Source organism: Hibiscus syriacus, unplaced genomic scaffold, assembly GCF_006381635.1.
Source record: "Hibiscus syriacus cultivar Baekdansim isolate YM2019G1 unplaced genomic scaffold, ASM638163v2 tig00000340_pilon, whole genome shotgun sequence".
NCBI lineage: Eukaryota > Viridiplantae > Streptophyta > Magnoliopsida > Malvales > Malvaceae > Hibiscus > Hibiscus syriacus.
The window spans coordinates 206389-278477 of record NW_024061783.1 but is presented as its reverse complement, the minus strand read 5'-3'; the positions used below and the strand labels follow the sequence as shown (position 1 = coordinate 278477).

At 36.4% G+C, this 72089-nt stretch overlaps 5 protein-coding genes and 2 pseudogenes across 11 annotated transcripts in view; 4 read left to right on the top strand and 3 right to left on the bottom strand.

The window, feature by feature from the left end:
- The first annotated feature begins 11800 nt into the window (after positions 1-11800).
- On the top strand, positions 11801-20290 carry LOC120179531 (annotated as a pseudogene).
- A 913-nt stretch (positions 20291-21203) lies between these two features.
- LOC120200347 (BTB/POZ domain-containing protein NPY1-like) lies at positions 21204-25868 on the bottom strand. Of its 2 annotated transcripts, XM_039201224.1 has the most exons (5): positions 25219-25868; positions 23679-23748; positions 22403-23569; positions 21460-21986; positions 21204-21428 (listed from the first exon to the last, which is right to left on the bottom strand). In XM_039201224.1, exons 1-5 carry the CDS (start codon positions 25278-25280, stop codon positions 21416-21418), a joined length of 1839 nt encoding a protein of 612 aa, XP_039057155.1. In that variant the 5' UTR covers positions 25281-25868; the 3' UTR covers positions 21204-21415. The 2 variants fall into 2 exon arrangements, with proteins under 2 accessions (XP_039057155.1, XP_039057147.1); XM_039201216.1 differs by lacking the exon at positions 21204-21428 and having other exon boundaries at positions 21437-21986.
- Positions 25869-37358: 11490 nt separating this feature from the next.
- LOC120200363 (probable protein phosphatase 2C 60) lies at positions 37359-48520 on the bottom strand. Of its 6 annotated transcripts, XM_039201249.1 has the most exons (12): positions 48511-48520; positions 45729-45731; positions 40543-40665; positions 40083-40146; positions 39744-39852; positions 39291-39444; positions 38844-38969; positions 38607-38730; positions 38259-38335; positions 38064-38116; positions 37844-37898; positions 37359-37694 (listed from the first exon to the last, which is right to left on the bottom strand). In XM_039201249.1, exons 3-12 carry the CDS (start codon positions 40657-40659, stop codon positions 37491-37493), a joined length of 1083 nt encoding a protein of 360 aa, XP_039057180.1. In that variant the 5' UTR covers positions 40660-40665; positions 45729-45731; positions 48511-48520; the 3' UTR covers positions 37359-37490. The 6 variants fall into 6 exon arrangements, with proteins under 6 accessions (XP_039057180.1, XP_039057173.1, XP_039057164.1 ...); XM_039201242.1 differs by lacking the exons at positions 45729-45731; positions 48511-48520 and adding an exon at positions 41182-41310; XM_039201233.1 differs by lacking the exons at positions 45729-45731; positions 48511-48520 and adding an exon at positions 41120-41234 and having other exon boundaries at positions 40543-40673.
- Positions 48521-48865: 345 nt separating this feature from the next.
- Positions 48866-50169, top strand: LOC120179427 (annotated as a pseudogene).
- Positions 50170-59654: 9485 nt separating this feature from the next.
- LOC120200406 lies at positions 59655-61054 on the bottom strand. The gene is made up of 3 exons (XM_039201275.1): positions 60694-61054; positions 60039-60188; positions 59655-59938 (listed from the first exon to the last, which is right to left on the bottom strand). Exons 1-3 carry the CDS (start codon positions 60928-60930, stop codon positions 59861-59863), a joined length of 465 nt encoding a protein of 154 aa, XP_039057206.1. The 5' UTR covers positions 60931-61054; the 3' UTR covers positions 59655-59860.
- Positions 61055-62958: 1904 nt separating this feature from the next.
- On the top strand, positions 62959-63793 carry LOC120200400 (VQ motif-containing protein 33-like). The gene has a single exon (XM_039201272.1). The coding sequence runs from the start codon at positions 63022-63024 to the stop codon at positions 63583-63585; it is 564 nt and encodes a 187-aa protein (XP_039057203.1). The 5' UTR covers positions 62959-63021; the 3' UTR covers positions 63586-63793.
- A 6661-nt stretch (positions 63794-70454) lies between these two features.
- The window catches only part of LOC120200336 (aspartyl protease family protein At5g10770-like), a 1695-nt gene continuing 60 nt past the window's right edge, over positions 70455-72089 (top strand). The window contains exons 1-3 of the mRNA XM_039201209.1: positions 70455-70680; positions 70816-71244; positions 71340-72089. The exon at positions 71340-72089 is cut by the window's right edge and continues 60 nt beyond it. Coding sequence (XP_039057140.1) covers positions 70566-70680; positions 70816-71244; positions 71340-71656 — 861 coding nt within the window. The 5' untranslated portion in view covers positions 70455-70565 and the 3' untranslated portion in view covers positions 71657-72089. The remainder of the gene's footprint in view (positions 70681-70815; positions 71245-71339) is intronic.

The following is a 72089-nucleotide window of genomic DNA, read 5'->3' as shown; positions in this document are numbered from 1 at the left end:
CAATGTTAAAAAGTCGAAAGTTATCTTCGAGCAGATACTACATTGGGTTTACTCCAATTATTAAAAAAGTAAATAAAATGAAGCAAATTTTGATATACTACTAATCCTAATTCCTATGTGTACGAAACCAAAAACAACACTACAAAAATTTTAAGACTAGTGATTTGTGAATATAATAACATTTTCTCTTTATAGAACGTAATTCAAAAATAAATTTACCATTAAACAATGGTATACAATAAACTTTTAACGTAAATCGTACACTTATATAATAAACGTAAATATTCTTTTATATAAGATGAGATAAAAGATATATTTTAATTATTTCTCATTAAATATCTAATATAATCAAATAAATCAATTAAAAACTCAAATATTCATATATTATAATTAAATATTTCAACATCATTTTGCCCCTTTAGCCAAAATTCACTTTCTAACCATTTGCAACATTAAGAAAGATAAGAATTAATCCATAGACACCAACAATTAAAAATCTCACAAGTTATGTGGATCAACGTTGCAAGGGGATCCACATTTTTTTTGGATTAATTTAATGTGATTATAAGTGGTAGTGTTTATTTTAAAAAATTCTTAATATTTGACAATAAACACTCAAATACTTGTACAGTTGTCGGTGCCCGAACTCGGAACCTCTTAGAATAATAACCATGACTTTAACCACTGAAGTAGCTTGGTTCATACAGAAGATCTACGTATTTTTTGTTAATTTGTTATGAATATAAAAGTATATTTACTAAAACTGATAACTGTTGAAAATATTATAATGGTAAGAAAACAAAATATTAATTCATTGGTATTATGATTTTTATAATATTATTGTATAAATATATTTGAGGTTGGTGTAAAATAATTTAGACTATTGTATCTCAGTCGTTTGAAATTTTGATATTAGATTTTATCATACCACTATCAACAAGTTAACGTTCAGTTCAAAATATCATCTATTTTTAATGGAAAATGATGAGTTTGGAAGATAATGAATAGTTGGGTAACCATTTTGTAACTTTTAATAGTCAAGGGACTCAACAAAGCAACATTCTATAGTCTGAGGATCATTTTATAACTTTTAATAGTTGAAATACTTAATAAAGTAATACCCTATAGTCAGGGGACCATTTGTATACTTTACCCAAAAATATAATATAAAATAATAAATTTGCATATTTTTAAAATTTTAAATCTTTACTAAATAAACACTTGAGAAAATACCCTAAATACAATATATTTGAAAAACGTTAAATATTTACTGTTAAGCACTAAACAACAACGCTAGCGAGTCACTCTCAATACAGCAACATAAATAAAATATTAGGCCTGTAAACGAACCGAACGCACACGAACGAAGGTATGTTCATGTTCGTTTATTTAAAAAATAAACGAACATAAACGAACACGAACATAAACGAACAAATTTTTTTTTGTTCATGTTCGTTTATTAAGGAATATAACTTGTTCATGTTCGTTCATTTAATAAATAAACGAACATAAACGAACACGAACATAAACGAACACAAACATAAATGAACACGAACATAAACGAACACAAACGTTGGAGACCCTACCTTCCATTGTTCTTTCATGAAAAATAGTCGACAATGCAAATCAACCAAATCTACAGTGATAAATAGCGTAAGAGCTTATTAGCAGTGATGAAATGTTTGAAGATATCAAATATTTCGATCTATCTTTTAAAGATATTAAATGATTCACACGACTTTAATTTAACGCTATAACATTTATCTTAGTGTTCCATGATTACATATGAACAATCATTTTCCGCTATTACACTCTTTTTCAGAAATTGCATAAAAACCTTTGTTTTGTTTTCTGGCAAATTCTATATATTTTTCTTTTTACTGATGCTCATATACTTCCGATTTTTACCTTTATCTTCCCATCTATTTCTAGAAAGAAGTATTATGTTTTCTTGAGTTTTAGATGTGAAGATACCCACAATAACTTTACATATAAACTATTAAGTCAAATAAAACAGAGAAAGAGATGAAAACAGACATGTAAAACTTCATATTGCACTATAATATAACTTGTTTTGAATCTTTCAGATATCGTCTCCACTCTCCAGTGAACAATAAGGTTTGGGAAAAAAAAGGGGAAAATGAATATAAGTGCGAGGTGCCTCACAGGTTAACATATTGGATTTAATCTCCAAATAAAATTGGGTTAATTATGGAGTTGATCATCAAAATATCAGATTAATATTTTTAAGATACTTACAAATTGGTCACCAAAATTGATTTAAGAAGATTGTGTTAAACATAAATGAATGAACATAAACGAACATAATCGAACGAACATAAACGAACATAACCAAACGAACATAATCGAACGTTCACGAACGTAAATGAACAAACGAGACCTATGTTCATGTTTGTTCATTTAATTAAACGAACAAAAAAACTTGTTCATGTTCGTTCATTTAATAAATAAACGCATATAAACGAACTTCCCACCGCACAGTTCATGAACGATTCGTTGAACGTTCAGTTCATTTACAGGCCTATAAAATATCATGCAAGATATCTAAGACCTGCTTTCAATGGAGGATGGAATAATTATCGAGGATCTTGAAATTCGAAATTTTCTATATTAATAATCAACTTTATTAAAAATATTTACATTAAAATTTTATTTATTTACACTCTAAAAAATATTTATATATCCGTCGTTATCTACTTACCTTCGTGGTCCAACGAAAGTATACACCATGCAAGGTTTTTCGATTGCGATGGACGACATTCCATGCAAGTAAGGACGGAGCTAAAATTAAAATATTGACATGGGTTGAAATATTAGACTATTTAAGAAAAATATAAAGACTTATTAGATATTTAAACTCCAAATTCAGCATGAACAAACGATCTCAGTGATTAAGGGGATTATTGTTATCCTTGAGGTCCCAATTTCAAGCACTGCGTATATAGGGGTATGAGCATGGTTTTCAGAACCGGACCCGTTAGCGAACCGGTCATGCTACCGGTTCACTGGTTCAACCGGTCGAACCGGTCCGACCGGTCGGAAGAACCGAACGACGTCATAATTATTTAAAAATTAAATAAAAATACCAAAAATATTTAATAAAAAATAATTTTTTATATCACAAGTCATATTCAAAGCAAGTCATAACATATATAAGTTAAAAACCATAAAATCAAGTGAAACAAAATAATTCAAATTAACTACAACATAATATTTAAGGTAAAACATATTAAATAATAAATATAATTATATAACTATAATTAAAAAATAAATTTGGGGTTAAAAAATCATAACAAAATGATATTATTTAGTTTAATTTTTTTTTAAAACAATCTCACATGGCTAAAAAACATAGAAGAGCATCCAAAAAGTCTAAAGAGTAAAAATATGAGAACAAAACAATCTCACCTTACTAAGAAACATAGAAGAGCATCACAACTAATTTCTATAAATAATAGAGATAATTTGACATTCAAAATCATGGAGCCTTTTGGTGAGCATTGAGTGAACTATTCTTTCACTGCTTCAATCGAGCTTCTAAATTTTTTTTAGTTCAAGCCTTTTTGAGTTTAAGTTTCAATATTATATTTCGAGTTTGAGTTAAACTTAATAATTTTTAGCTTGTGAGTTTGAGTTGAGTTGAACTTACTTTTAAAGTTTTCAAGTTCCAGTCGAGCTCAGCAATATTCGAGTTCGACTTGGCTCGTTTAACAAACGACGTTGTTTGGTTTAATTTTTTTTTAAAAAAAAAAAAACAAAATTCCCGGTTTTTTCCAGTTTTTTTCCGGTTTTCAGCCGGTCCGGTTCGAACGGTTCAACGGTTCTGGCCGGTTCACTAGTAGCGGTTCAACCGGTTCAGATTGAACCAGACTAAGCAACGGTTTCCGGTTGAACCGGCCGGTCCGGTCCGGTTTTCAAAACAGAGGGTACGAGTGTTCATTATCAAATATTTAATAATTTTTTATATTTTTAAATTTAAATATTAGACTAAAAATTTGAGAACACATACCTATCATTATTTAGTATTTGCCTCATTCTTACCTTTAAGCACCTCTTCTTTGTGTGTTTCTAAAATGCTTTTTTTTCTTCTCCAAATGATGCATATCTAGCAACAATGCAGCTTATAGGTTTTCTTTGAGGTCATTTATCTTTCAACAGGCCTTTGATATGTCCACAAGTTACTCGGGCTTTTTTTCTTCTTCTTGGAACAGTAATCTCTACAACGCAGATTTTATTCCTTTATAACAATTACCTGATCAATGGTTCTGGTGCACTAGTATTGCATGGGTGTGGATGCTCAGTTTTATATCTCCCTTTGCTGTTTCTTGAGATCATAACTAGTTGCCTTTTCTATTGCTCTATGGAAACAATTTGGAGGCTATAGCTCAATTGACTTTGTATGGAATATTGTAAATCTTTTATTGGATGCTGTCCATACATGCAAGCTGCAATCTGAACAAAGTTGAAACTAGGATATTTCATATACCTCTTATGGAGACGCTTGATTTTTCTCTCTCTTTATTGTTTCTTTGCCAGGCATCTGATTCTATGGAATATGGTGAGAATCTGGTTGGTCTGAAGGTGAAGATCTGGTGGCCCAAAGGCCGCGCTTGAGTATAATATTTCTGCATATCCTTGCTTTATATTTTACAAGTTTTACAGAAGTGTTACTCTGGAATCCAAACTATTTGTTTTCCTTTCTCTGAAGTGTATGCATGTCTGGGCATCTGACGTTATGCGTGCATGTCTATCGGGTGCCCTTTTCTAGTTTCCTTGCTCATATATGTAGTTACCTCTCTCCTATCCTTGCCTTTGTTGCTTAGTATTTTGGCTCACGTTTCAAGGTCAAAGAATTAAAACTTTTCTGTACTCTTGCTCCTTATGACCTTGTTCTTGCGTTCTTATTTTTGCTCTGAGAATATTGACTAATGGATCGTTCACTTTTAAATGTCAAGTGTGAAATATAAGATTCAAGTGTGTAAAAAAGGGGTTGAATACGAAGATATAAAACGCCGGGAATGTTGAAACAATAAAAAGTTGACGTAGACCAGTGGAATTGAAAGAGAAAGGTAAGAAGAAAAAAAATAGAATATGATAATACAAAAACCAAGATCGGACGCCAACTATCCTACCTATCATGTATTTGTTTATTTATGAATGGAATCAAACCTCCTTTACCTTTCCTTCCGACAAAACAGTCTCTCACCTCCTTGAAGTTTCCGCTGAGAGATTCAGACTAGAAAGAGTAAATTACTTAATTACTATTGATGTTTTCTCAACCCTCAATAACCATTTTGTTGTTTCTTTGTCACTTGTTCTTTTAGCATTTTCCTCCACGGTTAATCTTCTTTGTTCTTTGTCAGACCCATTTTTATTATGCCTTTTTCTTGAATGACTTTAACCAGGGATCTTAATCATGTAAATGCGCCTATATGGGAGATTTTCTTTGGATGGAATCTTGAACTGTGGTTCGATTTCTTTCTCCCCTTATGGATGCTGTTCTTTTGCAGATTCTATGAAGGATTTATTCATCCGTTTGATGCGGTTAAAAAGAAACACAAGGTGAAACATAAAATAAGACAAGTTACCTTTTGCTGGAGGTTCTCTCTCGTAATTATTCATGTGAAAATGTGTTAAAGTTTTTATCATTTTCATTTGTCTATAGGTGCATTATGATGATGTCGATATGGAAATTTTAAATCTTAAGAGAGAAGTGGAAGATAATTGAAACAGAGTCTGAACCAGATGAGGTGGGTGGTTCTCTAATTTATAGATAATTAGCTTTTACTCATCTCATGTTCTAGGTTGCTAGTACTTCATCGGTACAACAATTCACGGCCTGACGGTTCCTCTGAAACGTAAGTGATTCCTTTTGTGTTTCTCTGTTATGTAGATGGTGTCTGTTTCTGTCTTCATAATGTCTACCCCTTGTTTTGATTTCCATGGACAGACGTCAAAAGAAGAAACCAAAAATAGTTGATCATCCCAGCAAGAAAACTAAGATGGATGCTTCGTTAATAAATTCTTTCAAATGGTACTTTTCTGTGATTCTTTCTATGGTTTTTGAAATTCCTTACATTTTGAATGGACAGGGGTGGAGGAACTTTGGCCGAAAAATCCAAGAGTGCTGTCTTGAAGTCTGGTCGCAAAACAAAGGAAGAAGGTAAAGTGGATAGCAAATCCAAAGATGTCCCCAAGAGTGTCTGTAAATCAGACAATGACAACGTCACCAATTCAAAGGATCATACCCCCCAAAAGTGGCAGTAAATCAGTTGATGCAGCTTCTAAAGTAGGCAATAAATCCAAGAATGAGGACAGTGGTGACACGCCCAAGTCTACCAAATCCAACTCCAAGCAGGATGGAAGAGTTTCCCCAAAAGCTTCCACAAAGTTGAAGCTAGACACTCCAAAGGCATCCAAGTCCAAGATTTCCTCCAATTCTAAGTGTAAGCCTCTTAAAGGCATTGGGAAATCTAATAGTAATGGTGCCAGTAAGTCGAAATCCGGTTCGAAGAAATTGAGAGCATGAAAGAGAACTCCACTGATTCAGCAAAGGTTATGGAAAGTAGGAATCGGAAATCATCAAGTTCGAGCAAGGCACATGCTAGTGATGCAGTTTCAGGGAAAAAGCAGCGACAATGAGCTGAAACCACCTCAACTCCAATGTCATTGCCAAGGTTTGGCTCTTGTGCGATGTGGAGTGCAATGGTTGAATGGTAGTATTTTATTGCAGCAGCCTTGTTAGATACCCTAGTGCTGCATTCACAGCTAGGCATGCATACATTTGGTAATTGACCGAGTTGTTAGGTTTGTGGCTAGCTAATACTCACAGTTAATGTAGTTTTATAGTGTTATGTTCTATGGGTAGAATTAATTCCTGTTATTTAAGGTAGAGCATTGGGATAAAATTGGGTTAGCCTTTAGTTACAGATTGCTTTCTATAGATAATGTAATCGTGTTTCGGGGAGGCGTCCTCTGTTTTAATAATGTCTTTTTTATGCTAATGATTGCATGTTATTAATATATTGAAATAAGCATGAGAGTGGGCGGCATTGAAAATTGAAATACGAGTTGGTTATAAACCAAGTTGCTTACAAAGATGATAAAGAGGAGAGAGAATAAAAGAGTGTCAGGTCTCAGTGGGTAGGAAAGACATTGATACCAATCAATGTGGGTGGTCAACAATTGCGGCTCTTCTCAAGCGGCAATTACACACTGACACTGAGGCTGAAGCTTGTCGTTGAGGGTTGATGAAAGTGGGTGTCCTTTCGAGTATGAACCCAATTCCCTATAAAGTAGAAAGATGGCGCAGACGAAACCACCCTATTTCCCTCTCAAATTGTACTAGCGAGTTACAGACATCAGTAAGCGACATAGAATAATTAGATTATATTTTTTATTAATTTAAGAATATTTGTAAATTAGTATATCTTTAAAAAATTTCTAATTTATTTCATAATAGACACTCAAATGTTTTTATGTGTAATGTGCTGAAAGTTGAAATTTTTGTATGTAGCGTCCTCAAAGTTGAAACTTTTGAAGATTATAATTATCTCTAATATGATTGTAGTTTTATTTATATGTTTTTCATTAAAAAGAAAAAGAAAAAGAAAAACAATCGCAGAACCCTAGCCTTTTCGTCTCTCTTGTAGCCGCGGTTTTTTATTCATTTTAGTTTGACTGGCGGTTCATAATCAATCAATTTTAGGGTTGACCGTCCATAGTTTATATTTATTGTTTATATTTATTGTCTTTATATCTTTTATCTTTTTTAGTTTTTATTAATTCTACCTTTATTATTTTTTCTTCATAACACATTTTCTCATGTACAATATAATATTTACTTATTATCTCGTTGACCTCATCTGTTTTGGACCTCAGATTTAGATTTAGATACACGTTTTGTATTAGTACATAATTTTCTCACAACACTCACTTTCGGTTTACGGTTATCGTTGATCTTTCACTAATTTAATATATTGTTGTGATTTATTTGTCAATGCAGTTAGATTTCTTCGTATCTATCTTTTGTTTAAGCTTTTTGAACGAGTCTTAACTTTTTTCTTGTATGATCCTTGAATAATCTCGAGTAGTTAATTTATGGTATCAATGATTATAAGAGTACTCTAGTTATATATTTATCTTTTAATTTCTATTATAGTTTTAAATATTTCTCTTCTTTTAATAAAATTAGCAACTCTATAAAAAAACACGATTAGCATAAAATTAAAATATATTGTAACTAATTCATTTCAAATTCCAATAAATAATATATACATTAATAGGATATGCACAAACATATACTTTTAAAAGATTTTGAGATAATAACTAAAACATTCTCAAATTATACATTTAAAGTGCGATGTAGTGAATATCTTTAAAGTAATTTTTAATGTAATTTAAAAGTTATAATCTATTAGTAATAAATATTATGTATTAAGATTTTGAGATATTACCTAAAAAAATTTAGTAGGTTTTATATTATGATTAAAAAAATTCTTAGAATAATATTTTTAAATGAATTCATATATATATATATATATATATATATATTTTATAACTATTATTTAAAAATATTAAAAATTTAAAATAAAATTCAATATTTGTTTTATAAATTTAACGTTTAAAAATATTTTAAAAGAATTCAGTGGTATTTTAAATTTGATCAAAGAAAAAAGAAAAGAAAAGTGTGAAGGACACTTGCGTAATTGACACCTGTTCATCCTGCATGACGGAGAGAGACAATGAAGAGCATGGATAAGTTTTTTGATTTTTTAAATGAATAAGAGCAGATAGAAGTTAAATAACAAGATTAGTGGATGGTAATGATGAACAGGGAGAAGGGATTTCACCCTTTCCTGGGTAGGGTAGGTGGGCTTTCTTGATGATGATTCTTACTTGGGTTTGGTTTGGTATGAAAATCCTAGAATCGTTTATGAGGTCCAGGTGACCGACCACAGGTGGATTTCTTTGTTTCCATAAGGTTTTAATGGGGGACATTTTGAAATTGACAGAAGAGAGCGAGCACACAGAAGCATTTGTATAAGGCTATACATTTGTTTTTGGGTGCTCACTTCTCTTTCTGTCAACTTCTGGTGCCCGGATTTTGATCATCTTCTCTAGGCTTGTTTTGTTCCATTGCCTGTTAGTATGTAGTCTAGTCTTCACACATGAACAAAATGGCCTTCTCTTCTCTGGTTTACTTGTTCTAAATGCTATCTTCTTCTTCTTCATTATTAAACCATTCTATTATGTTACCTGTTTTACACTACTTTTACTGTCTGGGAATGGATGTTATATGCTGATAGTTTTCTGTCTTAAATATTAGTGTATTTGCAGCAGGCTTGGTGTTTCTGATTTTATGGTCTATTTACTTGCGTTAATCTTCAATTTTAACATCATTAGCACTTACCCATCATATATAATATATTATCATTTTAAAGCGTTTAGCTAAGACTCTTTTGATTTCAAAATACAAACATTTATTGTTGAGCTTATAAAAGAGAGACTTAAAGGTGGTCTTGCCTGCACGAGATATAGACCCAAAGTGGTTTTTTATTAGTATGTACCGGATACAAGGTAGTATAAAGATTCTTAACCATTTGACAATGAACACTTATAGGTATACACAGTGTACTTGAATATGGGACCTCAAGGATAACAATCCTTTAACCACCGATACCGCTCGATTCGTGCTAGATTCAAATTTTGAATCAGTTTCACTTGTTTTAATTCCATTCTTTGATCTAGGAGGATACATGCATGTTTAGCGAAATGTCCTCAAGAACAACTTCTACTACATGCCTCAAGTAAGTCTAATTCTGAACCTCAACTTGGATCAATCATCCACAATTTCTCTACTATACATGTATATTGAATGATTTAGGATTCGAATTCCTCCTGAGAAATGTAAAATATAGAGATAATTAAGCACTCTATGCATATGTATACACACACACACATGCTAACACAATGAAAGAAAGTTATGATTCATTCTATGAATATGTATATATATATACACACACACACACATGTTAACACAATGAAAAAGTTTCAATTTTACATATTTTTTGAATCGTTGGATCATATATATAGAAAGAAAGTTATGATTCACTCACACATGTAAAAAGTTTAAATTTCATATATGTTTTGGATCGTTGGATTAAGTAAGTTTAAAGGTGGAGAATAAAACTTTTAAATGGAGGATAATATATTTTTCCATAAAGATCTCCTTATTTCTCATTGTCAATATCAATCTTATATTTTTATTCATCATCTAAAAAACGTGTGAGGTTGATCTAAATTTATTCTAGTTAATTAGTTTGATGTTGATTAAAATTATTGATGAGTTAGTTGAGTTAACTGTATTTTTAGTTTCATACTATCATATACCTTAATTGGTAATTTAATTTATCCTTAGTCGACTAGTACTGAATCTCTATTGTTTGGCCTCCCTATGGTGAAATCAAACACTTTGGGCCAACCGAGTCTTACGGTGAATCTCTAAATTTGCATGATTCAATGCGTAATAGTACTTCGTGTAGTTGTGTTTTGAATTTGTTAATATTTATAGCTGACTACACTTTAATTGTTTTGTTCCATGATTCAATGAGTCTTCTGTTATTGGGATCTGCTTTGACGTTTCTCATCCCTGCTAATCTTATCCTAATTGCTTGTATGAAAAACATTGCTTGAATGTTGTGTTGCTTCTCTCCCTTCATAACATGTAAATGTAAATGTTAATGTGTATGCTTTCTAGATTGCTTAGTCTTTTGGCCATAGACCTCATGCTGATTATGACTACTTGCTCGCAAATACTTTCAACAACTGATAAGCGTTGTCAATTTTTGTCATAGCAGAAGCGTTTCTCACCTAGATTTGAAGCCCGAAAACCTTATTTTAGACGAGAATGAACATGATCTTAAGGTATCTGATTTTGGGTCATCGGCTTTGCCCAAGAAAGTCCTTAATGAGGGGCTCCTTCATTCGCCGTGTGGGACACTGGCTGGCTTATGTTGCCCCTGACGTTTACGATGGTTCCGAAGCTGATGCCTGGTCATGTGGGGTTATCTGGCATGTAATGTTCTTCTTGCGGGTTTCCTTCCATTACAAGATGAGAATGTAATGAAGATGTATGTATAGGAAAGTTTTCAAAGCTGAATTTGAGTTTCTACGGGAACGAAGCTATGGATCTCGAAACTAATCACAAACTGTCGTCTCAACGCATTCGAGTTCATCTTGTTGATGTCGTCCAGGTTTGATTTGTTCACGAGGAAATCCGAGACGTGAGATGTTTGGCTAGTGCAATCATGTATTCAAGGCGGGGAAGGTTTTGCTGCTGAAACAACTGGGCACATATTTTAAGATTTCGTGTTACGATCACGTTAATCTCTATTATCTGTGTACAGGGGTTGGTTAGTTTTCGTTAACATAAAAAAATATAGTATTGAATTGATTGATCGTTGCGACTTAAGCCTACTTATAAGATATGAACACTTATTATAAGCTTTAGATGATCCCCTTTTCTCAAGAAATGGATATTCTTTTTAATATGTCTCACATATGAAAACTATACGACATTTATGGAAATGTTTGTCGGTACCTGCATTTATTGGAAATATTAAAACACTCATAAAAGAAATAAAAGGTAAAAGATCAAAATTTTCCTTCCAAAATGAAACTGCCACACTGTTACTATATATATATATCCACAGTTCCGATCCCGTTGCTGGATAGTCTTCAAGTTTAAGCCTTTTCGTTATACTGTGACTCTGTTCAAATGCAAAACTTTCCCTCCTTTAACTCCCAAGGCCTCCGAGAAGAAACCACACTTCTCATGGACTGTTCCAGAGGATTTTACTGCCTCCCTCTGAGCTGGTTCGCTTCTTGTTTCTTCTCTGCCATTGATCGTCGCAAGATGAAGAGGACTAATGGCGAGAGAAAAGAAGACGACGATGACGTGGCTCCTCCTAATCAAGTGACCGATCGTCCTGATTTGTCATCAGGTGAGTTTTTATTCATTTCTAGTTGTTTACGGCAATGTTAAGAGTAATACGTATCGGTGAAATGGAAATTAATAATGCAAATCAGTGTTTATATGAAATTTAATTTCATAGGACAATAATTTATAAATATACAATTCTAAATAAATAATTTTTAAAAAATTGTTTATTATTTAGCTTATTCGATAATTTCATAGTAAATTGAATATATGTAGAGTAGTTAATCTTATGAACTGGATCGTTACCATTCTCGGTTTTCTCTCATCGGACATGAGAACCGATTCGAAAATTATTGGGATATAGCGTTTTTTTGGTAACAGATGTGTATAATTTGATTTCTGATTTCCAAAATTGATTTTATCCTTTAAAGAAACATAGAAATACGCAGGCGAGAAGCTAGTTTTAACGTGGGGATAGGATGTTTGTTGCTGCAACTGGTTGCCGAGAGTAGAAATGAAATTCAGAAGACGACGGAATTGAGAATCCAAATGGAGAGTGTTCTTAAAGATGAGCTTCAAAATAAAGATTTATTCGTTCCAGCTAAGAGTATCGAATCAAACTATGCCGTGGAGGAAGGTTTGGAGATGGAGAAAGCAATATTTGATGTGCCGAATAAAGAAAGTTGTCTACAGGGAATGGATAGACTTGAAGCAGAACTTGAACTCGAGTTAGAACGTTTACAACTCCATTTCGATTCAGGCAGATTGTCCACAGATCAGGCTTCGGAAATCATCGAGGTACGAATAAAACTAGGGCATTTCTTAATTTCAAATATTTGTTTTGATTTTTTTCTATCAAGTCTTTGGGTGAAGTATACGAATGATACATGACAACGATGTTGATTTTTGACTACTTCAACTACGAGAAATTACGAAATGATCCCGATTACAGGATGATGTTTTGTGGAGTCCCCTGACTTTTAAACGTTATAGAATGGTCATCCGACTATTTACATGTTTTAAACACGACCTTTTCCGTTTAAAAATGTCAGTCAAAATCTTAAACGATTATACAAATCTAAACGGTTTTGGGATGATTATTTATCATATCCCAATTAACATGTTAACATCATGCTCAGACGACCTTCAATTTTTTAACGAAAAAAGATCACTTTGTAACTTTTAATATTCAGGGACTCAACAAAATAATACCCTATAGTCGAAAGATCATTTTGTAACTTTTAATGGTCGGGGACTCAAGAAATTTATAACCTATAGTCGATGGATCGTTTATGTACTTCATGTTGGTTTTTGGCAAAGTCCCACATTGGTTGTGTATAAGGAGGAGGGAAAATTCTTTTGTTATAAATAAAGTCATCATCCTCCTTAGTTAATCATCCCACAAATATAAGCATTCTTCTATATTAAAGGCTATTTGTATTCTTTCTCTCTTTGTAATATTTCCTCTATTAGTGAAATATTTTGGTGTTCTCTTTTATGTCTATTTAATAGCTATTGTCGGATATAGTTGTTGTTAATTATTGTCCTATTAAAATTACTTGTCTTGGTAGTTCTGTCTAAGGAAAGTTGGTTTTAAGAGGGACCATTGTGACCCCTCCTCTTTCCTGGGAATATACCTTGGGGTGATTTTTAGTACAATCGTTTTCACACTAGTCACCTAGATAATAATTTCGAAGGTGAATTTGTTATTGGTGGAAATTAACCCGAATTTCACAACAATTGGTATCAGAGCTCTTGGTTTATTTTAGTATGCTATGTGGTTGCGGCTTAGGCTGATCTTCCACATCAGAAAAAATTTCCTTGGGATAATTGACATTCCGCATTGGCAACTATTAAATAGAATTTGTAGTAGAAATGACAGACGCTTCTTCATCTTTAATTTTGGAAAGAAATGTTGTGACAAATGTTAGATTTGCAGTGGAGATTTTTGATTGCACCGGTCATTTCGGCATGTGGCAAAGTGAGGTTCTAGATGACCTATTTCAGCAGGGTCTAGACATTATTATTGAAGGAGAGAAACCAGATGATGTTGAGGAGAAAGAATGGAAGAGGATCAATAGAATGACATGTGGTACTATTTGATCGTGTCTTTCTAGAAAGCAGAAATATGCATTTTCTAAGGAAACTTCTGCAAGTAAATTGTGGAAGGCACTGGAGGAGAAATTTTTGAAGAAAAGCGGTCATAACAAACTCTACATGAAAAAGAGATTGTTCCGCTTCAACTATGTACCTGGTACCACTATGAATGATCACATTACTAGCTTTAATCAGTTGGTGACTGATCTGATGAATATGGACGTGACTTTTGAAGACGAAGATCTGACTTTGATATTGATGGGATCACTTCCTGATGAGTTTGGGTATCTTGAAACTACTCTACTTCATGGGAAGGTTGATGTGTCTCTCAGTGAAGTAACTGTTGCCTTGTATAGTTATGAATTGAGAAAGAAAGACAAACAAGAAAACACAAGTGTCGAAGCAGAAGCTCTTGTTGTTAGAGGCCATTCGAAGAGTCAGAATAAAGGAAGTAGAGGGAGATCGAAGTCAAAGTATAGATTGAGCAAAGATGAATGTGCATTTTGTCGAGAAAAAGGGCACTAGAAGAAAGAATGCCCCAATATAAAGAATAAAGGCAAACCTGAAAGGGGGAAGGTTGTCTCAGAATCAAATGTGGTCGAGTATGATGATGCAGATTCAGATTTCGCATTCGCTGCTACGCCATCAACCAGCTGTTCCAGTTCATGGCTGTTAGATTCAGCTTGTAGCCACCATATGACCCACAATAGAGAATGGTTCTTTGATTTTAAAGAACTAAAAGGTGGAATTGTCTACACAACAAATAATTCCCCTCTTGACACACTTGGGATTGGTTCAATTCGCTTGAGGAATCAGGATGGATCAATCAGAACCTTAACAGGTGTCCATTATGTACCAGATTTAATGAGAAATCTCATCTCTGTGGGAACCTTAGAGTCAAAAGGTTTAGAAGTGAGGGCAAAAGATGGGATTATGAGGATTATCTCTGGTGCACTGGTGATAATGAAGGGAATCCGAAAAAGAAACAATATGTATTACTTTCTGGGTAGTACAATTGCTGGGACAACAGTAGTGGCATCTTCTACAGATGAACATGAGTCAGAAGCAACCAGGTTATGGCATATGCGCTTGGGGCATGTTGGTGAAAAATCCTTGAAATTACTCATTGATCAAGGATTATTGAAGGGTGCTCGAACTTGCAAATTAACTTTTTGTGAGCATTGCATCAAAGGGAAGAAGACGATGGTGAAATTTGGAATAGCAATCCATGATACTAAAGGTATTTTAGATTATGTTCATTCAGATGTATGGGGACCTTCCAAGACAACTTCATTGGGAGGAACACACTATTATGTCACCTTTGTTGATGATTTTTCCCGGAGAGTTTGGGTGTATCCAATGAAGACAAAGGATGAGGTGCTAGGATTTTTCCTTAAATGGAAAAGATGATGGAGACTCAAATAGGCAGAAAAATCAAACGTCTCTGTACAGACAATGGTGGAGAGTACAAAAATGATCCATTTCTGAAAGTCTGTGAAGATGAAGGCATTTTCAGGCACTTCACTGTCAGAGGTACACCACAATAAAATGGGGTGACAGAGCGTATGAACCGGACATTAGTGGAGAAGGTTCGGTGTATGTTGTCTAATGCTGGGTTAGGCAAAGAATTTTGGGCTGAGGCTTTGGTCTATGCTTGTCACCTTGTCAACCGCTTACCATCGACTGCTATTGGTGGTAAAATACCATTAGAGAAATGGTTTGGAGTACCTGCTACAGATTATGATTCCTTATATGTGTTTGGTTCCACTGCATACTACCATGTTAAGGAGTCAAAGCTGGATCCAAGAGCAAAGAATGTGATCTTTATGGGGATCACCTCTGGTGTAAAAGGCTATCGTCTTTGGTGTTCAGAAACAAAGAAAATAATCTTCAGCAGGGATGTTATCTTTGATGAATCTACCATGTTGAGAAATGTGACTTCAGAAAAATTGGACCAGACAGATGGAACTCCCAAACATGTGGAGTTTGAAGGAAGCAAGATTGTCCCAACCAGTAAAGAAACTGATGTTGACTCTCCTATGGTAGAAGAAGAGTCAGATGAAGAAGAGGTTCAGACCCAAGAACCTCCATAGCAACATGAATCAATTGCACTCAGAAAGGGAAAGAGGTCCATTAGACAACCTGCTCGTTATGCTGATATAGTCTCTTTTGCATCACCAATTGCAATTGATGACGTTCCTGCCACTTTTAATGAAGCAGTTCAAAGTTCAAAATATAAAAAGTGGAGGATCGCCATGAATGAAGAAATGCAATCCCTTCAAAAGAATCAGACGTGGAAACTAGCTAGCCTTCCGAAGGGAAAGAAGGTAATTGGGTGCAAGTGGGTATATGCAAAGAAAGATGGATTTCCTGACAAGAATAACATCCGCTACAAAGCAAGATTGGTGGCTAAAGGCTACGCTCAAACGGAGGGAGTTGATTATAATGAAGTATTTTCTCCAGTTGTAAAACATTCATCCATCAGAATTTTGTTGGCTTTGGTAGCGCAGTTGGATTTGGAACTAGTTCAGATGGATGTAAAAACTGCATTTTTACATGGAGACTTGGATGAGGAAATCTACATGACTCAGCCAGATGGATTCAAAGTTGCTGAAAAAGAAGAGATGGTGTGTAAATTAGAAAAATCGTTGTACGGATTGAAGCAATCTCCAAGGCACTGGTACAAGCGATTTGACAAGTTTATGATAGGGCAGAAGTACACAAGAAGCAAATATGATCATTGTGTGTATTTACGCGAGCTAGAAGATGGATCCTATATATATCTTCTTCTTTATGTTGATGATATGTTGATAGCTTCCAGGAGTCAGACATAAATTGCGAAACTAAAGACTCAATTGAACAGAGAGTTTGAGATGAAGGATCTTGGTGAAGCGAAGAAGATTCTAGGCATGGAGATATCAAGGGATAAGAAATTGGGGAGGCTTTGTTTGTCTCAGAAAGAATATCTGAGGAAGGTACTAAAACGTTTTGGCATAAATGAGATGTCAAAACCAGTTAGTACACCTCTTGCTCCTCATTTCAAGCTCGGTGCATCAATGTCACCTAAGGATGATGCAGAACGGGAATACATGTCAAAGGTTCCATATGCAAGTGCTGTTGGTAGCTTGATGTATGCAATGGTGTGTACGAGACCCGATATTTCACAGGCAGTTGGGGTTGTGAGCAGGTATATGCATGATCCTGGAAAGGAGCATTGGCAAGCTGTGAAATGGATTCTGCGGTATATTCTGAACACCGTAGATGTTGGTTTGGTCTTTCAGCAGGACAAACAAGACGGTCAGTGTGTAGTTGGGTATTGTGATTCAGACTATGCAGGTGATTTGGACAAGCGTCGATCAACTACTGGTTATGTGTTTACATTTGCAAAGGCACCAATCAGTTGGAAGTCCACCTTACAGTCAATAGTGGCTTTGTCTACTACAGAGGCAGAGTATATGGCAGTTACAGAGGCTGTGAATGAGGCAATTTGGCTTCAAGGGTTGCTTGGTGAATTGGGAATGGAACAAAAGCACATCAAAGTGCACTGTGACAGTCAGAGTGCTATTCATTTAGCAAAGAACCAGGTTTACCATGCAAGGACGAATCACATCGATGTTCGATATCACTTTGTACGAGAGATTCTAGAAGAAGGTGGAGTCATAATCCAGAAGATTCAGACCACTGAGAATCCTGCTGATATGTTGACAAAAGTGGTAACTGCGATCAAGTTTAAACATTGTTTAGACTTGGTCAATATTGTTACAAATTAAAAGATTTTTTTTTAGAGATGTGTGTGAAATTTGCCAAGGTGGAGATTTGTTGGTTTTTGGCAAAGTCCCACATTGGTTGTGTATAAGGAGGAGGGGAAATTCTTTTGTTATAAATAAAGTCAACCTCCTCCTTAGTTAATCATCCCACAAATATAAGCTTTCTTCTATATTAAAGGCTATTTGTATTCTTTCTCTCTTTGTAATATTTCCTCTATTAGTGAAATATTTTGGTGTTCTCTTTTATGTCTATTTAATAGCTATTGTCGGGTATAGTTGTTGTTAATTATTGTCCTATTAGTACAATCGTTTTCACACTAGTCACCTAGATAATAGTTTCGAAGGTGAATCTGTTATTGGTGGAAATTAACCTGAATTCCACACCACTTTACCCTAAATCTTTCAATTTTGGTGAAGACCAAAAAAGTCGATCTGCTCGACTAAATTTAGTACCTTCCCTAACTTGATTTGATAATAAAAAATTTAAAATCATGAAATCCGAATTTGAAAGGATAATAATACATCATCTTGAATCGATGCTTTCATTAATTATTGTTTGCAATATTAACTTTTAGATATTGGTTCAAATTATGGTTTTGATTGATAAAGTGTAATTATAATATAATTTTATGTTGTGCTTAATGATATCAACTATGATTATATAGTTACATAAATTTAAAATGAATAAATTAAAATGCATGTATAATTATATGAACTCTCAACTTTTCCTTAAAAGTTGCAAAGTATAATAGATAATTTACAATTACATTTAATTTAATAAGATTTACATATATTAATTACATTTAAATTGGAAGCCACGGCACGCCTGAGCCGATAAGTTGGCCTTAGATTTTAAAGCTGATGTAAATAACAATACCATTACTGCAGTCTGAAGGCAAAGAAAAGCAGCTCCTTCCGTGCACACCACTCGCCATCCACTTTTATTTCTTTTTATACCATACATTGGCTTAACTTTGGACCCGGTGATTGATGGTCATAAATTTTGCATAAAATTCAGACCAGGAAAGTCGTCGCTCTTCCCATTTGTCAACGTCATTGCTCTTCAGAATCTCATACACTCACCACTTCCGTTTACTTTTTTCAAGAGTCATAAATGCATTCGTTATAATCAAACAGATCTTAAAACTCCACCTTGGGTTGTTTTTTGACCAGACAATGGATATGTTTCCGGTAATGATGATGGTGACTCTTGCCTTTCTCACAGCCACTTCAGTTTGTCAACACAAATTAACAGCCAAAGCAGAGTCCCACAACGTTAGCAATGGATTGACGCTTCAGATGGTGAGGGATTCATTGACGAGGCAAGAGGACACCATTGTTTTCTGTCTGATAGAAAGAGCCGGGTTCCCTTTCAATTCTCCGACATACCGCCCTTTGATTCCCGGGTTAAGCGGCTCTTTCATCGAGTTCTTTGTTAAACAAATGGAGGCCATCCAAGCTACGGTACACTCTTTTTCTTTGTTACTTTATCTCCACTGTGCTTGGTCTTAAAATTTGCCAAGTGTGAATGAGTTGCAGGCTGGAAGATATGAGAATCCTGAAGAGCATCCATTCTTCCCAGATAATCTACCACCCTCACTGATGCCACATTATAAGTACCCATAGGTATGCTTTAGTCTCCCCAAGCTGGCTAACTTACCTGTGTTTCTCTTCTGGGTTTTCCGTAAATTGGAGTCCGATTTGATCATAATCTGAACTAATAACTTCAACGCAACAGGTTTTGCATCCAGCAGCAATGTCTATTAACGTAAATAAGGTCATATGGGATATGTATTTGAACAAACTGCTTCCATTGTTTGTCATTCCGGGTGAAGACGGAAACTATGCTTCGACTGCCGCTTGTGATCTCGAGTGTTTACAGGTATTTTACTACCTCTTGTAAACACCTTGTATGTCTATATGATATGATATGTAGTTAGAAAATAGGCTCTAAAGTACATTGCTAATCCCTCCAGGCGCTCTCTAGAAGAGTACACTATGGGAAACTTGTAGCTGAAGATAAATTCAGAGACGAACAGAAAGAATACGAGCCACCAATTCGAGCTCAGGTACTTTAATTTCATTTTGCTCCTATGATGCATAGTAACTGTGAAGTTAGTACTATGTTATTGACAAGGGACGTTGATGCGGGTATTTCAGGATAGAGATGCTCTGGCATCTTTATTGACGTTTGCGGATGTTGAAGAAGCAGTAAAGAAGAGGGTGGCGAAGAAGGCGATGACATTTGGTCAGGAAGTGAAGCTTGGTGATGGTGGAAACAAGGGAAAGTACAAGGTTGATCCAGCTGTTGCTTCGGGTCTCTATGGAGATTGGTTGATTCCCCTAACAAAAGAAGTTGAAATCGAGTACCTCCTCCGTCGCCTTGACTAAAACCTTTGCCCAATCTGTTCTCGATATTTCCTTTCGAATAAGATCATTCATGTATCAAAACTGCTTCGTGAGATGAATAGACATTTAAAGCCATTAACTTTATCCCAAAGGAACACAACATGCAGGCACTTTCATGAACAAAATACACATTAAATACACTTGTGACACCTGAATAATATAAATTCTGATAAGAGTAATGAAAATAAGGCCATTAACATATGTGCATCTCATGTCAGATTCAATGAAATGAGACCAGTAGGGAACTTTATACCTGAGTAACAATGATCATTTGCAAATAAGAACGTTAGTGATCTTGATGATAAATCCCATCCATGATAACTGTACTTTATGATCTTTCATATACCTGAGTAAGAGATTTCCAGTCATTGTCTGCAGATACTGTATGTACATACCGATTATCTGATATCCAAATGTCCGCATGGACAACGCCTGGGGTTGCTCGTGATCTTTCATGTACTTAATGAAGCCCACCATTTATCAAGTAATAAAGTAACGCTCTCGACATTTGCTCTTCTTGAAGCAAGGCAGGAGTGCTCTCTGGTGTAGTCGGGATACACTCTAGAGTGCTGTATCAACCGATTTGATAAAGGAATGGGAAAATATGATCAAAACAAAAGAATTTTGGATCTGGATCCACAAGACAATACCTGATATCGTCGATCAGCAGCATTTTCCAGGGCCGAAACAATCCATATCATCTTTCAAATTTCAGTAAGCTTACTTTTTTCATATTCAGTCGATCAAATTTTCTTTTCAGTGTTATAAAAAGAAAAAAAAAGTGGAAGCTTTCTGCAAGTGCGTTGAAATGCAAGAGAAGGGAAATTTCATGGATACCAAACTTTCGCACGTTTTCTTGCATTTTCAGGGAAGCCTAACATTTTTTTATGAATCAAGTATTTCGTGGTTAAGTTTTACCATGTAAATCTTCTTTTGTGTGTGTGTGTGTGTGTATCACAAGGAATCATAAGTTACCAAGTTTAAAGGAAATGTAATCCTCCGATTAACTACATGAAAGTTAATACAAGGATGATCGTACAGTTGGATAAGATGTTAAAAACGAAAGCACAAAACATAAAAATAAAACTGATTACAAATTTTATGCAGCTGATCCCATTTTAGAATGCTTCCCTTATGGTAAGAACCTTCATCATCAACTGCAACAAAATCCTACAACTTTTTACACTAAAAATATTTTGAATCTTCCCTTAGGATATAGAGTGCCTCCTGTTCCTGGAAGATGAACCCGAAGACTTGGTATCCCCTGGAACCATTGAAGTTGGGCTTTGTGAACTTGTAGATGTCTCAGAACTTCTGTTTTCCACATGCCCTTTACCGAATCCCCACAATTTGTCGAATATTTTTCTTGATCGAGATGGCAGCAGCTGCACATCGCTGTTACTGTTTTTGCTATTACTTTTGGCCAACTTACCATTTTTTTGGAATTCGTCCCTGGTTATCTTAACCTGACTCATCTGTTGATCGAGGGATTTGCAAACTTCAGCTGCAGTCTTCTCCGATTCTTCATCGGTGTTGGTCGTGGAATGGGATGCACCACAAGGATTGTTGTTAAGTGATTGAGCTCCAGCTGTAGTAGCCCTAACCTGCTCAAAGAAGAGAACTTGTACTACAACTCGAAGTGGAAGTCTCTCATTCTGTGCAGCATGAATAGATGCATCCATTGTCAATTTCTTGACATCCATCAAGCCACACAAATTCTTTCTTTCGTCCTTCGTCAAGCTTGGATGCTTCTGCAGGCAACATAACTTATTATTTTAACACTGTCCGACTGCATTCATGAAACAGTTTCAGGTTCTCATTATACAAGTGGCACGCATTGTGTAAGAAAACAGTTAGGATTACAAAGTTGGATCAAAAGCTAAAAATGCAGTTAGGATTACGAAGTCATAACATTGGAGATTTTCCGTAAGATGCAGATGCAGATGCAGATGCTCTAATGGTTCATAGATGCTGTCACAGCTGCAGTACAAATAAACCCATGCAATGATTGACGGAAGAGAGGCCTAGAAGTACATTCTAAATATTCACAAACACGAACTTTGTTTAGCATCAGAAAATATACTGAAATCATTTATGCATATGATTGGATATATAATTCTTGAACTTGAAAAGATAGGTGAAATCGGCACATAGTTGAAAAGCCTACCTTTAGGTACATGTCAATGGCTTTATAGAGTCCGTCATGAATTGGTCTAGCAAACTCGGGTATAGACCGAGACAAGTCAATGAAAACGGCAAGGGAAAGGTTTGGGTCACATGCAATTTCTTCAAGATACTCATCAATCAATTTACCAACACTCAACAAGGATCCATGCCCTAGAACAAAATCGGTACATCCTGTCTCATTCTTTGCAACATATAAATCTTGAATATGCATCATATACTGATTTGCAATAGATAGAAAAATTTCAACATCATATAATGTAGTTTGTGGAGGCCGTGCCGGGATTAATAAATCCTTGACAGAAGCTTCATGCAACTTTAAGCTTATCCTATTCAATAGATCTTCCTTTGAGGAATCATCCACCCCAACCAGGATGGCAACTTTCAACAGCTTCAACAAGAAACTACATGAACAGCCAACACTCTTATCCGAAGGCAATAAACACACAACTGTTTCCACAAGTAATTTGTTCCTCCACGAGTGTACATCAGAAACCAAGGCATCGACAGAATCTGGCAACCATCTAACAGCGAAAGTTTTCAGAGCCTCACCAATAGCCACACCATCCATTCTTCCCTTTGATTTCACGGCAGTCAGGACTCGCTTGTAGAGATCAATGTCTAGCTCACATATATCTTCAATCCACCAATCATTCGGAACAGATACAATCTTCTCTCTAAATTTCATACCCTCTGTAGCAACTTTGCCACACGCTGACAGCTTCCTGTTATAAGTGTAGGACCATGTAACGTTTGCTGGATCCACTGAGGTTTTAGATGCTATGGAATCAATGCATCTTCCAACGATCTTCAGGTTTTCGGACCATGGTAGAACAGATTTGGTGGTTTGTAGAACAATAATGGAATCTTTCCAGCTACGGAATATGCTAGAATTAAGAAATACTTCGATTTTAAAAATCAGATTACCTCGATCAACATCCTCAGTCATCCCTAAGTATTCAGCAGCACAACGTGCAGCCACGACACTGTAAGCATTTAAAGTAACGGTCATCCCATAGCAGAATTTAGCACAAATTTCAAATGCCTTTGGCCCACCCGGAAAATCAACCATATTAATCCCATCACAGCATTCCTCACTGGCTTTCAGCACTAGTTCTTGCAAGTGACGGCTCTTAGACAGCAGAGGGAACTGCAAAGCAACATAAAAATGGCCTTTGTAATTGACAATTATAATTAAGCAGCTGCTCTCCACGGGCAGAATTCTAGAAATTCATAAGTTTAGAAGGAATTGAGCATACCTTGTGAAGGTAGAATTTAACTTCACCAACATTAATGGTGACATCTGTTGGCAAATCAGATGTGACATGCCTGCGTCAACGGAAAGTTTATGTTAACTCCACAAAGAGGGGGGCGACTTAAACCTAAAGACATTTAGAGAACATCAAAAACTTACCTGTTCTTCCGAGAAGAAAAAAAGACATAAATGCACAGAAGCCACATTCATCATGAAGATAATGACCTTGGAGAATTAAAAAGAACAAACCGACTGCCGTATTTGCCTCGTGGGCTCTAGTTAAAAAATCAAAGGCTATTTTGCTCACTTGTCATATTATTTGTCAATGAACTTGAAAATTAAACTCTGAGAACTACATACCATCTTCTCAACCAGATTGGCGACTTTTAGGTGTAAGTCTTGCCTTTCTCAAACATGAATAAGGATAGAAACAAACAAGAAGCCTAGAAATGGCTTGAAAGCCTCAAAATCTCAGTTGTCAAGTAATTGCACTTTCATTAAAGATCAATTCAGGTTTATTAACTTTCGGTTGTTTACACATCTTTAGAAAAGGACTCTGGTGACAACTTTCTATAAATACATTAGTATCGCATAGTCTTGTCCACAAGTAAACAAATTAAAAAGCTTCAATGCTGCTGACATTTCATTTTATGATGCAACTACACATTAGACTAAGAGATCCGTATAAAGTTTCCATGCTAGAGCTCTCAGTCTACTTCAATTTCCATGTTTGAATCAGTTGTGTCATCTTAATCAGGTGTTATTAATCTGCTAGTCAAAGAATATAAGCGTCTCAGATCAATACATGGTTCGGGTAACACATCGATTTGGTTACGAGACTAGATTTCTCCTACTTATTACTATACCCTAGCAAGACAACAATGAAGTGATTCGGGTACAAGATCTGTTGTAAATGGAAGAGACTTTCAGGCATGTTATAATGGAGTAAAATCCAAGATCACTCCTAGTTGGGCGGAACATGCTAATTGATTACACGGGGAGAGATTCTTAACAACCATGATTAAAGGCATAAGTGCTCCCAATATGCATTTCCAGATATCTGGACCACAAACTCATGAAAAAGATGACAGGTTCAACAGCTGGACCACCTCCAAGATACCCCGTGCCTCTTCTTTTTTTCGTTTTCAATGTTCAATCCCCGCCCCCAAATAAAAAGCAAACAATAGAAGAGTAATAATTGCAGTGAAACCACCCATGTGGTTAATCTATCACCAAGACAAAAGCCAAAAGAAATTACTTGTTAAAGTTGTGACTTTTCCAATGGAATGATTAACCACTTAAAAGTTCTCTTTTTTCCTTAGGAGACTAGAGCTAAGCACGCATCTCAGAAAACCATAGGGACTAAAATGCACAATACAAGATAGGGGAAAACACCAAAACCAATAGTTAAATATGTCGGGAACAAACAGCACAATGGAAAACAAAATGCGTGGCAAAACAAGACCAAATCAAAGGAAGGATAGCAGAAAGCTAAAGAACAATTTAGTTGTAAAAGAAGAGAATGTGAGTAAAACCCATCGTACCGGACACATCTGCCATCAGCTTGGAAGGCGTCAGGCTTCGAGCCAAGCTTCATAAACTTCATGTTTATTGTTTTTCTCGAGAACACCTTTACAGATTATGAGAAACAAAAGGAAAATCCTTTTAAAAAAAAAAAAACTCAAGAAGCTCTGTTTAAATTCCTTGTGGCTGTGATGCTATTACCCATATACCAAAGATAAAGTTTCCTTCTTTCTCTGTCCATGTCTCTATTAGCTGAATAAAACCAAACCAAGTACCAGAGGCAAAGGAATGGCCCCTTTTTTCAAAGGAAAATATGTGCCTTCGATAAGAAGGGAAAAAAACTTCTTTAATATGCTTACAATTCTGAAGAAAGCAAGCACAATCAATGCCAACAAGCCAAAGGAGAGAGTTTAATGAATAATGGACTGAGACAAGAAGCGAAACATCAGCAGTCCCAGCTTCCTCATCGTCCTCCACACGTTTCTCATCCCATTTCTCGTTATGATGACACCGGCGAAGCTTAATATCTTTAATAACCAAACAAAATTCAGTAACAACAACTAATACCCAGAAATATATTTAAAAAAGATACCAAAGTCCCAGAAAATAACAAATCAAAGGGTGGCGACAGAGAGATGATGATGGGAAATTTATGAAGAGGAAGCAAGCAAGCAAGGGAACTAGAAAAAAGTCTAAAAAGGAAGGCCAACACTAACGGGTGGTCATGTGTGTGAATGATGGGGGAGTTGATATCCACTTAGTTATTCGAGATCGATTTAGTTAAAATTTAATCAACACTCAAATCGAATAAATTCGACTCGAATTCTTAATGATTTAAAACAAACTACTTAATAATCGATTCGAAAAATTTGCAAGCTACTCGAAAAAAATGTTATATTATAATTTTAGATTTTTTAAAATTACATTATTAAAAATATATTAAAAATATTATTGATAATTATAAAATTTTAAAAAAATACATTTTTAAATGTAATATAAGATTTTTGTAGATTTAAATTCGAGTTCGACCTTGAATTGAGCTTAAAATCGAGCTTCAATCGAGCTTGAGTTTCGAGCTTCAATCAAGCTCCTGAATTTTTTTTGAGTTTGAAACTTTTAGAGTTCAAGTCGAGTTTCAATATTATATTTCGAGTTAAAGTTAAACTTAATAATTTTTAGCTAGCGAATTTTCGAGTCGAGTTGAATCTAATTTTAAATTTTTCGAGTTCGAGTCGAGCTTGTTTACCGCCCTAATCATATCATATAATTTTATTATATGACAGACTTAATATATAATTAAGAAAATTATTAAAAATATTAATATTAATTTAATATTTTCGATAAAACATTATTTAAAACGTTATTTTTTTATCAGTAAAAATTATCAAAGCCCCCCGTCTGCTTACTCTTACGCGCTTCATTTTTCCGCGCGTGTTTTGCTTTTTTAATCATTTGACACGTAGCTTTGTCTTTTTGACTTTTTTACCCCCAGTTTTTTCTTTTCTTTTCTTTTTATATTTTTTACGCTTTCGGGTCGGGGATTCCTATGAATATGGTGGTTCCTTGTCAGGCAATCAGAAGTTAACACGTTTCACGATTTTTGTCTGTAGAACACGTGGTAGTTTCTAAATGGATATTTCGATATCTTGCTATCCTCTCCTGTCTTTCCACTTGTAAAAGAAGTGAAGGAAAAGTTTTACCGACGAGTTTAAGTCTAAGGAAAAACAACTCTTTATAATATTTTTTGGTGTAATTTAAAATGTTAATATTATTTGGTTAAAAATATTCTTTACAATATTTTAGATTGATAATCTAAAATATTATCTTATACATAATGTTTCAGTTCAACATAAAATATTAAAAAAAAATAATATTTTAAGTTACCCTCGATCAAAAATATTATAATTTTTATAACATTTTCGGTTGCGTTAATTTTCTGTGGTTCGATGGCCTTAAATATTCATTAAACAAACGTAAACAAAATGTATAATTTAATATTGGACCATTTTGTTGGAGCTATATAGTGCAATGTTAGTAAGAACTCACCCACACTAGCCAACAAAAGTTGAATACTGTGTAGAGGGTTCCTTAATTTGTTTTAAGTGAGTACCTGATATAGATTAGTAAAACTTTTTAAAATATAATTTCATTGTTGTTTTAACTTAAAATTATATACATATAAATTGAATGAGACCAAATTAAAATCTATTACTATTTTTATTGTCTTAATTAAAAAAACTGAAATTTAAATAAATTAAATAGGATATTTTACTATTTAGAGGGATAATAACTCCTAGGATGAAACCAAATGAAATTTAGGGGTCACGCATAAGTAATAATGAAATGAGGGTCTGTATATTTGTTAAGTCATTAATTTCAAGGGTAAATTACATTGAATTTTATTCTCTCTCTTATTTTACTTATCGTACCTTCAATTTTTTTAATTTGTTCACTAACTTTATAAATTGAATCATTTTGTTCACTTTATTGTTAACTTTTTAATATTGTGATGATGTGTCATTTTATTATTATTATTTAATATAAAATAATTGAAAATATAAAGGATATATTACATCATTCCTCATTGAACTTTACTCTCTTTCTTATTTTGCTCACCCAACTATTAAATAAAAATAGAAAATGGTCAGATGCCACCGTCGACCGCAATAGATGGTGGTCGTTCGGTCCCAAATTTCATGGGTCGCTTCGCCTCTACACCTTGAGTCTAAATCCAACCTCTATTTTATCAGAACTTGCTCTAAAGTCCACGAATTGGAGATTGAAAGTGAAGAAGCCGAAACATTTTAATCAAAATTTACGGATTTTGGGACGTTTTCCAGTGAAACAACCACTAGATTCAGACTCAGTGGATCGAGACTGTAACACCTCAACCCGTACCCGACCCGAATACGAGTCCGAGGTGTCACATTAACTTTTCTCATCACTTGTTCTTTCTTTTCTGTCACATACCACATGTATGTGTAATCATGTATTTCATATCATATCACATGTATCATGTATTGCATATTCATATATCATTTCATATATTCACATGACTTATTTCATTTCACATTGATCATGTCTCATAGCATATATCACATATGCATATAATCATGTATATCATATCATATATCTTATGTTTCATGCTTTTATGTCTATGCATATCATATAACATATATAATAACCTATACCCATTTCATGTATTCATGCATATATAAGAATCACAAATCAATTAACATTTTAAGAGTAACTTTTTACCATAGTAACTCCATCACTAGCTCATCGCAAGCCAATGTTCAATAATATAAGTACAATTAAAATTGCACTCACCTTAGCCTTGCTTTGATTCGATTATAATCCTTTGATTATTCCGGAACTTGTTTAGGCTCAATATCTACATAAATATAACATTTCAAAACAACTATCAGAAGCCTAAACCTTAAACTTGATGTTAACAACTTAAGCCAGATTATTGAACCCAATTTTATTTTTCCTTTAGGGGGAATCAATACCCCCCATGGGGGAATCGATACCCCCTGGACATACTGGAATTTTCTCGTTCTAGAAGGGGAATTGATTCCCCTTCATAGGGTATCGGTTCCCTATGCCCATAAATTGTATTTTAAGCCCGGAAATAATCAATTTTCACTTAATTCTTCTATTTTAAACCCCTATCATGTCATTAAACTCAACTACCATTACTTAAACCAACTTATATCCATGAAAATCATCTATAACTTCAAAATCCAATTCTTCATATGAAATTCAAGAATTATACTCAAATTTCAATATGTTCTAAATACAATTCTAACACTTCATATTCCTTAATTAGCATGATGACAAGTCAAATTTAACTTCAAATTCAACTTATCAACTCTTTTCCATGATTTCATATAAAAACTCGTTTTCTTAAATATCTTATAACTTCTTCATCTTTTGATTATAAGACAACTTCAGCTTTCCTTAAGCTTAGTTATCATCTAATGATCAAAACCTAACCTTTAATTTAACAAATAACCAACAAATCAGAAAACCCTTACCTTTGCCTAGCTTCCAGGGTTGGGAGAAGAAGGAAGGAAGAAGAAAGAGTTTTCAGATAACTCTTTCCCCCACTCCCACGTGATTCATTTATATTATTGGGGAAAAATATATTTCTTGCTAAATGACTATTTTGCCCTTTAATTCCTTTGATAATTACTAATAACTTTCAGGAAATATTTCTGAACAAATCATCGGACTATACAAATATCCTACTTAAATCACCAAACTCTGAAGTTTTATGATTTAGTCACTAACCCATATTTTAGGATGTTACAAATCTCTTCCCCTTAAGAAAATTTGTCCTCGAATTTTCATTGTACAAAGAGATGGGGATATTGAATCTTCATGTCCTCTTCACGTTCCCACGTCGCTTCTTCCACCTTGTGATTTCTCCACAGCACTTTGACTAATGGAATAGTCTTGTTCCTTAATTGCTTGACTTCGTGAGCCAATATTTGAACAGGTTCTTCCTCATAAGTCAAATCTGATTGAACCTCGATCTCTTTGGTAGTCACTATATGAGATGGATCGGATCGATATTTCCTAAGCATGGAGACATGAAAGACGTTGTGAATTTTCTCCATTTCAGGTGGCAAAGCTAATTGATATGCCAGTGGTCCTACTCTCTTAACGATTTCATATGGTCCAATAAACCGAGGACTCAATTTTCCTTTACGTCCAAATCTTAATACTTTCTTTCACGGAGTCATTTTCAAGAACATTTTATCTCCGATTTGAAACTCAATTTCTTTCCTTTTTAAATCAGCATATGATTTCTGTCTATCAGCTGCAGCTTTCAGATTATTCTGAATTACTTGGACTTTCTCTTCCATTTCCTGAATCAACTCAGGACCAATAACTTCTCTATCCTTAAGTTCATACCAATTCAAGGGTGTACGACATCTTCTCCCATATAAAGCTTCATAGGGAGCCATTTTGATGCTTGACTGATAACTATTGTTGTATGCAAATTCAGCAAGTGGCAAATATTTTTCCCACGATCCTTTAAATTCAATAACACAAGCTCTTAACATATCCTACAGAATTTGGATAGTTCGCTCAGACTGACCATCTGTCTGAGGATGAAACGATGTGCTAAAATTCAGTCTTGTGCCCAATGATCCATGTAAAGACTTCCAAAATCGTGACGTGAATCTAGGATCCCGATCAGAAACTATGGAAACAGGTACACCATGTAACCGTATAATCTCTCTGATATACAACTCAGCATATTTATCCATAGAGAAATCAGTTCGTACCGGAATAAAATGAGCTGACTTAGTCAACCTGTCTACAATCACCCATATTGAATCTCTTTTGTTCGGAGTTAAAGGAAACCCCGTCACAAAATCCATTGTTACATTCTCTCATTTCCATTGAGGAATTGAAATTGATTGTAACAGTCCCGACGGAACCTGATGCTCAGCTTTAACTTGCTGACAAATCAAACATTTTGATACAAATTCCGTAATGTATTTCTTCATTCCCGGCCACCAATATCGACTCTTGAGATCCATATACATTTTGTTTCCTCCTGGATGCATCGTTAATGGACTACAGTGAGCTTCCATTAATAAATCATTCTTTAATTCATTAACATCTGGAATCACTAGCCTCCCTTGATAATATAGGTTCCCATTAGTTTTCATCTCATAATCTGTATATTCTCCATTCTTTATTTGCTACAACTTCTTTGAACACTTTTCATCTTTGGCTTGCAATTCTTTAATTCGATCTAACCATGATGGTTTGATAGTTAATTCCGCATAAATTGCACCATCTCTGCCTAATGATAGTTTAGCATCCATAGTTCGTAAGGCTGCAAACGTCTTTTGACTTAAGGTATCCGCTACCACGTTTGCTTTTCCGGGATGAAAATCAATCACAACATCATAATCCTTGAGAAATTCTACCCATCTTCTCTGTCTTAAGTTCAACTCTTTCTGGGTCATCAAGTACTTTAAACTCTTGTGATCTGTATACAAGTAGCATTTCTCACCATACAAATAGTGACGCTAGATCTTAAGAGCAAACACTACTGCAGCCATCTCCAGATCGTGTGTCGGATAATTCTTCTCATGCGGCTTTAATTGTCGTGAAGCATAGGCCACCACATTGCCTTCTTGCATTAACACACATCCCAAGCCATTATGAGACGCATCACTATACACTACAAAATCCTTGCCAGACTCAGGTTGAACTAATACTGGAGCTTCTGTCAAAATCTTCTTTAACTTTTCAAAACTCTCTTGGCATTCTTGAGTCCAAGTAAATTTTACTTCCTTTCTCAACAGCTTAGTTAGGGGTAATGCTATTATTGAAAAGTTTTTAACAAACCTTCGATAATAACCAGCTAACCCCAGAAAACTTCAGACTTCTGACACATTCCTTGGAACTTCCCACTCCAGAATAGCTTTAATCTTTTGAGGATCCACTCGAACTCCTTCTGCAGAAATTACATGCCCAAGAAATGTCACTTCATTCAACCAGAATTCACATTTAGAGAATTTAGCATAAAGCTTCTTATCTCGTAAATTCTGAAAGACAGTCCTCAAATGAGAACTATGCTCTTCCTCTGACTTTGAATATATTAAAATATCATCAATGAAAACCATTACGAACTGATCCAAATAGGATTGAAAAATTCTGTTCATTAAATCCATGAAAGCAGCTGGTGCATTCGTAACTCCAAACGGCATTACAATAAACTCATAATGACCATATCTTGTTTTAAACGCCGTCTTTGGAACATCTTTCTCTTGAATCTTTAATTGATGATAATCCGAACGTAGATCGATTTTTGAGAACGCTGAAGCTCCCTTTAATTGATCAAATAAGTCATCGATTCGAGGAAGTGGATATTTATTCTTGATAGTCACTTTATTGAGTTGCCTGTAGTCAATGCAGAGACGCATTGAACCGTCATTCTTCTTAACAAACAAAACTGGAGCTCCCCAAGGTGATACACTTGGTCTAATAAAACCTTTGTCCAACAATTCTTGTAATTGAATCTTTAGCTCTTGTAACTCTTTTGGAGCCATTCTGTATGGCGCCATTGCAATGGGCGCTGTTCCCGGCATTATCTCAATCTGAAATTCTACCTCTCTGTCCGGAGGTAAACCTGGCAATTCTGCAGGGAATATATCAGAGAACTCTCTAACGATAGGAATTTATTCAATCTCTTTGTCTTTGGCTCTTACATTTAACACACTAGCAATGAACCCTTGACATCCTTGTAATAGTAACTTCTTTGCCGTCATCACTGAGATCACATTCGCCAATGGATTCCACCCTTCACTAAACACCACGATTTCTACCTCTTTTGGACTTATCAACGTTACTCTTTTCAGTCTACAATCGACATTAGCATAATAACGATATAACCAATCCATTCCCAGTATCACTTCAAATTCTTCAAAAGGTAATTTCATCAAATTAGCAGGGAATTCAATTCCCTGAATTCGTATGGGACACCCTCGACTCACCATGTTTACCCGAGCACTGTGCCCTAATGGATTCGTCACTATCATTTCATTACTAGTAGCTTCTAACGGAATGTTCAATTCTCTCACTAACTTACTAGTAATGTATGAATATGTAGACCCCGGATCAATCAATACCATAACATGTTTATCAAACAGCAGAAAGGTACCTGTTATAATTTCCGGATCATCCCGATCTTCATTGATCCTGAGATTATACACTCGAGCAGTGGAACGTATCTCTTGTTGAGCAGAGGACTCTGACTGATTTCTTCCTCTGCCTCTACCTCTTCCCATTTAGCCTGAAGAAATAGACCTCTCTGGCTATGCAGATTCATCGACGACTCTAGGACAATCCCGAACAAAATGTTCGGTCTCCCCACATCTAAATCAAGCTCCAGAAATCCTTCTACATATCCCAGAATGATTTTTTCCACAATGTGGGCATTGTATGTCTTGACTCTGGTTAAATCTCCTAGTTCCAGATTCTGCTGACTGAGTTTGTCTTCCTCTCATCGGATTTGATCCTCTAGCTGAGGATACCACTAACTCTGATCTAGCTTGAGGTCGAGAACCAACATCTCTACCTCTTTTTAACAGTGTGGAACTCGAAGAAGCACTCGTTCTCTTGACTGTTTGAGTCCTTGAATTTTCAAATCTCTCATTCTGAGCTCTTTCTAAAGCTTTGGCACGATTGACTACCTTTTGAAATGAGGATAGATTCAATACAATCAACATATCCTTCAACCGAGGACGTAACCCCTCTACGAACCACTCACAAGCATCATTCTCAGTAGGAACAAGCTCGGCAGCAAAGCGGCTTAACTTATTGAATTCACACTCGTACTAATATACAGTGCGATTCCATTGTTTCAGATTCATGAACTCTTGCTTCATTTGTCGAACAAATTGATCTCCGATGTACTTATGTTTGAATTCTTCTAAAAACAAAGACCAAGTTACTTGATCATCAGACATTCTCAATGTAACGTTGGTCCACCAAATTCTCGCTTGCCCTCGAAGCAAGGAGACGACTCCATCCAACTTGTCAGCATCGAAACAATGAAGTCCCTCAAGCATGATTTTCACATCATTAAGCCAAAGGTCCACAGTAACAGGACCTTTATCAGCTTCCCCTTTAAACTCTGGAGCTCCTAAACCCTTCAACTCTTTTACAACATTCATTTTTGTAGTTGAAGTAACAGGAGGTTGAAAATGCGTCAATACCGCGTCTAAAGTTTTAAAGAATACATCTTGATCATTCACATGCACTCCAGAGGGTGTCTGTTCTTCACTCTGTCTGGCCAGGGCAGGTGAATTACTGCTTTCAACAGGTATATCATCTCCCGCTTCATTTCTAGAACTACCTTGTCCGGACATCTATAAAAATACAATCATATAGTTCTATTAGCACAACAGTATACTTATTATTCCATTAGATCAGAAGTTTTCACTATTTTGTTGGCATGTATACCTTATAAAGCACTCTAGACTCCGGTTTATACCGAGAATCGACTAAACCTTAGCTCTGATGCCATTAACTGTAACACCCCAACCCGTACCCGACCCGAATACGAGTCCGAGGTGTCACATTGACTTTTCTCATCACTTGTTCTTTCTTTTCTGTCACATATCACATGTATGTGTAACCATGTATTTCATATCATATCACATGTATCATGTATTGCATATTCATATATCATTTCATATATTCACATGACTTATCTCATTTCACATTGATCATGTCTCATAGCATATATCACATATGCATATAATCATGTATATCATATCATATATCTTATGTTTCATGCTTTTATGTCTATGCATATCATATAACATATATAATAACCTATACCCATTTCATGTATTCATGCATATATAAGAATCACAAATCAATTAACATTTTAAGAGTAACTTTTTACCATAGTAACTCCATCACTAGCTCATCGCAAGCCAATGTTCAATAGTATAAGTACAATTAAAATTGCACTCACCTTAGCCTTGCTTTGATTCGATTATAATCCTTTGATTATTCCAGAACTTGTTTAGGCTCAATATCTACATAAATATAACATTTCAAAACAACTATCAGAAGCCTAAATCTTAAACTTGATGTTAACAACTTAAGCCAGATTATTGAACCCAATTTCATTTTTCCTTTAGGGGGAATCGATACCCCCCATGGGGGAATCGATACCCCCTGGACATACTGGAATTTTCTCGTTCTAGAAGGGGAATTGATTCCCCTTCATAGGGTATCGGTTCCCTATGCCCAGAAATTGTATTTTAAGCCCGAAAATCATCAATTTTCACTTAATTCTTCTATTTTAAACCCCTATCATGTCATTAAACTCAACTACCATTACTTAAACCAACTTATATCCATGAAAATCATCTATAACTTCAAAATCCTATTCTTCATATGAAATTCAAGAATCATACTCAAATTTCAATATGTTCTAAATACAATTCTAACACTTCATATTCCTTAATTAGCATGATGACAAGTCAAATTTAACTTTAAATTCAACTTATCAACTCTTTTCCATGATTTCATATAAAAACTCGTTTTCTTAAATATCTTATAACTTCTTCATCTTTTGATTATAAGACAACTTCAGCTTTCCTTAAGCTTAGTTATCATCTAATGATCAAAATCTAACCTTTAATTTAACAAATTACCAACAAATCAGAAAACCCTTACCTTTGCCTAGCTTCCACGGTTGGGAGAAGAAGGAAGGAAGAAGAAAGAGTTTTCAGATAACTCTTTCCCCCACCCCCACGTGATTCATTTATATTATTGGGGAAAAATATATTTCATGCTAAATGACCATTTTGCCCTTTAATTCCTTTGATAATTACTAATAACTTTCAGGAAATATTTCCGAACAAATCATCGGACTATACAGATATCCTACTTAAATCACCAAACTCTGAAGTTTTATGATTTAGTCACTAACCCATATTTTAGGATGTTACAGAGACAAACCAACCCATGCATTTTTAAACCGAACATCCACCATCAATGACAGTAAACAATGGCCGGAATGAAAAATGACGTGGTGTCTGACAGCGGCAACCGATTACCTTATTTGTAAAGTAGAGAGAAAATGAGGGGGGAGAAGAGGATTCAAAACGACGTTATTTTGGTGTATATTTGAGTTTTTCAAAACGACGCCGTTTTAATGCTTGTGCCATGTCATAACACCGTTAAAAAGTTAACGACAATGTGAGCAAAATAATTCAATCAGTAAAGTTCAATGAGAAAATTAAAAAAAAATTAAAAGTACAATGAGTAAAATAAGAGAGAGAGTAAAACTCAGCTAGGAACAATGTAATTTACCCTAATTTTAAATTTAAAAAGTCGAAAGTTAGGGTCTAATTTGTTTAATAGTAGAGCATTTAATATGGATATAAGAAGTGTTTATATAAAACTAATAGCAGACTATAATTTTAATTTATTAAATTTCAAAACTCAAGGAGATTTAAAAAGTAATTGGACAAAAAAATGAGGGCTAAAATCTAATTTAGATAGTTTCAAAACTAAAAGGACCTTAACACTTAACTGGGCAAAGTGCCCCCTTTCACTTATTCGTCCTTTACAGCTGCCTCATAATTATTAATATTATTGTGCCCTTCGATTACTACTAAATATCGTTTTACGTACGTCAAATACTTAATTAATGGACACTGAAAAATTGAAGTGAAATAACAACCTCCACTTTAGTTGCTTATGAATAAAATAATACGTGTCTTTAAAATAAAAACACCCCTTACATTCTAAACTCCTACTCTCATTATTCTAACATTATATTAAAGCATGGGTTAATTAAATATAAACGGAACCCTATTAACAAAGATCTAATGCACGAATCAACTAACCCTAATGGTTAAAAAAATATTTGTTTTTCCTATAAATCACGAGTTCGAATATCAATAGTTGTACTAGAGTGAAATGATTATGAATGTTTAAAATATAGACATGGGAATGGGAAGGGACCAGGCAGCTCCCTTAATGCCCAACCTGGCTGGGTGGGGTTTTAGAATATAAGTGGGAGTGATTTGTATTTCTGTTGGTAGATTCTCTCCAGGTTTTACGCCCTTAAAGCTCCACATGATCCTACTACCTACCTACTACTTGCCCCATTACATCAAACTTTGCCCCTTCTCCCCCTATATTTCTCCATACAAGGATTGTCATAAAGGTTGGATGATTATCCCACATGGACTAGGCATGATAATATTACTTAACTGGTTTTTTCCAATTCAATTTAATAAGATTAATTTTTCATATGAAATTCGAGTTTTGGATTAGATTGTATTTTCCTTTTATGTCTGGCTCGGTTGAGTTGGTTCGAGTTTAAGAAAGAACACGTCCCATAATAATTATGAGAATATTATTTTATGTATTTGTGTATTCTTTTTAGTTAATCGAATAACCTTTTTTCTGAATAATTTGAGATTGGTTTGATATGATTTTGGATAATCTTCTCCTTGTTGTTCCCTTTAGAAGATTGGATGGAGTTTCTAATATTATTTATCAGCTTGGTTATGATGTTGGGCTTAAAGAATTTGGATCACATACCAAACTGTACATTTTATTACTGAAACTGTCAAATTGTCGAAATCCCTGTTTAAGAAACAAAAAGGACATACATTCTTTCTTAATGTGCTATCAACTCAATTCCTGCTTTAAGCCATCTACATATGCATATCAGAATACTCGAGAAAACAAACAGTTTCTTTGATCCCAACAATGGTCATTGCTACTAATCCCGACTTGCTTCTAGCTTTGATTCGGAGTCGATTGGTTTGGAATGGGAAGATTGCTCCTCTGAAGATGAGGCAGACATGACAGGTTTCTTGAACTGCACCAGGATCATGGTCATATTGTCGCATCCCTCACCGGTGGCTGTCGATGGTGCTAAACACTTGTCGAGCACCCTCTCACAAACAGTAGAAAGCTTGCTTTCCTGCATACAATGCAGGAGTTCATGATAAGTGTACAGTCATTAGACAAACAGGATAGAATGACAAACTCAATTGACCTATCTACCAACCTTGCCTAAACAAGCATTCAAACATACAGACTGATTGAAGTTAGAAAGGCTTTAGTACGTACGGAACATAGCTGTTCGCGGATAAAATCTACTAGCTTCTGACTTGACATGCAATCCCTGAAATATAAAATCGAAACCGAGATGGCATTAGATACTAAATTCAAGATTGATATTGATTTGTAGTCGATCAAAAAGAGTATATATAACTTATCAACAAAATGAAATTTTGGAAACGAGATAATTCTGATATTATCTGACAGGAAAAGGCAGCAGATATAATACCAAATTCCGTCACATGCCAGCACAAGGAAGTCATCATCATCACATATCTCAACCTAATTGAAAATTGTAGGATGTAGAAAGTTAAATACAAAAAGCTCCAAAGATTTTTAGGATCCAGTATCGTATATCAAAGCCAAATCGGAACGATTAATAGTATAGTGATGCGTCCACCTTGCTGAGAGACAGTATACTTACGGTGTTAACATCAGGATTTGCAGTTACAATTTGCTTTTCAGCAGGTAAAAACTTATTCTGCTTGAACTCAATGTCACCTGCAGGAAAAGGAATCAATGGATTAAAACCGCATCTCTTTATCTCTTGCTATTTCTCTCCCATTGATGAATAAAAGTACTAGATATGCATGGATGCATACACTTGATTGGAGACAAAGGATGTATAAAAATGTTACAATTGGTTTAAGAAAATAACAACACTTTCTGCCAAGTCTTATATGTCTCTATCTTTAGGAAATTCAAACGACTGTAATGGCGAGTAGAATTAGAACTCTTTTGTTTCCATACATCAAGAAGGGAAGTAAATTACCTATAGCTCTTGAAAGATTCAAACAGCCATTGATACGTCCTGCATGTATAAAACCACCAGCTTTTAAAATCCTTTCTTTCTCTACCTCAAGATCAGGTTTGTGATCTCTAGAGAGATTGTATGCCTACAAAAAAAAAAGCAACAAAAAAGGGGGTTATTTGTTCAGAAAGAGAGAATATTCCCCATAGTTCAAAGTACAATGGCCAGTTCATCCACATCTGATTAATAGGGCATTACCTGACCGTTTCTAGATATTACACAACGAGAATCACCAGCATTGGCAACAACAAGTTGGTTGTTTCTTAGAACCGCAACACAGGCTGTGCTCCCAGATGTTGGTCCAGAAAAGTCAGAGTGAGGGCCCTGATTACAGTTTTAACAAACACTTGTAAATTATATATAAAAATTGTTGCAATAAGAAAACATTAAAGCAGAAAAGTAAAGGATGAATACTAAATTTGTGCAATCACAGGCAAATTCAGAGGTAAGTGCAGCCTAAGATGTTAAGTTTCACAACCCGCCATCTGGGTTGCATTGATATACTGCATAAGCTAAGAGTTAACAAACACATCATGTTTTATTCTTCTTCCTCAGTCTTGGTTTCCATCATCGTTTGTAGCCAACACCAAAATTCTGTTCAGGGTCTAGTTAAGGACAATAAAACGGGTATATTTTCATAAGTACCTCCTCAAAAGCCCAATTATCAACTTGGTAATTACCGTTACCACTCCTAGGAGACCATATCAGTCCTTCTATCATGCCAGTAAACTTGTTGAATTTATCCCCCAAAATGGCTAATTCTCTCCATCCTCTTTGTCCACGCATCATCTCATCCATTCTGTACCAAAATGTAACTCAAGTTGGAAGCACAAAAACTGAACAATGGGAAGGGGCTTTTTTAATCTTCGAAATGAGTGTGGGGGAGCAAGATATTAGCAGCCCTAAACAGGTGGAAGAAAGAGGATTTACTCTCACACTGCAAGTATCAAAAGGATGATAAATATACATTATTACTAGCATGCACTAAACACCAAGCCCCCAAATCATTCTGGCTAGGAATTGCATTGTTAATTCCCATAATAAGGAACACATAGTGAAGAGTGAAAAATCAACATGAACTTGATCAATCAAATTAACCTTAAAAATGCTCTCTGAACTGATGTTCTTAGGTCCCCAGCTGCAAATGCTTCATTCTTGAGAACCTGCTGATGAAGATATTTGGCACAGAACTTGGCAACCACCTTACCTACAAGTTATGAGCTTGGATAAGTTGAAGAAACTTGAGCAGTGGTCTAATAGTAAGAGTAAGACACTTAATCGTATTAGGATAAAAATTAAGTACAATTAAAAGTTCAGTTGGTTCAAGTTCCAAAGGGGAAATAAAGAGCAAGTACATGAATGGGAGGCAAAAAAATCAAGTTCATATAGTTTACAACAAAAGAAACCTGTAAATGGAACTGACCATCCAAGTCTTACCTCCATGACCGTCATATACACCAAAGAACGAAGTAGAAGCATCGAGATCAGGATATGCAGCATGCTGGCAAAACAAAAAATAAAAGTAACTACAATGAATACATGATATAACAAGAACTGGAAATTTGCAAGAAAAGCAAGATGATATAAACCACCATATCTATAAGATTATAAGCATTACACCCATATTTCAGATCGACAAGAATATAAACTTTAAACTTTGTCTTAAGAACTCATTGATTGAAACTTCATATACCATCCCAATCATAACCCCAGTCCAGATCACACCCATATTTTAGATCGACAAGAATATAAACTTTAAAATTTGCCTTAAGAACTCATTGATGGAAACTTCATATACCATCCCAATCATCACCCCAGTCCAGTTCCAATCTAGTAGAATAAATGGGGTCCAAATGCTTCGGACATTTGAAAATTAAAGGTGTCATTTGGTACTCACAGCATCTTCCATAGTTGCACGCCATCCTTGCATGGATGCTAGACCATATCTAACCCTACTATTCTCACCATCTTCTGTGAGTTTTTCAGTTTTGGGAGTGCTGAGATATACACCCATCTATGTCTGTAATTGAATGAATCATGTTAGCTTATATAACTAAAGAATACTCAAAAGTCAAAACACGTATGATTCGCCAAGTTATGCAGCTAAAAAGTTAAGAATAAACAGATTTATTTCTGAAATATACTTGGAAAACTGATCTAATAATTCAGACATTATCAAGTACAATCAATAGCAATCAGATAAGATAGCTTCTAATCAGAGAAACACAGAAACTCATATGCTAACTCAAAAGTGAATCGAGAACAAGAAGAAAACAAAACAGAAAAGGTATGTTGAAAGAAGACAAATAAGTAGAAACAACTCAAGACCCACACCCAGATCCTAGATTGAATGCTAAGATTTGAAAATAAAATCCCTGCAATAAACTAAATATCACAGCTTGAAAATACCAAATAAAGGTAAAGCAACTAAAAGACTCTTAAGTACCAAGACAAGAGTAGCTCAGATGTTGATTTGATACCTCACGATTAAAGCAGCTTAAAAATAATGGTTTTATAATATTGTAGGTATGCTTGCAGGTCCAGCTAAGAAATCTATAGAGGAAAAAGACAGAAGTCAAGTGGAAGAAAAGGGGAAACAAAAGAATTTACAGAAAGCCAAGATAAATTCTTTGGAATGAGAACTGGAAAGCAAGGAACAAATGGGAGGCAGAGGAAGGAACATTCAAGAAAAGGACCGATAAAGAGAAAGGGAAAGGGAGCAGCAGGGAAGAAAGAAAGCGTGAGACTTTTGATCAAAGGTAAAATCTTTTGAATTCAGTGACTTTGGGGGCATTTTGGTTTTACTTATCCTCTTTACACTTTGCTTTATTCTGTGCTGGATTTTGTTTAGGTAGTTTCATAGTCATCTAAAGTATCAGTTATTAAGGTTGCTGCTCAAAAAGAAAGATAACTACCGACTGTGTTTTTTTTAAAAAAATCATCGGTGATCGGTATATTTATCGATCTAACATCGGTCAGATTATATTTCTTAATCTAACACTCGTAGCAGTAAAACGCGCCCCCTGTACCGCTCTATACGTTGATTTGGTGTCACGTGGAGTATAACGTGCTCTCTGCCCCGCGATATACAGTGATTTGGTACCACGTGGGTATAGCACGCCCCTAATCCGCGCTATACCTGATTATCTGACACGTGGGGTATAGCGCGGTGCAGGGGCGCGCTATACCCCTAAATACCCGCCCGTCCACATTCCAATCCTCCCTATAAATACCTCCATCCTCAATCACTTTTATCACACCAAATTCTCTCAATTTCTCTCAATTTCTCTCAAATACTCTCTCTTTTTAAGGTATATTTTATAATATTATGTATTTAAATTATTTAAGTATTTTACTTTATTTAATATTTTAGTAATATAATTCTTTTGCAGATATATAATGGAAGGCAGTCTACTTCGCTCGGATGGAAATTATATATCTCTACACTTTGCTGATACGGTAATATTTTAACGTTTTAATTTAATTTAAATTATTAATAATAATTAGTTGATTTATTTAATGCATGATTATTAGATTAAGAATTAAATATCTCGACAATTTGCTGATACGATAACATTTTAACGTTTTAATTTAATTTAAATTATTAGTAATAATTAGTTGATTTATTTAATGCATGATTATTAGATTAAGAATTAATTTTTGTAATTATTTATTTTTAGGAGAATGACTGTGTATTAGATCCTTTTATTAGGAATCTTAAGTTAGTGATACCCAGCCGTCTCTTGTCGTATTTAGTAGAGGCTCGATTCGGTTACATAGGTAGATATCAGGGTCACTGTAAGATAGAGCCAGACCTTATTTCTGCCTTAGTAGAGCGGTGGAGGCCGGAGATCCACACATTCCATCTTTCGTGCGGAGAGTGCACGATCACACTTGAGGATGTTTCTATGCACCTAGGGCTTCCGGTGGATGGAGATGTGATATCGGGGATAACTTCCGGTTCTTGGACTACTTTGTGTCATGATAGTCTATGACGTGTCCCGGAAAATTTTATCGGAGGTAGGATACCGTTAAATTGGTTAGATGCCAATTTTCAGGAGTTGAGCGCAGACGTATCCGAGGATGAGGTTAAGATGTATGCACGAGCATGCATACTGCAGCTGATAGGAGGGTTGCTGATGCCAGACAAATCGCGCAACCTAGTTCACTGCATGTGGTTGTGACATCTTAACGACTTTCGTCTCGCCGGATAATTCAGTTGGGGCTCAGCAGTTTTGGCTTTGCTGTACAGGGAGATGTGTGGAGCCACTGACTACAGGCGTAATGCTATCGGCAGATGTCTCCTGTTGCTGCAGTCTTGGGCATGGTATCGATTGCCTTTTTTATGTCTCGCTGTGAAGAACCCATTCGTATTTCCACTACTTCTGAGGTAATTATAAAACTGATTTTGTATATTAATAATTTTATACAACGTATAATAATTTTTTTTCCTTGAATAAGTGGTCTACTGATAGGAAAAATCATCAGGAACTACCTGATGATTTAGAAAAAATTAGGGTGTTAATCGATCAGAAGGTTGGCACACATGTATGAATTTTAATGTTTAAAAATCGATTTTAGATTATAGTTATATAATTAGATTATTATTTTGATAAAAATTATATATTATTTGTTTTAGTTTGAATGTGTGTCATATTCTACTGATGATGTAAGGGCGGTAATCCCACCTGAGTTGAGGGGTTCATTAGATGTTTGGATGACGATGGTCCCTCTGATCTGTTATGCGACCGTCGAGTGGTACTCCACTGATCGCGTGCTCCGGCAGTTTGGTTGTTTTCAACCAATTCCGGAAGCACATCGCAATATCGACATATTCCACATAGAGAGCCCATTTTTACTGACTTCTTGATGTATGCTGAGAATTATTATGAGTGGTTCAACAGTAACGGGAAACCGTTTCTACTTCCCGAGGATGCACGAGGGCAGAAATTTCCACGACGTCGACAGAGACGTTCACCGATACAGCACCATCATCCCCCGACTCGTGGACGGAGAGCAGGTGCTTCCGGTTCATCCTCAGCTGCACCAGCAGGACCTTCACAGCAGCCACCGCAACCATTTATGATGTTGCAACCATATATGATGCCACCATCGCCTTTCCATTACCAGATGCCGCTGCCGCCACCTTCACCTGGTTTTATGACCTCGCCGCCGCCACCTTCACAGATGACCCCTCCTGGAGGCTATTATGGGTCTATTTTTGTAGATCCGACTTATGGTTCATATGCTGGATATTTGGCGGGTTCAGCCTCATCACCCATGGCCGCAACACAAACACCTCCTGTACAGTTTACACACTCAGCGATGTCTGGGTTTTCTCATCAGCTCCTCATCAACCTAATGTATATGCTCAGGACGACGACGACGATGGTGATGATGATGACAGCGAGGAGTCAGAACCAGTGATACGAAGAAATCCTCCTCGAGACCGACAGCCACCACCCTGCAGAACACATTCGCGTCGCATGCATCGATAGATTTTTTTATTATATTTGTATTTACTTTATTTTGTTAAATTGTAATTTTTTATTATTATTTCTCATTAAATACTTACTTTATTTTGTTAAATTTGTTGGACTTTTTTTAATGTATTTCAGCTAATTTTGTTTATTACCATTTAATATTAGTTATTGTAATTTGATTATCATTTACCATTTAATACTTATTGTAAGTTTGTTGTATTTAAAATTATATTCAAATACCAATTTGGTTATCATTAACTTGAAGTAAATGCAAATTAAAGTACAAGAATTATTATTTGATAAACAAATACATCATTTCCTCATCAATTGTTACTTGATGACAACAAAAGTGGACATGTTTTTCTCGTGTGTCCTGGGTTTCTACAATGCCCACATCTTCTGTCTTGTCTAGATCTTTCTCGAATATCCATATCGCAATGAATTCGATTGGATTTTGGACGACCACGCTCCCTCAATAAACTTGGATTTGGTACAATCGGAAGCCAATCTTGAACCTCATCAGGGTCTTTGTCATTACCTATGGGGGGAAACTCAAATTCATATACCTTAAAAACTTCAGATAGTAGGTATACGTGATCCACAAAATTGTTATAGTTTTAACGTGTGTGCGAGCAAGCTGCTATCACATGAGAGCATGGATACTTCAGAGCTTGAAAAAACCCGCAGTCTCACGTTCTGTCCCTTAGATTTACTCTTAACGACACAGCTTCAATCCCTTGAAGAGGTCGCGGCAACTTTGTGACACGAAACATTTCATGCCTTCTAGAGAAGATTGTTGCAGATATTCCATTTGATGCAATAATTTTTTTCTGTATATCTGCAACTAATCTAGGGTGATAGACATGACCGCCTTGTATCCAGGTTTGAGCTTGTCCACCGAGCTTCGCAAAAAGTACCCCCAAACGAAAATATGTAATTTTTACCAAAGCCGCTACAGGTAAGTGACGTGCACCCTTTAAGGTTGAATTGATTGCCTCAGTCAAGTTGGTCGTCATGTGTCCATATCGATATCCACCATCATATGCGTTCATCCACATTTCTTTGTCGATGAGGCTGATGTAATCGTATCCTTCCTCGTTCTTCGCCCGTAAATCTTGAAGCATTGATTCAAACGTTCGAGGAAGTAGTTCGTAACCTGATCAAAAAATGTATAACTTACTGACTTGTTTTCTTTGCAAAATTAAAATGATCAAAAAATGTATAACTTACTAACTTGCTTTCACTTACCCATGCGCACAATTAATTGTCGCTCATCATTCTTCTTGTACCTTCCATGATAGTTTGCAGTAATGTGTCGGAGACAATACCTATATTGGACAAAGGGTGGTTGCCATATTGGACCCAAATACTCCATTGCTGCTTTGATCCCAGCTCCGCGATCTGAAATGACACAGATGTTTTCCCTCATGATAACATGTGCACGTAAATTTCGGAGGAAAAAAGCCCAAGAATCTGTATCTTGTCCTTCGACAAGAGCAAAAGCAACTAAAAGAATGTTGTGATTGCCATCTTAGACAACTGCCAATAATAAAACTTGTTTGTATTTTCCATACAAGAAAGTCCCGTCGATCTGGACCACAGGCTTGCAGTATTTGGCAGCATTAACGCACTGTGGGTAACTCCAAAAAACCCGGTAGAATTGGCATCGATCGCGAAGAACTCGATCATTATGGTATGCATAGGAGGTTTCGAAGTCCACAATTGTCTCAGGATTCAACGTCTGCACTAGCTTAAACCAACCTGAAAGCTCGTTGTAAGATGCATCTCATTCGCCATGAAGTTTGACAATGACATTTTGTTTTGCCAACCAAGCTTTTTTTATAGGAGACAGTATACCCATACTGCGATTGTATAGCTGAAATCAACACTGCAACAACTATATGAGAGCTTGCTTTTACCATGGGTATGATGGCTTGACATATCACTTCAGAGTCCAAGTTAGGATGATCTTGGTTGACCCCTTCAGCACAACATGTGTGAGGACCGTTATATATTGTTAGTTCCCATATGTTGTTTTTCCTCTTCATTTTCGATACGCGAACCACCAATTGCATCCGTTTTTGCGTCGGGCACAGTAGCATACATATTTTTCGATCGTCGATCGGTTGACTCTGGACTGAACAGAATTACGAATATTGTAATTTTTGATAGCCATCATCGCTTCTTCTTTGCTTGAAAACTCAATGCCTAAAGATAATTCACCATTATTTATTGATGAGTAATATCCATAGTCACCGAGATGAGGCATATCCGCAAATTCTGGCACGTACATTGCACCATAATCGACTTTATACATGTGTGCAGGAGGGTCAGTTTGTGTCACATTTCCTGGTACTTCATCTACATCATCATCATCGGAGTTGAATTGCGGTGATTCTGGGTGAATAAATAGTCCAGTCTCAGAACCATCCGCACCAGTCTCACGAAGCGGTTCTTCTGGTAGAGATGATGTTCCTCCATGCGCTCCACATTTAGGTTGAAGAACCTACTACTTGCATGTCTTCCCCTTGAACTAGAAGGCATATCGACATTGAGATCGAAAAAGCTCGCAGTCAAATGCCTCCCTTGGAGCTTGAAGTCATCGTGTCAAATGGAAACTGCACAGATGGTTGCGTCGATGGCATCTCTATATGGTCAAAGAAATTTGCAGATGAATGTCTTCCCCTTGAACTGGACGCGTTGTTTCCATACGGATTGTTCGTAGACCCACCTCGGTACATATCGTAAGGAGTTACAGATGAATGTCTCCTCGTTATGGCATTAAAATTATTACACATTACTGTAGTCGGGCTGTCAACTTGATCAACTTGTTCAGTCAACCCATAGTGGGAGCTTAATGATTGACTCCGAACAACACGCACTTGAACAAAATGTGCATACATCTCAATAGCGGCGTCTGAATAATTACTTTGAGCTTCAACCATCATTTGAACATCATCATTGTTCGAAAGTTCGAACACTGTATAAGTTAATGACAACAATGATGTTGGAAATCTGTACTGCAACGACGACATTCTTCTACTACTTCCAACATGAATATTCCTCGAAATCTTCGTTATCAGCTCATCAAGAGTAATGTTTCTCTTGAATGATATTTTAACACGCTCATTTGATACGAAAACAACGTCGGTTTCATCTTCTCGAATTTCACCATCATAATAAACAATAGCTGAAAGTCGTGCCATTCTTTGAGTTTAAAAGTGCGACAATATTATATCTGCAAAAAAAAAACTGAAACAAACCTGATTAAATAAATTATATATGAACGAAAATATAACACAATACATTTTTTACACATCAACGTAAATATTTTAAATAATATAATTTTATATTATTACCTCCACCGCAAAACTATTTCGATGTATGCTACCGCTTTTCAATTTTACAAACATAAAAATTAATTGAAAATAATTAGTATAATATTTTTTTTCAAATAATGATAATAAATAAACAATAAGTATAATTAAAAAATTATAACAAAATTACCTTATAACGAAAAATCGCACGAATTTCTAAATCAAATATGAGAAGATTGCCAGAATTATTACTTGTTGACGGAATTGTTGTATTAATTTATAAGTTGAGAGGAGAGATAAGAGGAGATGTGAGAAACGTAACCGGAGGAGGGTATTTATAAACATATAAGGCGCAGTACCTGCACCGCGGTATACGTAATTATTATATAGCACGAACCAGGGACCGTATTAAATATAATTTTGGTACGGCGTATAGCGCGGCCCCTGATCCACGCTATACCCCTACGTGGCGTATAGCGCGGTATAGGGGGCACGCTATACCCTACGTGTAACCCAATCATCGTATAGCGCGGTACAGGGGACGCGTTATACTCCACTTGGCGTCAAATCAACATATAGCGCGGTTCAGGGGGCGCGTTTTATTGCTACGATTATTAGATCGAGAAATATAATCTGACCGATGTTATATCGATAAATATACCGACCACCGGTGATTTTTGAAAAAAAACACCACTACCGATGGCTATTTGGATTGAGAAAATATAAAATATTTGTGTAAGCTTTAACGAGGGTTTTAAATCGCAATTGTAATCGCATTTTTTTTGTAAAATTAGATTTATTATAATTGTGACTGTCGTAGGTGTTATTGAATGTTAGTACGGGAATAGAGGGTAACTCGGACAACAACCGTTATTTCACGGACACTACCGTGATTTGAAACATGAGCTTAACGTAAATATGACCCGACCAGCCATAAATACGTCAGGACCTTTCGTATACCCGGTCCACCCATCAACAATAACAAAAAGACAAAACATTAAATACAGTTTTGAGAAAAAGAATCTTCTGTTAGTAAAAAGACTTTTCAAAGTCTTCTTCGTCAACCATTTTGATAAGGTGGCAGACATAAGTTGTGACTTACCTTAATTATTTTATTCTTCTCTCTTTTTTTTTTCCTTAAAGAAAAAAAAAGGTGAAAAGACTCAGTTTTGGGGAGCTTCCATAGTTCCATTGGAAACCACAATTGATTCCAGCAATTTAGCGTTGGCAACAGATTCTGCTTCAGTTCCACTTGTTATGAAGTAGTAGTTAGTTTGGGTGGTTCACTGTTATACTAAGCTGTTAGTATTGCAGTTATGGTTAGTTAGGAGTGGTTAAGGTGATTCCCCTTTCAGCTCATTTTGATTTTGTAGCATCTTTAAACCAGGGTTTCGTCAAAGTTTTCGCTTTTAATACATAAATGGGGCAAAAAGTTCTCGAAACCAAGCAAATCGCATCCATTTTCATTTTTGTCATTGCAAGACATAAGAACCTAAGATTTCTTTGGAAGTTAATTATGTGTTATTTTTGTTTGTGAATTTAGGCAAACAAACACACCATTGTCTTGATGAAGACTTCACAGAACAGATCAACGAGAACATAATGGATTATGTTTTTGTCTGTAGTGCCTTTTCTTTTTGTTGTTTGTTATCTTAAATGTTGGTTTCCGATGGCGGGTGTTAATGATAGCTGCTAATTCTACTAACTGAACTGCCTTCGTGGATCCTGGTTTTTAAGTTCCTACTGAGTTAGTGGTCTAGGAAACAGTGTTTTTGTTTCTCTAGAGTGTATGTCCGACATATTTATGTTTCCATGCTGTATGAAGACTGAAGAGGATGATTTGTTTGAACGAACCCGTGGTTACTGGCATGATTCTTCTGAGGAACCACTCTGTTTAAATCACTCGACGTTTATAATGTTTTCCACATGAAGGTATATGCAGACTATATGAAAGGAAAGTTGAGCTAAATCCAGCAACACGGAATATCACATATGACATTGCTGATCTTTACAATTTCATGGATGGCCATGGCCTTACAGATTTGAGTGCCCTTGTGTATGCCTGTCCCCCTCCCTCCCTCTCTCTTTTCATCCTTGAATGTAATGGTGTATGTAATATTGCATGTTTACTCGGTCACGTGTACATCAAGTGTCGTAAAAACTCTCTGTTAAAGGCTTGAATCTATCACATAAAATCTGAACCCTTGGAAATAAGTGTGTATTTTGAGTTCCAGGAGTCACCATAGGAAAATTCCAAGGCTCAAGGAAATGAACGTGGCTGATGGACAGTCTGTGTATGTATCCTTTAGATACCGAGAACCATCCGATCATCATGTCTGTGTCTAGAATTTAGTTATCAGTTTGTGCGGGTCTATGTCTCTCAGGCTATTTGAGTAGGTGGAACCCTGCTGTTCGCAGATGAGTAGATTAGCAGACTCCAGTGGTTCAGTCGAGTCTGATTATTACATGCAACCATGTTATTGTTCTTCTGGTGACATCACTTGGTTGTTTTGTTTACTTGTTGCTTGCAGGTTGCAGCTACGATCACACGATTCAAGCTTATTCGCCTTATGGCTGGCAATGATGGATTAAAGACAGTGTGTTTCAACACCTTAAAAGGTTGTCAAACTAAACCCTGTTCGACGGAAGAGGATATGCATAAAGTGCAGAAGACCTGATATGCTAATTGTGCTTTTATTTACCTAGCTTCTCACATACTTTCAACCATTGATTTAAAAATTTGTGGTTTGAGATCAATTTAGACATTATTCATGAAAACAGTGATTCATTGATCATTTAGTAGTTTGAGATCAATATAAAATTTAAATCATAGTTTAAAAATATACGATGTAATCAAATGTAAACTGTTTTTTTTAACACAGGACTACCAATAACTCATACTAAACTAATCATATGCTGCATCATTGTGCATAACACCCAAGACCATGGCCGGGGGAATTAAGAATTTCACACTTAAATTGGTTTCTTCTCACGATCGACGCCATGTAATCCGCGACATGATTCCCTTGTCGAGGCACATGTTGAACTCGAATTACCCTGTCTCGTTTCAGCAACTCTTCAATGTACTGCAATATAGTAACCCAAGCAATGCCCGATCCGATCCTTTGGATAGCCATGATAGCTTCCAAGCAATCAGACTCCAGAATAACCTGTTCCGTACCCAGCTCCCATACACAAATGAGCCCCAGATACATTCCCCACGGTTCACTCTCAACTACCGAGCAATGGCCAAGAAACCTTGAAAATCCAACTTGCCATGCACCTCCGCAAGCAGCAAGCTCGTCCTCCTTGTGCCGAGCTCCATCAGTATTTACCTTAAACCATCCCACCGGAGGAGGCACCCAACGAGTTGTAATTAATTAAATTTGTAGTGTACTCTAAGAGATGTCACTTTAATTTTAATTAATATATTTGAAGATTACTATGGGACGCACCTCCTTTTTTACAAAATTAAGATAGGTTTTGTATTATTATTATGTTTCATTTGGTCCCTAAATAAAAATAGAATCTTTACTCATTTTGGGATTGTTTTAGAAATTTCAAAGGGGAACCGTTTTATTCCTCCTCTCTTTTTCTTTTTTCTTTTCTTTTTAGTTGTCAATTTTATTGATCAATTCAATTTTTTTTTAATTTTGTTTAACAGACGACAACACTAGTTTTAATGTTGGTTGTTACCCGCTAGTTATTTTTTTCCAGTATTTTTAATAAGAATAATATATCTTTGTGACATCTTATCTACTTTTATGACACGTTTATATATGCCTTACTGGCATGTTTTTCTCTGCCTTTTACATCACCACAACTGATTAAGATGACGTTTATTTGTTATCATGATGATCTTCCCTCCTTTGGACCCTCGGATTGATTTGGATACCCGTTTTGCGTTCGTGGATATTTTTCTCACGTCGCTTGACTATGATTTGCGATTTGCCAGTGGTCTTTCAATAGTTTCATCTCCTTTTGTAGTTCGTTTACCGATGCAATCAGATTTATTTGAGTTTTTTTATTAACTTTTTTAACTTTTTTCTTCTTTGATTTTTATGTGATCTAGGTAGGTAAATTTTGTCTCAATAGTAATAGAAAAATATTATAAGTTAACGATTATACTTGTAAATTTTTATTATAATTTTAAATATTTTTTATTTTCAATAAACTAGCTCAAAACTTTTTATTATTTTGAATTCATGCTAGGGGTTGCAGCTTCTGGATATTGTTTTACTCATTTGAGCTGAATTATCGACTTTAGTTTTTGTTTTTGTTTTTATAAGAGGGCAGAGGACGAAACAGCTCGGTTATATGAGGAGTTTGTGACATCCTTTCAGGGAGATAATACCCCTGGGTCAGAGGCATTTGTTCGAGGTGGAACAGTCAATCCCAATGAGAAGTTGAAATCCGATTCTAAAAGTTAGTTTGATTCCGAGACTTGACTTTTAAGTTTCGAGCAGCAACTTTAATATATTTGCCTCAGTTTTTTTAGTGTCAATGTTTTTGTTTTGCGGTATGGATTAGTAGAATAATTTTTGTATTGCATCATGAGGACACATTAATAAAGGTATGGGCCTTTTTTATTCATTCGCGGATGATGAAAGATGGGGTGTCTGTTCCAGAGAAGGGAAGTAGGTAAACAGTAATTGCTTTTGAATAACCATGCTGCATTGCTGATGGTCTTTGGTGAGGCATAATAGACGGAAAGGCTATATTGTGATGATAGTGGTCTTTTCATTATAAAGATGTATTTTTAAGGGCTTCCTCGTAATATCGTGAAATAAAAACATATAGCGGTGTGTTCCAACTCAGATACCATTTCATTTGAAATGATTCAACTAGTTGGTGGGGGTGTTCTAGTTTCAAAATGAAATACTCGTTTATAATATTGTGAATTTCAACTCTTAATCGCTACTCCATTGTGGAATTGTTTCCTTTACAGGTCATTTATAAGTCCTAATCTGCTTTATAGAAGAAAACTATGAGGAAGCTAATGATATGTTGATGTTGGTCACATATTGCATAGTGTAAAAGAAATATGAAAAGTTAGTCAACAACCTGCAATGGAGTAATTTCATATTTCCAATGAAATCTTTCCTTTTTATTTGTAAATATCAATTGAAATGAACGGTTATCATGCAATTTTGGCCATTAATTTCTTCTTCTTCCACACCCTTCTCACCACCTCCGAGATTTCCTTCCTCCACCATAGCTGTAAACCAAAAGCAACAGTATTGATCCAGGTCAACTCAGTTTCTTTGACATGAATCTCGTAAAGTTTTGAGCTTTTGATAAGATTAAGAAAAAAAGGATGGAGCTTCGGGTCAACCCAGTCTCCTAAAATGGGCTTCTTTTAGATCTTTGAAACTGATAAACAAAGATGTCTAAAAGGGGTTACAATTTTTCAACTGACCTTTATTATCTCTTCAAACAACTTAATAGTCTTACAAGGCCGACATCAATGGCGCCATTGGAGAAATATCTATATCTAACTGTACACGATTTATTTATTAATCACATTTTCATCACTGTTTTGTTTTGAAAGGAAACCGTCGTGGCAGGTCCCAATTGGTCCCTCATACTTGGTAGTAGATCTAGATCTAGCTAAAGCTACCCTTTTGTAAATTGTACCCAATGGCCGTGTCTGAAACTTCTTTATCGAAAAAGAACAAGCTCATTCATGCCTGCCTCGTCCGATGTCCCTGTATGTCGGAATATAAGAAAAATACTCAAACTCCAAAAAGCAAGATACAGACCACATGTTATTATGATTTATCCATACTAATATTAACCTAATTACATCATCCAGATTTTGTATGATGCTTCTTTTAGTTAAAATTGTAATTAAATAATAACGTCAGTTTCGACAAGTTTAATTTCATCTCTCCACTTTATTAAATCTATAAAATTAATAATCTGTTTTAATTTGATGGAACTGAAAATTTGAGTCAATAAGGAAGTGCTAATTTGTTGCATACAGACCGTTTTGCATTATTCGGTGATAAAAGTTGGAAAAGTGAGGGGATTTAGTCGCCATTTGACGCCAGACAGAATAGTGATTATCCTATAGGCTAGCTCCGACAGACGATTCACAAGAGAAAATTCGCCCAAAAACCAGAGAAAAAGTCTCTAGGGTTTAATAAAATATTATAAAATCAAAACTGTCAAAAAGCAGTCCACAAGCCGGACTGTTATAGCAAAAAAATCGTCTTTATTCGAATTTTGCCAAAAATAGCAAAATCCCGAAAATCACTCTAAATTGAAATTCGAAATAAAATAAGCAATCTCCCAAAAATCCGGCCTAAATCGGATTTAAATTGACTTCCTAATTAGCAATCGAAATATTACCATAAATAGTAAAAAATAACTAAATCTAGTGATTCGGAGGGGAAAACGACAGAATTTGAGGTTGAAAAAAAGGCCACATGGAGCGTAGCTCATGTGGAGAGCGTGCGCGTCGAAAAGAGCTTTCCGGATTGGGGTCTTATGTGCGATTCTGACACCTGTAGCCAAAGTTATGGCCAAAAGACTGAAACATACTCAAAACGACCCCAATGAGGAACATGTCACAATCAATTCCCGCCTTTGCGCTGATCTGCCAACTCATGGTATCTCAGCGCCATCAACGTGCAATCTGACAGCTCAGCATCATCTGTCTCGGATCCCCCTGCATCAGTCACCCCGGGTTGGAAAGAACTCGTCCTCGAGTTCAGAGTAGTGTCATCAGGATCCACAAAACAATGACTCAGGTGCTTCACATTAAAGACATCAGAAGTCTTCAAGTGACTGGGAAGTCGCAACCTGTAAGCATTATCATTGATCTTCTGCACGACCTCACAAGGTCCAATCTTCCGATCCTTAAGCTTATTATACTCACCAACAGGAAAACGATCACGAGTTAATACAGCCCAAACAAAATCACCAACATCAAAAAGTACCTGACGACGATGATTGTCAACCCGAGTCTTGTACTTGGTATTGCTCTCATGAATGGTCTGTTTCACCTGCTCATGGATACCCCGAAGATACTTTGCCATCTCATCTGCTTTAGGACTGAAACGTCCTATACGTGGAATAGGGGCTAAGTCCAACACCCCGGATGGGTTCTGACCATAGACAATCTCAAATGGGCTTAAACCTGTGGTTCTGTTTTTTGATCTGTTGTAGGCAAATTCTGCCTGAGGCAATGCCAAATCCCACTGCTTCGGCTTCGTTCCTGCCAAACACCTTAAAAGGTTTCCCAAACTTCGGTTCACCACCTCAGTCTGGCCATCCGTCTGGGGGTGGTAGGCGCTACTGAAATTCAACTGCGTTCCCAGTTTCCCCCACAGGCTCTTCCAGAAATGACTGATGAACTTAGTATCACGATCTAAAGTGATGGATCGAGGAACACCATGTAAACGCACAATCTCCTTGAAATAGAGATGGGCAATCCGGTCAGCATCCATAGTCTTTCTGCAGGCTACAAAATGAGCCATCTTGGAAAACCTGTCAACCACAACAAAGATAGAATCAGAGGCCCTTTGGGTGCGGGGTAAGCCTAGTACAAAATCCATGCTGACATCGAACCAAGGAGCTTCAGGAACAGGTAAGGGAGTGTACAATCCCACATTGGTGAGAACTCCCTTATACCGCTGGCACACATAACAACGGTCCACATAATGGGCCACATCACTAGTCAACTTGGGCCAATAAAATTCAGAAGAGATAAGGGCCAATGTCTTATCTCGGCCAAAGTGTCCCTCATTATGGAGTTCACTTATAATTTGCTGCCTCAATGAACAATCTGGAATGCACAATTGTAATCCACGAAACAGATACCCATTATACAAAACAAAATCATGACGGTGACCCTCAGTTACCTCCTGAAATATCCTTCCAAAGGAAGGATCAGCTGCATACATATCTGTGAACGTCTCAAATCCTGCAACTTTAGTACTCATGGTGGTGAGAAGTAAGGTACGACGGCTCAGGGCATCTGCGACGCGGTTCAAACTCCCTGCTTGGTGCCTCAGCGTAAAAGTGAATTCTTGCAAGTATGCTACCCACTTGGCATGACGTCTACTCAGCTTGTGTTGGCCATTGATGTACTTCAAGGCCTCATGATCGGTAAACATAATAAACTCCTTCTGTACTAGGTAGTGACGCCAATGCTTCAGGGACTGAACTATGGCATAGAACTCCAGATCATAAGTGGAATAATTTTTCTTCGATCCCGATAGCTTCTCACTGAAAAAAGCAACCGGACGACCTGCCTGACTCAGAACACCACCAATGCCAACGCCAGATGCATCACAATTTACCTCGAACACTTTGTCAAAATCTGGAAGTGCCAAAACTGGAGCCTCGGTCATCTTCTGCTTGACCAGTTGAAAATTGGCCTCTGCCTCCTCAGACCACTGTAAATCACGCCCCTTGAGGCACTCTGTGATAGGGGCGATCAGAGTACTGAAATTTCTAATGAATCGATGGTAAAAAGACGCCAAGCCATGGAAACTTCGGATGTCATGTAAGGTTCTTGGTCTGGGCCACTCCAAGACTGCATCTATCTTTGACTGATCTGCATGAACACCATCAGTAGACACAACAAAACCAAGGCCGCAAGACCTGATGCATAAATCTCATGAATGTACTGGGCGCATTGGATAACCCAAAAGGCATGACCATCCACTCATACAACCCTTGTGGCGTTTTAAACGCCGTCTTCCACTCATCTCCAGGCCTTATTCTGATTTGGTGGTAACCGCTCTTAAGGTCAATTTTTGAGATCTTAGAACCAGATAGCTGATCCAACATATCATCTAGACGGGGAATTGGAAACCGGTACTTCACTGTAATTCTGTTGATCGCTCGGCTGTCAACACACATACGCCAAGAACCATCTTTCTTTGGCACTAACAGAGCAGGGACTACACATGGGCTCATACTCTCTCGGATATAGCCCCTCTCCAACAACTCTTCCACCTATCGCTGCAACTCTTCGGCCTCCTTGGGACTGAGGCGATATGCTGGTCGATTTGGCAAACTTGACCCAGGAACAAGGTCAATTTGATGCTGAATATCCCTCATAGGTGGTAGTCCATGAGGAAGATCCTCTGGCATCAAGTTAGAGAATTCTGCTAGCAACCGCTGCACCTCTACTGGTAAATCTGTATCCACGTCTACTGCATTGTTCTCGCAAGGTAGCAAGGCATAGACCACGTCGCCATGCTCAATCTCATCTAAAAACCTGGACATAGAAAGCATATTAGTATTATGGGTTACTGGGGTAGGAGTAAGTCCTTCCCGCCGGGGTGCCAACACAATCTTTTTTCCCTTGATGCTAAGGGAATATGTATTCTTCCGTCCATCATGAATGACACTGCGATCATACTGCCAAGGTCGACCCAACAATATATGACACGTATCCATAGACACAACATCACACCAGGCATTATCAAAATATTTTCTACCAATTGAAAAAGACACGAGGCATCGCCTATCAATTGTTACCTCACTGTCTTTATTTAGCCATGACAACTTGTATGGCTTAGGATGACGGTCCGTCTTCAACTGCAATTTCTGGACAACCTCCTCGGACACTACATTCTCACAACTGCCGCTATCAATGATCATTTTGCAGACTTTATCTGCAACTGTGCAAGTCGTGTGGAAAATATTGGTTCTCAACCAATCGTCTCCTGAATCGCCCTTGGGGGTAAGTAGACTCTTGCGAACGACCAGAGTCTCATGACCATCTCCATACAGCACATCATCAGTCTCATCATCGTCATACACGGGTTCGCCAATCTCCTCAGTCTCGTCTTCCACGTTTTCCTCAATCAATAAATTTTTGCCCTTTTGACTAGCAGGCTTCCTGCAATCAGTCGCCCTATGCCCTTGTTCACCACAACGAAAACATCTAATAGTAGGGTTAGAATTACCCTGCGGTGGCTGCTGAGCAGGACGGGACTCTTGAGGGCGAACTGGTCGACTGTTGTGATCGCTCCTGATCACTGGTCTCCTGTTTTGCTGTTTTTCAACAGCAAGTGCACGTTGGTATGCTTCCGAAACACTCCACAATGAATGAAGGCTGAGGACATCTTGCAAGGGCTGGCGTAAACCCCCCAAATATCGCGCCACCATCTGCTCCTCCGTCTCAGATAAATCGTTCCGGGCGACCAATTGGTAAAACTCCTCCGTGTAATCATCGACTGATCGCGCGCCCTGCCTCAACGCATGAAGTCGCTGAAATAAGGTTTGCGTGTAGCCGAAGGGAAGGAAGTGGCCCTTCATCTTCTTTTTCATCTTCTCCCAATCAGTGATCTTGGCTTTGCCCTGTCTTTCTCGTGAACGTCGTAACTGTTCCCACCACGCAGATGCTCTGCCCTTGAGTTTGATGGCGATCAGTTTCACTTTCACACGATCGGGGACTTCCTTATATTCAAAAATACGCTCCACTTCATTAATCCAATCCACGAATCCCTCGGCCTGTAATGTACCAGAAAACTCAGGGAGATCGACCCGAAAACCGATGTCTCCATGACGCTCTTCCCGACCACGGTGCTCCCGGAATCCTGCACCCCGGAATCCTGCGCGATTGTGATATGGGTTTTCGAAAGTGGAATTGGTATCGTGATCAGAGGCCTCACGATCCTCTAAATCCTGCGCCGCCAGGCGCTGGGTTAATTCTGCGACTTGCCTCTGCAAATCCGCAATCATCACATCCTGAACGCTGCGATCACGACGTTGGGCTTCCTCATTCGGAACCTGCTCACGACGACCACGACCACGACCTCCAGCCATTGAAACTGGTGAAATTTCCCAAGAAGATGTTGAAGCTCTGACACCAACTGACGCCAGACAGAATAGTGATTATCCTGTAGGCTAGCTCCGACAGACGATTCACAAGAGAAAATTCGCCCAAAAACCAGAGAAAAAGTCTCTAGGGTTTAATAAAATATTATAAAATCAAAACTGTCAAAAAGCAGTCCACAAGCCGGACTGTTATAGCAAAAAAATCGTCTTTATTCGAATTTTGCCAAAAATAGCAAAATCCCGAAAATCACTCTAAATTGAAATTCGAAATAAAATAAGCAATCTCCCAAAAATCCGGCCTAAATCGGATTTAAATTGACTTCCTAATTAACAATCGAAATATTACCATAAATAGTAAAAAATAACTAAATCTAGTGATTCGGAGGGGAAAACGACAGAATTTGAGGTTGAAAAAAGGCCACATGGAGCGTAGCTCATGTGGAGAGCGTGCGCGTCGAAAAGAGCTTTCCGGATTGGGGTCTTATGCGCGATTCTGACACCTGTAGCCAAAGTTATGGCCAAAAGACTGAAACATACTCAAAACGACCCCAATGAGGAACATGTCACAATCAATTCCCGCCTTTGCGCTGATCTGCCAACTCATGGTATCTCAGCGCCATCAACGTGCAATCTGACAGCTCAGCATCATCTGTCTCGGATCCCCCTGCATCACCATTCCAACTTCCCAAATCTGCAAGGCCTCATGGAATAGCAACATAAGGACTGCCCCAACCCGTAAGGAGGCCTATGCCACTGAATTTGTGCAATAAGAGTAAAGCAAAAGACTCCAAATTGTTCAGAAATTTAAGAGCTTTTATTTTGGGCCACGTATGGCTAAGTAATCCTCAAGTATATACCTGAGCTGAACCACAAACTAAGCATAAGGGGTCATTTGCAAGGCTCATTCTATATCTTTCTTCGTTGGTGAGGAGGCGATTCTTCATGATCAGCCATAGAAAGAAACAAATTCGAGAAGAACTCGTGAATCTTCCGGATGAGACGTCATTTGTTACCATGTTGATCATATTTGACCTCAAATATGATCAATAGGATTAAGAGTAAGTGAAGTTTGTGTATGTTATTAATATCATTTATATTCGTCAAGTTTGACTCTATTCAAGCCAAGAGTTTCAAATTGGCCTTTGCTAAGACCGTTAAATTAACAAGCAAGTGACGCCGAAACCCAAATAAACACATTTCTAACAAGAGAAAATTAGATTGCCTTCCGATGATCAATGCAAATCCGGTTTGTTTTATGCAAAGCTAAGCATGAATGCAGTTCCCACCTCTTGCAAAATGCCCTATATGCCTACAAGGAAGTCAAATTTTGAGCTATGCAAAAATAATCACAGTAAAGAATACATAAAAAATACTTATTAAGAGTAAATTTTAGTCTACATAAACAATGATTTTTCTACATTTTGTCAATTTCAATTTTCAATCAATATGTAACAACAGTTGTTTCTTTCTCTTCTATAAGTATTTAAGATTGTACAATGACATGAACAGAAAACGAAAAACATACATTGCGTGGTGTGCCATGCTATTCATATGGACCTAGAAAACAAATTTACTGGCTGTTTTGCAGCCTAAAACATGCGGAAACTCTCAACTATTTGGAAATAGGAGGTTCACCCAACCACTTTGCACGATATCCTGTTCCTTTGCAGTCGGAGCAGCTCGTCGATCCCTAAAGTATACATAAAAGGAAATATCGTTTCAGTACCACTCATCAGTATAGAATAGGGAGGGTATGCAAATACAGAGATGCATATAGTTTTGAGATATACCTTTCCAGCGCAAATCACACAACTGGTGTTTCTAGAAGGAACTTGACAGAGCATGTTATCCCCAAGGATAAAGAAACCGGTACCTCCGCACCACTTGCATTCAATGTGCCCCATGGAGTTGCACGAAGAACAAGCAATTGGCCTTGGTTGCTGTAACAAGCATGAAGAAAAATGAAAATATCAGTGCCCAAAAATGGTAGGAAATTGCTTAGCCCCTCAACAGGTTCCCAAAAGAGACCCACATGAAAGAAATGCATTCACTTAAGCATGAACAACAATTCTTTTTCCCTTCTTCTCAAACACAACATCTAAGATGCATTTTAATAGTATGGATTATTATCTTAGAACCTCTTTCCTAGACTTAAGTTACTTAGTCTCGAGTGTGAGTGTATATATTAGCATACAAGTAACTAAACATGCACACAATTAGAGAAACATATACCGAATTCTCCATAACTTAAAAATCAGAGATCCATCACCCAATATCTTGCTCATCAAATATCACTTAAACCACAACATTTAAGAAATACACAAAAACGCAAACAAATTTAACACTTGTTTGGTTTCAGAAATGCGTTAGAATGCACGCAATTGGAGTCCTGTTTTAGATTCGGAATTCCAGGCCACGGATTATTTCGCTAAAATTAGATTCTACCTTAGAGATGACCCAAGCTTTTTCCATACGGTTAACGAAATCGGAAGAGCTCTCATGGGAATCAACAGCAGAAGCTCTGGTGTCTAGAATCCTCGAACCCTTGACCCTTGAAGTGGTACCTTGGGGTACAACCCCAGCACCAAACGACACTCTATTTGTTGACATAAAGCTCAAATCTTTCTTGTCAATTGATATGCGCATGATCACCGGCCTGCAACAACTCGCACAACTTTCCATTTCCCGTATTATTCACCTTGTTTTGGGGAATGTATTGGATTATTATAGGGGAAATAGAAATCCTGGGCTGGGGGAGGATTTTTCTTGTGGCGCCGAAAAACCGACCAAAGTTCACTCGTTTTCAAAGAGGGAAAAAGGGAAGATAAAACTGCGAGCAATAGCGGTTTGGTGACTATAACGATGGACGCGGGAAAGGCCCACGTCTTGTTTGGACAAAAAAATTATCAAAGGTTTGATATATGAATAGTCCCTGTATTTTATTTGGATTGCACAATTGCTCTTTATACTTTAATTACTAACTTAGAACGTTACACCTATATATACTATAGGCCCAAAGGAACCCTGCCATTCGGCCCATCTTGCATAGGCTATTTCCAGGGAGTATCTGATTGTTCCTTAACAACTTCACTGCTTAGTATTGTAGTTAACATCTATTAAGCTCTTGATTTTCAGTAATCAATAACTGTCCCCTAATGACTTGAGCATAGGAAAGGAGGAGTTACTAAATCAAACACTTGACCTAATCTAATAAGCTGTGTGTATCAAATCAAATGGTACTTAATTATTATCATGCTTACCTTTCTGTTAGTTACATTCAAATCAAAACCAAACCCCAAAAAAAGTATTAAGTGAAGCAATCATTGTTCTGTAGGTAAGATGGAACTCTTAAATTAGCTGACCCTATTCCCATATGTAATGGGGTAAGGGAAGGTAAGATAGTAGGCTATTCCCAACACCAGGTTGAGAGCAGCTTCCGTGGGAGACCTCCGGCAGTCAGAATTATGAATTCTCCACCGTGAGATTCGATCCTACGACTACAAGGTTAAGAGCCTTGTGCTCTACCAATTGAGTTGGACGGGCAATTCATTAAGATGGAACTCCTACATATTTTTAAATGTATGGCAAGCAAAGCAAAAGCGTGCTCCTGTTTGATTTCTGTGATCAACAACCATCCCACTGTTTTGAAAGCTCTATTTCTTCCAGCCTACTAACATATATATCATGATAATGTTATTGGTAATATATTTAGGGTTCTACCATTATATTATTATTATTATTATCATTTGAACCTAAAATATTGAATATATGCATACTCAAACTTGAATATTTAAGATGTCAATACTTAAATCTTGTTATTTCAATTAAGACCTGGTTTACATTTAGGGTTAGACTAAAGGAGGGCTGTGCACATCGATGGTACAGATAGTTATGTTACTTAATCAAGCCACCTGATAGCAACCACTTAACCTACCGTACCAATTTTAATAATGGAAACAAACCAAGTTTCATCCACTTTAAAACAAAAATCGTGCAGGATTCATTTAATCTTTAGATTGTCATCGTCAGCTTGATGGTTAATCAAAAAACCAGCTAAGGGTTCTTTCTTTCTTCGTAAACGAAATGAAGTTATACGAAAGCCTACTTTATGGTTTATATACCTTTTGTCTGCCTGTGAGGACGACGCTTACAGTTTACATTTTCTTACCTTAAACAACTCCTCGAAGAGATGTGGATAGCAAATCTCAACTTATTACGATTAAACCCTTTAAGTGTCAAAGAGTGGAATTTTTAATTAACAATTAAGAATATAATATTTGATTATTAGGACAGAGAATGGTGAGATCTATTAACCATATGTGCATTTATTAATGATAATCTAAAATAGGCGTCAACATTTTTAAATAATCTACTAGAAAAACTTAGGGGTTTTGGGTGTATATGCATTTTTTAGAAACAAATAAAAAGATTGTAAACTTTAACTTAGTTAAATATCTTAATTTAAAATATGTTTAAGAATTGTATTTAAAATTTTAAAAATAATGAGTTAGAATTTTAAATTTTATAATTAAATAAATAAATTGTACATCAAAACCCTAAATAAAATTGCATGGGGAGAGAGGGGAAGGCCATCAAAGTACGTCGCTAACAACCCAACCCAACCCAAAACACACACACACAGACATCCCATCAAACATTCTTTCTCTCCTCTATAAAACGATCCAACAAATTAACTTCACCAGCTTGTTTGATCTCAGCCCTGTATTTTTCTTTCTATCTATCTCTAAAGTTAAATATTATCGAGTGCTTGAAATGGAAAAGCACCTTAAATCCATAACTTCATCGTCAGTGCCTTCAACGCCAAAACCGACCACTTTCGTGGAGGCTGATGCAAACACCTTCAAAGACCTGGTCCAGAAACTCACCGGATCCACCAACGATACAGACAAGCTCCCCGTTAATATCCCTGGAAGGCTTTCCTCCAAAACCTCCTCTCATGGCGGTGACCACCCCACAGCACCGCGCCGTCCACCGTTTAAGCTCCAAGAACGTAGGAAATTACAACACTCCATGAAAAAGCTTGAGATCAAGCTCGGTCTCACCACTCTACGTAACTCGCCTAGTCACTGTGTCTTTGACTGCCAAACTCGCCGTCTTGACTCACCGGTGACTCCACTAGGATCAGAGTCACTCTTTTACTCGAGCTCTGGTACTGTATCACCATCGTCTCCGGTGGTTTCAGAAGAAGAAAAGGCGATTGCAGAGAAAGGTTTTTACTTGCACCCGTCAACGTTAAATACACCTAGAGGAAGCCGATCGCCGGAGCTCTTGACTCTTTTCCCACTTAGTTCACCTCGTGAGGAGAAGCGAGATTAAGTCTCTGTGTTCAAGTTGATGGAGTTTTCTTCCTGGGATTTTAATCATTTGTGGGTTAAAAGTGTTATTGGTGTTGCATCTTTGTTTAATTGTGGAGGTTTGTTGTTGCTTAATATCATGGATTCTTGGAAATTTGCAAACTTAACTACTTTTTCTCACCTACACCCATTGGGATCATCCGTGAAGATTAAAAAGAGAGTAGAAGAAAATGTATCATTATCTTATGCCCTCGTATTATATAAATTTATGTATGTATTATCTCGTATTATAAAAAAAATTATATACCGTAAATGTATATATGTTAATCAGAGAAGGGAATGATGCTTAGACGCGTTGCATTGGATTCTTGGCGTTGAACTTGATTAGACTAAAACCAAGTTTATGGTCTAAAATCAAATTTGTTGGGTTTCGTATTCTTCGTGCTTAGAATGATTGCATATCCTTGTTTTTCTACTTTTTAGTTTGACTTGAATTGCAAATGGGATTGCGTATACAAGTCATATGAATACAGTTATCATCAAATATGTATCCATTATTATATTTGTATGAATTTTCTTTCAAACGTAAGATTATTTAAATATAAATTGTTCAATGGTAATTATAGATATACTGGAATGATGGGACGAATTATACGTTGTGCTATGAAGAAAAAGATTGGAAAACCCGTCGAGAAAACAGTATTGGATGCAAAACATATCTAAGGTAAGGTGAGTATGTGTAAATTCAATTTTATTTATATTAATTGTTTATTTTTATTATAAACAGTAATTTTAAATTTTATTTATGTTTATTCTACACTAAAACATTTTAATAATTAATACATGTATATTCACCCTAAAATATATTTCTGGACCAGCCATCCGCAGAAAATGATTCATTGTTGCAAACTTTGAAGCTGTGGGGTCTCATGTTGTTCACATTGAGTGGAGGGTAAATTACGGGGCAATATCTTGACGCGTTAATGCGTATGTGTGGCTGTAGAACTATAACTAGTGGTTAGAGGTGGAATCATCCACTTATGAGCTGAAAAATACTGAACGCAGGGCCCATGGCATGCAACGTTGACGAGAAGCTCATGCAATTCTTCTGCGTGTCGTATGGGGATTACATGGCCGATGTGGAATTACTTTATTTTTATATCATTTGAGTAATTTTAAATTTATAAATGTAATAAAATATTTACTTTTATTTGTAAAGTTACTGCTTTAATAAGAATGATTTAAATAATAATCTTTATTTAATATATTGATAATAATTTTTTCCAAACAACTTTTAGATATTTTTATTTGTAAAAAATTTACGCATCTTTCGCTATGTTATCTTATTAAAAAAATTTCTAAAAGATTAGTAGGAAGGAAATTTAATTAGGTTGTACATCATCTATTATTTATTTTTCTCGTGACAATATGATATTTAATTTTAAAATTTTAATTATACAATCTCAAATTCATCTATAAATATTAAATTACATAATATACAATGAATAGGCTATCAAATTATCACTTGAATAAATTTACTTAACTCTTATATTGTCATTTTTTCTATAAATAATGCATGAAGGAATTTTTTAAACGATTGATTTAATTTTATTTAATATGTTATTTAGTCAGATAAGTTATGTACGCAATATTATATTCATGTAATTTTATTTAATATGTTCTTTAGTCAGATAAGTTATGTATGTAATATTATATTCATGTATTGTTATTAGATGAAAATCTAAAGAATGACATGTAAAATAATTTAATGGTTAATTAAATTATTTTAAATTATAATTATTTAAACTTTAATAATTATAACTCGAGATAATGCGTATAAAAAATAAACTAACAACGTATACATAATAATTAACTTTTAATTAAACTAAAATAATTATAAAATAATATATATTTAAATACTCACAATCATTTAATTATTAACACTCTATTACCTACTGCTAATAATATGAGTAAAAACTATCTAAATTTAAAATAATTATATCTCGAAATCAACCAAAATTAAAATAACAAGTAATATTTAATCCCATCTAAATTAATGTGATCGAACTTGAATCGTCCGTCTATCTATCCACATGTCTATATTAAATAAAAAAATTAGAGAAAGAAAGCGATCAACACAACCCCCACCAAAAAGAATTGAAATTGATTACTGGTTTCAAATTAGGCAGTCTGCCTATTAGATATCTGGGTATTCCTTTGGTTACAAGGAAAATTTCAGAAAAGGATTGTTATGCCCTTATTGACAACATTAAAGCTCGGTTGAATCATTGGTCTGGGAAGACTTTAAGTTATGCTGGAAGACTGGAGCTTGTTCGAACTGTTTTATTTAGTATTTCTAATTTTTGGTGTAGACAACTTTTCTTGCCGTACTCAGTCATTAAAAAGATTGATCAGTTATGTTCAAGATTCTTTTGGAAAGGGGCTAACAAGTCAGCTGCTGGTGCTAGAGTGAGCTGGCAAAAAGTCTGCCAACCTAAATAAGAGGGAGGTCTTGGCCTTAAAGACATGAAATCATGGAACAAAGCTTGCATGATGATTCTCATAAAGAAAATTTTGGCTAGGGAAGGTTCTTTGTGGGTGGCTTGGTTAAGGAATTACATGTTCATTGCTAATGAATTATGGACAGTTGCTGTTAAATCAAACATGAGCTGGAGCTTAAAACAGATTCTCAAATTAAGGACTGAAGCCTCCTCAATTTTTCCCTCTGATGCTACGAAAGTTGGTGATATCTGGAATGAGATTAGGGTGAAGAATCCTAAAGTTCAATGGCACTCTCTGCTTTGGTTCTCTCTTCTCATGCCTAAACATAGTCTTATTGTCTGGATGTCATTCCTTAACAGACTTACAACTAGAGAAAAGCTTCGCCGAATGAAGATTGTTAATGACAACCACTGCATTTTCTGTGCTGCTGAAATGGAAACTAGGAATCACTTATTCTTCGAGTTCCCAGTTCTTTCCTCTTTATGGTCTGAACTTTTCTCTCTCAATGGATTACGGTTTAGACATCATTCTTGGGATGCTCTCTATGGATGGGCTGCTGTGTTTTGGAAAGGTAAATCCCTTCTAACTTCTATTATGAAAGTTTCTTTGAATGCCTTAATCTACATCATATGGAAGGAAAGAAATAAGATACTATTTCAAGGTCATTCATCTACTGTTGAAGATATGCTCAATGCTATCAAGGAAATTTTTGGTATTCATTTAAGGGGTAGAACTATTAGTAGATTAGATTATGTTAATATTACTCTTTGTAACTAATTGGGTATAGTTTGATGGGTTGATTGCCGTTTTTGTTCTAGGGCGATTTTTGTATATTTAAACTCTATTGTTTTGTAGCATCTGCTCTTTGGTAATAAAATTAAATTATCAAAAAAAAAAAAAACGACGGAGAAGAGCAAAGGACTGATGGGTGCCGGCCGAAGATGGGCCATTGATTTCTCCGATAATTCCACCTCTCCTTCATCGAGAGACATTGCTGATCCTCCGTGCTTCACCCGTGCTTCTGTCGATCAGGTTCCCCTTTTCCCTTTTATCATCTTAAATAAATTAACTTTCAGTTTTGTTATTATGTTAGAGCTCCAGCTTCATCTTTGTATATTGACAGGATGATTCTTCTTTCAGTTACCAATTGGAAAGCTCAGGTACCCCCGGTAGTCTACTTAGTGACAGAGAACAGTAAGAAGATGCTTAGTTAACGATTTAAATTGATTTTCTTTTGGATCTTAATTTATTTAAGCTTCCAGCTTTGCATTGTTGAAACTTTGGATTACTTTCTAATAAAATTTAACTGCAAAACTTCGATTGCAATTCATTAGTAAGTAGATGAATGGATCTGTAGGCATTTATATCCATCAAAGGATTGACTTTCAGCATCTGAGATCATGGGGGATTTTTTATGACTTAGAATTTTCTGACACCCATTGCAATGAAAGGTGTATATATGCAACTGCTCCAACGTTTGCATCATTTGTCCCGTGCAAAAGTTTATTCTGCAAATAACATACTAAGGTCTGTGCTGTTGCATAGCAGGAACCACAATTTATTTTTTGATACATGAATCATCGATCTTGTTTCTTGACTATATCTACGACCCTAATCATTTCTAAGTTCAGTAAGTCGGTGTTTAATGCGAAGGTAAATGGGAAGACGAGATGTCTTCTATTGGTGCATAGTTCTTGTCTGGATGTTTCATATTGACATAGTTTTGGTTGCAATATTGAAGTTTTTAGTTGGTTTAGGTGTTCATTTAGGCAGGAATTCCATTTTGGCAGTTAGGTTCTCAGGATAAAAGCTTTAGACAAATTACAACAAAATCATAACTGATCAAAAGATGCTTTTAAAATTATATTTCTATTACTTTTGAGCAGAAAGCATGGGAAATCTCACAAGCACCGTTCAAGAATTTGCTAATGATGGGCTTCATGATGTGGATGGCTGGAAGTACAGTGCATCTGTTCAGCATTATCGCTTTTTCAGCACTTTGGCAGCCTATTAGCGCTCTTCAAGGGGTAGGGAAGGGTAAGTTGAGCTATGACTACTAATTTTCTCTTATGCTGTATTGTTAGCTTAGGGATGGCTTTTCTCCTTGTTCTCTGCTCTTATTAGTATTACTTGCTCTTCTTACCTTGCACTCATAGAAGTAGTGGAACAGTCATAAGAGGAAAGATTAAGATGGGTAAGTTATCCTAACCAGGAATGATATACTTAAACCTTTATAATCAGTTAACCATGAGGTTACTAATGAATGCTACTTAAGTATTCAGAAGAATCCTATCCAATTACTGTTATATCTTTCCTTTCTGTGTAGACATAATAGCTGATTTCCCTCCTGTAAAGCGTATAAGATACACAAGTTGAGCAATTTCAAGTGCCACCAGAGTATATTTCTTTTCATCAGAAGTTATGGTTGTGCAATTTCCCTTTGTAGGTTGATTTATCCATGTTTCATTTTGATTTTTTCAGTTTTTGAGCCTTATAAAGACAATAAAGTAGATCTTCTTGGGCCTTAGATGCTTTTCATTGCCCTTAATTTGGGTGATTTTGCACTTGGTGTTTGGAAGGTAAGTTGCGTTAACCTTTTTCACTGCCTGATGGAACCCCCCCCCCCCCCCCCCCCCCCGATTATTGCACATTAAGAAAGGAAGAAAAACCTGAGTTATCTGATATTTTGCATTTTCTTATTTGCTTTCTTTGGTTTTGGCAGCTTAACACATTGGGGCTTCTTCATACACATGCATCAGACTGGGTGTCATCCTTGTCCCCAGCACAGGCTTATTCCTTCTTTCTTTTCACTTCTTGTGAAGTTTATTTCAGTTCTTGCCCTTAGAATTCAGCATTTAAATTTTTAACTTAGAGGAAGGGGCAGGGTTATTGACATTATCATTACATCAAAAGTAACAGGCAAGGATGTTGGATTAGCCAATAAGACTGTGCTAAGTTCTAGTGACTGGACCCTTGAAAAGACCATCTAAACATCTCTAACCATATTGAGCTATTATGGTTTGATATTTCCTGGGATTATTTCGTTGTGGATTTCAGTCTAAGTGGGGAGAGTGTTGCCCACTATAATGGCTATTTAAAATCCTAGGAATGGTCTCAGTGGCAAAGGGTGGCATGTTTCACCTAGGTGACCCTGGTTTGAGCAGCACTGTCTGCAAAGTGTGTGTGAGTTTATTTAAGCTAAAACAAGACAGATACTACCATGAGACGGAATCAGAATGTTAAGAAAAAAATTCCATGTGAAAACAACCTCCAACCTTGTTCATACTTCTTGATGTTTATTTTGTCTATGGTGTTATATGGAACCTTCTACTAACTGGCTTTTACTAATTTTTATCAAATTTTCAGGAGGTTGAATATTCGGGTGGGGGTATTCCCCTTTAATGACATGCTTTTATGCGTCTGATTCTCGGATCGGTGAGGCGAAGTTACAAGGACAGGTTGAAAGAAGTCGATATTTTTCCTGATATCCTTTGGAGATGAAGAAGAGGAACACCACCGTAGATTAAGAGACATAGGTTGTATTAGTTGCTAGTGGATTATCGTCCAAAATCTTAATATATGCTCAAATATAAAAATATTTTTGTTCATATTACTTGTTTGGTTGCTGCAACCACATATCAAGAAGCCTACTCGCCTTACTTATGACATTTCAATTTTCCCCTTAATTAATTATAATCACAGGAGGGGGGGGGGAGGATGTTATCCTCTTAAATCTATTTGAATCCACAACAGAAGGCCAATCAGTATGAGAAAAGTTGGAGGATAAGTTGGTTGTAAAACACATGGATCTCTGATTTGTGTGGCTAAGATGAGTGTGAGAGAGATTCGAGCACTTCTCCTCACCATCCATTAAGAACAAAGTTGATTGGGCTACAACCAAAAAGGATGATACTTTTAAAGATGGTAAAAAAAAAATCAAAATCCATCTCTGTCTAAAGATTCTATGCTTAATGACGTGTCCGCTAATAATACTATGCATATGGCCATTGGACCACTGTAAGATAGCAACCATCGTTCTTACACAAAAGCCCAGACCCTACCCCTTCATGTCTTTTGCATACACTGACAATGATGTGCACAAACTCTCAACACCCATCAATTTCCCTTCTTGTCCACCAAAATATCATCATTCGTAATTTACATATGTATTGCAGAGACGATCCAAATCTATTCATAGTTAAAAATATATTATTATTATTATTAATTAATAGTTATTTTTTTAAAGAAAAAATAAACAATAGATGCAAGAGATTCATCTTATCAGTAAATTTTTTGAAAAGAAAATTATGAACATAGTTGGTAGGTAGACATATAATTAAATAGATTTTTTTAAGGAAAAATCACTGCTTTATATAAATATATAATAGAGAGTGGTTGTAAGATGAGAAAAAGATAAGAAAAAGAAACAAAGGCGTAGCATGGGCGCCTTCCTCTGCTGATAAACTCCTTGTTTATCTATGCCTAATTGCTTTCTCTTTGATGGAGGGCTCTGCCACCGTGGAGAGCCATCGGCCTCAATATCACCACACTCATGCCATCCATGTCGCCTCTCTTTTACTCTCCTCTGTTTGCAGCTCTGATGCTTCTGCACAAGGTTAATCATCTATCTCTCTATGTCTGTATATGTACATGTATATGCATGAAGTGCTTGCTGCTGATTTTTATGCATTAACAAGGATGATACTCTAGTATTGAAGCTTAATGACTTATGCATGTCCCTGAAGTTCAGCCTCGGACAAGAACTCTTTATCGGTTGTCCACAAGCATGGCCAGTGCTCTCAGCTCCATCGAGAGGAAGCAAATATTCCCACTCAAGCCGAAATCCTCCTCCAAGACGAAGCTCGGGTCAAGTACATTCACTCAAAGCTTGCCAAGAACCTAGGCCTCACCAATGTGAAGAAGACTGCTAATGTCAATCTTCCGGCCAAGGATGATAGCTTGGTGGGCAATTACATAGTCACAATTGGTCTCGGCACCCCAAAGAAGGATCTGTCTCTCATATTCGATACCGGAAGTGACATCACATGGACACAATGCAAGCCCTGCATGAGATCTTGCTATAAACAGAAGGATCCTAGTTTCTCTCCCTCCTTATCCACAACTTATTCCAATGTTTCCTGCGGCTCAACTACCTGCAATTCACTGATTTATGCAACAGATAATTTTCTTTGGCAGATTCAAGTCACATCGGATTTAGACTAATCGGATTTGTGTTAACATGTTAATTCATTATTTTTATATGTATGATTTCAGGTAACTCGTTTAATTGTTCATCATCAGCTTGTGTTTACGACATCCAATATGGGGACTCCTCAGTTGGATTCTTTGCTAAGGAAAAGCTCACCTTGACATCAAGGGATGTGTTCAATAACTTTCTATTCGGCTGCGGCCAAAACAACCAAGATCCTTTCGGTGGCGCCCCTGGTTTGCTAGGACTTGGCGGAGATAAACTATCTTTGCCTTCGCAAACAGCCGTAAAGTACAAGAAAATATTTTCCTACTGCCTGCCATCATCCCGAGCTCAACCGGTTTCCTTAGATTTGGCAACCATCACATCTCAAATTCTGTAAAATTCACAACATTATCAACAATCCGCCAAAGGGAATTGAAGACACTTAATTTCGTCCCCTTGATTAACATTATATAATATATTTTATTACATTGCATAATATATTAATTAACACTTTATTTTATTACATTTCCAGGTCCAAATACAAACAAAGAACAAGCCGAGCAGACAAACCACACGGCCCAATGTGACCCAAACAGAATCAGTCTAGCTAGGGTTTTGGAAACCTTAGCTCGCACGCTCAATCAGCGCCGCATGGCCATCAACACTCCAGCCGCCTCTCTCCACCAGCGTAGCAGTCTTTGCCGTGCACGCCTCTCCAACAGTCCCCGAAACGTCCGACAATCGAGACTCATGCTCATCACCAACAACCAAAGCATCAACCCAACATTAGACTTCTATTAGGATTTAAAGATGTAATCTAAAAACATATT

What these genes read in the sequence shown, in the direction of transcription:
- LOC120200347 (XM_039201216.1), bottom strand. Translation starts at nt 25,280, where the DNA reads ATGAAGTTTATGAAGCTTGGCTCGAAGCCTGACGCCTTCCAAGCTGAT. An exon ending in GCTGATGGCAGATGTGTCCG is followed by an intron (nt 23,749 to 25,218) that starts GTACGATGGGTT and finishes CCGTTGACGCAG; the next exon opens with GCATGTCACATCTGATTTGC. An exon ending in TTAAATTCTACCTTCACAAG is followed by an intron (nt 23,570 to 23,678) that starts GTATGCTCAATT and finishes GTTGCTTTGCAG; the next exon opens with TTCCCTCTGCTGTCTAAGAG.
- LOC120200363 (XM_039201249.1), bottom strand. Translation starts at nt 40,659, where the DNA reads ATGGGTGTATATCTCAGCACTCCCAAAACTGAAAAACTCACAGAAGAT. An exon ending in TGTATATGACGGTCATGGAG is followed by an intron (nt 39,853 to 40,082) that starts GTAAGACTTGGA and finishes CATAACTTGTAG; the next exon opens with GTAAGGTGGTTGCCAAGTTC. An exon ending in GTTCAGAGAGCATTTTTAAG is followed by an intron (nt 39,445 to 39,743) that starts GTTAATTTGATT and finishes ATTTTGGTACAG; the next exon opens with AATGGATGAGATGATGCGTG.
- LOC120200406 (XM_039201275.1), bottom strand. Translation starts at nt 60,930, where the DNA reads ATGGAAAGTTGTGCGAGTTGTTGCAGGCCGGTGATCATGCGCATATCA. An exon ending in AAGCTTGGGTCATCTCTAAG is followed by an intron (nt 60,189 to 60,693) that starts GTAGAATCTAAT and finishes TGCTTGTTACAG; the next exon opens with CAACCAAGGCCAATTGCTTG. An exon ending in GTGTGATTTGCGCTGGAAAG is followed by an intron (nt 59,939 to 60,038) that starts GTATATCTCAAA and finishes TGTATACTTTAG; the next exon opens with GGATCGACGAGCTGCTCCGA.
- LOC120200400 (XM_039201272.1), top strand. Translation starts at nt 63,022, where the DNA reads ATGGAAAAGCACCTTAAATCCATAACTTCATCGTCAGTGCCTTCAACG.